The 72,089-nt window shown below is 48.0% G+C and overlaps 1 long non-coding RNA gene across 1 annotated transcript; it reads right to left on the bottom strand.

Annotated features, from left to right (window-relative positions):
• Positions 1 to 42,718: 42,718 nt before the first annotated feature.
• LOC108542207 (uncharacterized) lies at positions 42,719 to 54,073 on the bottom strand. Its single transcript, XR_001889191.1, has 3 exons — positions 53,892 to 54,073; positions 48,076 to 48,259; positions 42,719 to 42,801 (listed from the first exon to the last, which is right to left on the bottom strand). It is a non-coding gene; the product is annotated as an uncharacterized LOC108542207 (long non-coding RNA).
• Between the last annotated feature and the right edge of the window lie 18,016 nt (positions 54,074 to 72,089).

Here is a 72,089-nt window from a genome sequence, read left to right as displayed (position 1 = left end):
TAGGTGTAAAACGATAGGCATGTGTCAAACCAGCTACACATCATCTCATTTAATCCTCGTCTCATCTGAGAGACAGAGCCTCTTCTCATCATCTGCATTTTACAGAGGAGAAAACTGAGGCTCAGTGGGATTACAGGTCTTGCCAAAGCCTCACAAACAGGAAGTAGCAGAACCTGGACTTGAGCCACACACATGGCTCGGGGCCTGTGCTTTTAGCTGTTTGGACTGCCCTCTCTCCAGCGTACAATAATCTTCCCCTCCTCAACACAAGCTGGAGGTCATTCAAGGTGACACCTATAGGCAATGAGAGTTTGGGAGCACCAGTTATTGGCTGGAAATTGCCAGCCACCAAGGAACCTGGGGATGTTGGGTGTGGCCAGCACCACAGCTCATGGTCACCACCACTCTCTTGTCTCTTCATTGACCTCACGCCTAGTGTGCCTACTGAGCATCTCCACCTGGTCTGCACTAGGAGCTGGGCTATGTGGATGAACAAAGCCAGGCATGGTTCATCTCTCACTTAACTAACAGTCTATGGGTGAGGTGTGCCTGCTAGCAGAGCCGAGGTCCTGGAGAGCATGCCCCTGCCTGGGTTTCCCCACATCTCCAAGCCTTGCGTGCTCATCACCTAGCTTCCTGCAGCTGTCTTCAACAGGGGCCCCCCAACACACAGTCAGGGAGTGCCCTGTGCCTCACCTTCTGAGAACTCACCCCATTGGCAACTATCTGATTGCAAAGACCGGGTCTGTCTTATCCACCTCAAGATCTTATTCATCACTGGCAGAGAAAAAAAAATTGGGGAGGAGGAAAGAAGGAGGAGAGGAGAAAGGACAGGAGGGGGAAAGGAAAGGAGGGAAGGAAAGAAGGTGAAGTTGGGAAGAAAAGAATTCAGGCGAGAAGGAAAGAACAAGGGACAAGGGAAGAAACTTGTCCATTTTTGAAAGACCAGATGCACCCCCAAAGATCCCTCACTTCCCCCTTGCTCTGAGCTGAAGTTTGAGTTGGTACCCAGAAACGTGCTGAGAAGGTAAAGCAAGTAGACCCACTGCAATAGGTAAGAGTCAAGTATTTCAAGGATTTCCCAAAAGGAGAGCTATCAGCTTAGCTGAATTAACCCCTACATAGAGGTCAGGGGTTGATGCCTCTCTTCTCAAGGCTGCCAGAGGCAGATGGAGGGGCAGAATGACTTCACATCTGATGACACCATGAACTTGACAAAGGATCAGGCCAAGGCACCCAGAGAGTTCTTCTGGCCAAGAAGTCTGTGACCAGAGCTCAGGGACACGCAGAGCTCCACGTTGGGCTTCAGCCCTTCTCGAGAAGCTGGTGTGTCTCCTGCCGGCCACCTTTTCCAAGCACATCCTCAGGATGGCCAGCTGGATGGGCCCCGTGTGACATGGGCCATCTGGGGCCGGTGCAGTCACTCTCTGCTCACACCAACCACTTGGCAGCCCGTGTTTGACGACGGGTTAATTCCTGAACAAAATGCATAACGTAGGCAGTGTGATTCCTCATTTAGCTGTCAGATTGGGATAAAAAATGTGTGAGAGAGAAAACCCAAGGGGAAAAAAAAATTGGATAATGATGAATTGTGACTGAATGCTCCAAAGAAACACAAGCCGTCTCCCCCATCGTGTTGTGCCCGCTGTCACTTAATTTGAAAATATTCTAAGTGTGCAGGGCCTTCTCCTTGGCACTTTTCAGCTCTTCCCGAGAAGAACTGGGTCCGCTTTTGTCACCAGTGTCATTTCCTCCGCAAATGCAGCAGTGCATCAAAGGCCCAGGCGGGAATGCTGGCCAAGACGCCCTCCCGTGGCCCCCCACACGGCAGCGCCTCTCATGCCACACTCCGAAGAGAAGAACAGACGCCTTTGCACTGCAGTATTCTAATACCATCGTGCACGCTCGCTCAGGAGGGAGCGAGGGAGGGGGAGGAAAGAGAAACAAAGTAATGCTTTTGCTGTGATAACTGTCAGCTCTGCCTGTGTCTAAAGAGAACTTGTTGTTTTGCAAAATGGAACATCATCCAAATGTACAGAAGCAGTAGATCGAAGTGAGGAGGCTTCCAAGATCAGAAGTTGTCTGGCTGCCCTGGGAGTTGAAGTAAACACTCGTGTCTGGACGTCTCCTCGCACCCCACAAGGACGAGCTGAAAAATGAGCCACTCTGGGAGCCTCCTTGGGACTTTGGCCAGTGCCCTTTCCCTGAGGGCAGCCAGGAACCATATGCCTCGGCCAAGGAAGCTCAGCTCCCTAGCAACCTCCAAGAACAGGCAGGCCGCCTGCTGATCAGAGATACTTCGGGTCTGACGGCAGGAGGTGGGACATGATGACCTTTAGGGGATCAGCCTGCCTGAGGATGGCCTGTGGCTTCTTGAACACCAGCAAGTTTAAATGGCCCGCTGGGTGACCTTGAGAAGGTCCTCTCCTTCTCTGAGTGCCTGGTTGCCCATCTTGGAACAGGAAGCTGGCTTGGACAACCTCCAAGTCTCCCTCAGGGGTTCAAAGCAGCAGGCTTTTGGGACTGGCACCACAGTCCAGGGGTTGCCCAGAGTGTGGTTTAAGAAACAGCCACTGGGAGGTAGACCAGCCCAAACCTTTCTGGAGAAGAGCAGACCTGGAGTTGGTGCATGTGATGGGAGGGGAAGAGTAGACATTCCGTTCCAAGGTGGATTCCAACAGTGGTCCATTGAGTGTCAACCAAAAGGCCTCACAGCAACCCTAAGAAGCAGGAATTGTTCTCCCCATTTTAGAGACGGGGAAATGGACGCTCAGCAAGGTTGAGTGACTTGCCCCGAAACCTAGGGTCATGCTTACCACTCTGTCATGCCAACACCCCTCCATCGCCAAGCCCTTAGTTCCACTTCCAAAATGCCTCTGGGCTCTGCCACACCTCTCCACTCCCACTGCCACCCCTGGAATCCAAGCCACCACTATCCCTTCCTGGAACTGCCATGACAGCCTCCTAACTGGCCTCCCTGTCTCCTGTCCCGCCTCCCCACCATCAGCCAGAGGTCACTTTCTAAAATGCAACACCATGTGACACCTGCTTAGACCTTTCAATGGCTCCCCTTGGGATGAAATCCAGGTTCCTTTACAGGGCACTCGAAGCCCCTCAGTTACCAGCCACCTCTGTAGCATCATCTCTTACTACTTCTTCCTCACACTCCAAGCCATCTGACTCACTCTGAGCTTTCCCCAAGAGGCAAGCTCTCTTTGCTTCTGGGCCTTTGCAGTTACTAATCTCTTTGCCTGGTGCACCCTCTCCTCTCCCTCCCCTTCGGTTGTATCACCCTTCAGAGCTCCCGTACATGTCACCTCCCACAGGAGCCTCTGTGAACCACCCCCTGCCCCAAGGTTAATTTCCAAACCCCCTATATTATTCCAGAGCCCCCTGCACGTTCTACCGAAGTGGCCTATATGCTGTCTGGGACCCACACTGGCCCTTAATGCCAGAAATGCCTTATTCATCATCACACCCTGAGCACCCAGGACCATTCCTGGCACACAGTAGGCACTCCAGAACTATTTGCTGGATGAATGACTGACTGAATGAATGAATAAGTGAATAAGAGCACGAACGACACAGCCAGAGTGAGCTTTCCTTCTCCGCGTATCCAAATGTGTAAAAAGCACCAGGCAAGTTCATCAATAAGGCAGTCACTCGCTCCTCGCAACCTGTCCTTGGCTGGGAGTCGGGTGATAGATTTCCGGAGGTGATGCATGGGCGCGTGAGAAGGGCGGAGTGGACGCACGGAAGAATAGAATATAGATTTCTATAGATTAATCATTTGTCATTCCTGCCACTCAGCACCCTCACGCGCGCTCTCTCTCTCTCACACACACGCACGCACACACACACACTCACACTCCTTCCCTACCCAGGTCTCCCCCTTCACACCAAAGAAGCACAACTCACATTGCCCTTGGAGCATGCAGCAGAGGCCCACATGCACACACACACACACACACACACTCACCGCAAGTGCCCCAGACACATTCACAGACACTTTATGCACATTTGTGCATCACAAAAACCCTCAAATACACAAACAAGTACTCTGCACTAAATCTTCCTTCACAGCTTCCCTATTCCCACCTAGGATACACACACATGCACATGGGCAGGCGAGCAGGTGTACACTGACTCTGACACACACTGCGAAGTACCCACATACTCCTCTACACAGAGTATATGAGAGTGCACACTTTCTCTTATACACATACAGAGCTGCACACTTAGAGACATACACTTACTCTTACACACCAAGGAACTCACTCTTATACACACAAAGTTGCACACTTACTCATACACACACAAAGATGCACACTTGCTCTGACACATACACACTCACAAATCTGCTCTCATTGCCTTTACTGGCTCACGTTATTCCCAACCTCCCATCTGTCTTCTTTACGGAGCTGTGAGCCCCTCCAGGACTGAGGTCAGGGCTCTGAGCACTCACTTCTTTCTCTTAGGGGAGAAAAAAACCACTTCTCAGACCCTCCCTGAGGTCCAGCTCTACCAGCCCCTGAGCTTGTCCTTACCAGCAGTCCCTCTCCCACCCCAGTGAGTTCAGCCCCATGCCCCATAAGGCAGGTGCCTGTTCATCCATTTCTTGTGTTGGGCTTCCCACATTGCAGGTGAATGGCTGAGGGGAAGGCCAAGGTGAGCTCAGGGTGGGTTCCCCCAGTTATCTTTGCCGGCCTTACCAGTTGGGTATACGTGGTTTCACATGTGTTCTGTGAGTTGCTTTCTGTAGTTGCAGAGTTGCTAAGGAGGAAATTCTCCTATATCCCAACTGAAGGGGGAAAAGTCCAAGCCCAGCCTTTCCCTGGCCAGTCACTTCAATTAGTGCTGGGAAGATAGGACTCAAAGGAATGCCTCTTCCCCCAATATCCCAGAGGTCCCGGCATCTGCCCTCCCAGAGGCCCTGTCTGCCCTACCTGGAATTCCAGGCACCCCGAGGTACCTCCTCACCTTGTGGGACCATCCCCTCTCCTCTGAGTTCTCACAGCATCTCCCAACGACCCCCACAAATACCTTCTGGGGTTCCAGGCCCAGAACCTTCATGCATTTCTCCAAAGTTCAGAGTTGTTATGAGAGACACACACACACATACACACACACACAGTCCTCCAGTCTCCAGACCGAAAAGCTGTGTGAGTACCCTGTGTTCACTGAAGCCTTTGGAGTTATCCTGAGCTGCCCCCTTCTGCCTCAGCAGCACTTGAAGACTCTCAGCTTCTGCCCTGTTCACTCTGCTAAGCCCTCCTCACCCACAAGTTCCCCCATACTCTCTATCCCAGTCACCTGCATAAACACAGAGTTTTTACCTTGTGCTGCCAGAAACCTAGCCCTTGGCCCACCTCCAAGCCTCCATCCTGGATTCTGGTTATTAGAAACTAAACCCCTTAAATGTCTCACCCTCCCCAAAGCCCAGAAACCTAGGGACCCAGATCCCTACCCAGCTCCCAGAAGAGAGCTATTCCTAAACTGCACCTGTCATAGCACAAGCAAAATGTCAGTCATCACTCATTCACTTATTCACTCAGACTCTTATTATTGGCTCCGAGCTGTGTCCAAAAGGATGGTCAGTGCCTCTTCCAGGGACCCTGCCTCATGGAGCTTGCTGTCCCTGGAGACCCAGACACTCACATAAGAGCCAGATCTAAGAGTAGAGAGATGACTCAAAATAGGAAGAGGTCACTGCTGGCTGCAGGGTCAACAGGCAATGACTCCTGCCCAGATCCAGGGACACCATCAAGACTTAAGAAGAGGCCAGGCACAGTGGCTCATGCCTATAATCCCAGAACTTTGGGAGGACAAGGTGGGAGGATCACTTGAGCTCAGGAGTTTGAGACCAACCTGGGCAACATAGTGAGACTCTGTCTCTACACGAAATATAAATAATTTTTTTAAAAGACCTAGGAAGAAAAACTTGCAATAAGCAGTCATCTGGTCCATGTCCCTAAACCCAAGAACAATGGATCCCAAGCCTGCCAAGCAGAGGGGAGCCACCCCCAAACAACCTCCATCTCTTAACCCAAACCAGAGATGCAACAAAAATAACCAGCCCTTCCTGACCATGTCGGTTTGGTTCCCCACTTACATGCCACACACCAACTGCCATGCCAACTTCATAACTTTCTGAAGGACTGGAGGGGAATCTAGGGGCACACACAAACCCACGCAGGGGACACCACCAAGGCTCAAAGAGATCATTATTTCCTCCTAGGAGTCCTTGATTGTCTGCCTGGGGGAGGGGGCCCCAGAATGCAGGAACCCTAAGCTCCTCAGACCCCCACCCCAAGAGGGGCTGTCTGGTCTGTGGGGGGCTTCTTGTGCCCCTTCTGCTGGACTCAGTTTCCTGGAGCCTTTCTTCCTCCCTAGGGATCCCTCCATCCCAGCATCTCTGTGGATGCTGAGGCTGGGGAAGGGGGTTGGGGAAGTGCATAGAACCACCTTCCATTGCCTCTGATCTCCGTCACATTCAAGCTGCTTCAGCATCCAGCTGCCTCTCTCTCTCTTCTCCTCTCCCTTTGAAGTCCTTAAGTAAAGATGGCTATAGATTACAGCCATTACGGCTGCCTGGAGCGAGACCTTCTCAGGCTGCCTTCCCTTTGCCACTAGCCTGTCTGCTCCATCTGGGGGTTCCTGAAGCCCCTGCTCCAGGCTGGCCAATGCCAAGGCTTCTCCCTTCCACAAGTCCAGGGCATTCGTGCAGTAATGACCCAGCATCTCTTTGTTTGCCTTGCTCCCGTAAGACAGCTCTACAATGATTTTGCTAGCTCTCCAAGCACTGAGCTGAGCATCCCTGGGGATGTAACCAAGGCCCCTAAAGTTTCCATGAATGGTTTGAGGAACTCTCCGTGGTGCTGGAGTGAAGTGCCACATCACTGTCATCTGAGAGTTTAAAATCAGCCCCCCAAATTATGGTCTGCTCAGTACTGCACTGAACGGGAAGATGGCCAGTATCTCTCTCCTCTTCTCAATACAACTTTGATTTTCTCTGGGCAAATTGCCTTTTCTCCATCCTTACCGAGGTCCTTCCTCCTCTCTCTCTCTTTCTCTCTCTCTGTCTCTCTCTCTCTGTCTCCCCCTCCCTCCCTCCTTCCCTCCTCCCTCCTCTCCCCTCTCTCTACAGGCTCTTCCACCCTTCTTTGCAGCTTAATGCTTCCAATGCTGCCTCTGATATGTCGCTGGAAACCAGAGAAAACTTTTTAAAGCACAAACCACACCACTTCTCTGCCTTAAACCCTTCAATGTTTTACCATTGCTTCCACAGTAAAGAATTAAACTCCTTAACCACTTCACATGTGCTGGGATCCCAGCCTCATCCTACTGACCCTCTTTGCTGTCCCATGACTGCCCCTTGCTCTCTCTCTGGGGTGGACTTTTGCTCAAATGCTCTCCTCCTTCCTCATTGTCTGAGGAATTCACCCCGCAGAGCTCAGCCCACCTAGCACAGCCTGCAGGAAACTTTCTCTGGCCCCACCATCCAGGTTAGGTCTTCCTAGGATTACTTTCTTAGAAGTGTTCTCCTTTCCTTCAAAGCACTTGCTTTGGTTTTAATCAGTCACTCATCTGTGTGACTATTTGGCTAGTATCTGCCCCCACAATTCCATGAGACAGAGAAAAGACCTTGCCTGATTTTATTTTCAGAGTCATCACCAGGGGCTAACACACCACCTTGACCCTCATGGGCACTCAATACATATTATTGATGGATGGAATGGATGAATGAATGAACGAGTGAATGGCTGAGAAAAGGCTAATCACTGTGGGTTTGACAAAGCTGGTAGCTCCCAGCCAGGTCATCTTAACACTCTGATCATGCCATTTTATCAGACCAAACACGAGATTGGCTCCTAAGAAAAAAAAAAAGAAACAGCCCCTCTTCTCAGCCCCACTTTGACTACTCAGAGGAGTGCCATGGAAGGTCAAGTGCACAGACCTGGGTTCAAGTCTTAATGTCAGCTCTTCCTGAAAGATCCACACTCTGTGAAATAAAGCAGTAGTTGCAGAATATCTGTGCCAGTAACCCTAGAACTTCACAGACAAGCCCTCTCCCTGGTAGGTCTCAGCTTCACAAACCACCTTCAGGTTTAGAACCAAGACCAGAGAAATGGGTAGACCAGGAAAATTCTAGGGAGCCCATAATAGATGGTGCTGGAAAGGGCCAGAACCTGGAAATCCAGACCCTTAGCTTCAAATCTGATATTCACTCTCCCAGCGCATGACCTGGAGTTGTCATCTCCCTGCCTCATTCCAGTCCCCAAGCCCTTTGGGGGTAAAGAGCTGGTGCTGAGGACCTCGGATATTTCCCCCCTCCTTTGGGGGTGGCAGTGGCTGTCAGTTCACTCCTAGGTCAATGCCCACTCCCCCAGCACATGCCCCACCCCCCTGAGCTCTGGCTTTTGTTCTGGAGAAATCACGTTCTTTGATTCTGCTATACATTAAGATGCACTCTACCTGGTTAGTCACCCCCTGCATCACTAAAACCAGAGGAAAGAACCTGCTTCTTGTCTTCCAACTCTCTCCTCCAAAGGCCTTTTAAAAGGGAAAGGGAAAACCACACAGCGACACCCCTTGCAGCTCCAGGCACTTTAATGAATTCCAGCCTTCAGGGAGAACGACGGCTGTGTTAACGGTGCTGGTGAAAATGAGGGGAGGAACAGGGAAGCAAATTTCTTTTATTGACTTTTAGTGAGCTATTTAATCCAAACAGCTCATTATCTGCAATATAAATATACTATATAATGGATTTTGCAATAAGAACAATTAGTTTTGCAATTAGCATGAGAATAAGCTCTCCCCAACTGCAGAGAAGGCAAGGCCTAGGCATTGGGGGTTGGGGAAAGCTGGGTTGGAGGAGGGATGTGAGGGAGAGAAGTAAGAAAGCAGCCTTCCAGGTGGAGAGGGCAGAGCCCTGTCCCCCTCCTCCACTCCACAACCCAGGAAGGTCTCAGATCTGCAGGGATATTGCCAGTAGACAACATAGCAGAGTCACATTGGTTAAAACACAGGCTTTCAGCAGAACTGGGTTCAAGGCTCAGCTCTGTCACTTACCAGCTGTGCAACCCCAGGCAAGTCACTAAAGCTCTCTGCAACTCAGCTTTCTCATTTGAAAAAATGGACATCACAGTAGTACTTCTTTATGGAGTTGTTATGAGGGATGTCATAGGGTGATGTACCAGTGTTTGGCATAGAGTACATCCTTGATAAATGCTTCCGAGGGTGCTGAGCTGGGATTTCTTTGCATCTCCTTGGCCAACCTCCAGGTAGGAAGGAATTGTGTCTGTCTTGCTCACCACGGAATCCCTAGTGCCTGGCCCAGTACAGAGTAGGCCCTTAATAAATATTTATTGAATAAATGTTGTTAAGCAAAGGAAACTCAATGGCTGCTTGGCCCAATGCCTGGTACATAGTAGGCACTTAATAAATATTCATTGAATAGATATTACTAAGTAAACAAACTCAGCAGCCACTTCCCTCCTGTCACAGGGCAGCAGCCTTGTCTCAGGAAGCCTTGCAGGTAAGCATAGCGGCAAAAATCAGTCTGCAAAACAAAGTGCTCTCTGCAGACCCCATGTCCAGACACCATTTCATGAATTTCCAAGCCCAGCTCTCTCTGCCCTCTGCCTTAGAGTCAGGGTATCCCACCAATGTTACTTCTTCTCTGTGGCCCAGTGCCTTCCTGAATGTAGCTTGGGTTCAGCCCTGTCCCTCCAGCTGCCCCCAGTCTCCTGCTCCTGCCCTGGACTGGAATGTTGCACACACTGGAGTTCATAGGCAATGGGAGAAGTGCTCACATTGCATTCCAAAAGCAAAGGGAGCAGAACTTTGGGATTTTCTGAATAATCCCAAACACAGGCAAGCACAGTAGTAAATGCACTGACACTTAGCCAGACAGCCTGGGTTTGTATCCAGAAGCTCCATACCCTAACTATGTGACATTGGCAGGATCTTTGATCTTCTTTGACTCATCCACAAAATGGGAATCATAATAATGTTCATTATCACCTACAGTTTCAGGAGAATTAGATGAGAAATCCATGGGAAGCACTAGTGTTTGTTCCACAGTGAGGTCTCATCAAATATTAATTATCATTGTGGTTACCATCTTCTGTGGTAGAGTATCAAGACCACAGATAGACCACATGCCTGGCACCCAACCCCACTGCTTCCTGTCCTCTCTGCAGCAAGCTTTGCTAAAAGTGTTTCACCTTGGTCTCAACCAGGTAGCAGGTTCACTTTCGGATACTTCACACACACGATGGCATCTAAGCCTCATGTCTCTACGAATTGGTTTAGGAATTGTGCAAGTGAGGAAGTCAAGCCTCAAGGAGGTTCAGGACTTGTTCAAGGTCATGCTGCTGGCCACTGGTGGAGCCTGGACTCAGCTCCAAATCTTTCTAAGCTCCACCCTCTTCTCCAGGAGCTGAACGTGATTCTGAGGAAATGAACAAAAGCAGAAAAGAAAAGAGTCCTTTTACTTGTCCACTAAGTCCCCAGATGTTTTGCCTCGGGCCTTCGTGCATCATTGCTCCAGAGGCAGGAGCGGGACTTAGTGGAGGAAAGAGGATGGGGCCGTTAACTTGGAGTTCCAGGATACCCCCAAGTCAACCCCTGGGACACACGGTCTCGCAAATTCCAAAGACGGACTTCCTGTGCTCACCATGGAGCTCCTGACCTCCTGATCTTGGACTGAGGCTGAAGTGGCCTTCAACCCCCTACAATGGCCAGCTGCAGAGGGATACTCAAACATGTGGCACACACACAAACAAACAGGCAGAAAGTGAAGCTTCCCTGTACAAGAGCACACCAACGAGGAAGGTTCAGCTACAGCCCTGCTGAAGAAGAAAGGTGGCGAGAGGTCCCCCACCCAAAGGCAGAATGGATTCTCTCTGGATACAATGGCCAAGAGCGTTGGCTCCAAGAATGCCCAGCCCCAGGCTGAGCCCCAGTTCCGTTATTTGTCTGTTCTGTGATCTTGCACTAGTCACTTGTTCTTCCTGAGCCTCAGTTTCCTCATCTGTAAAGTGGGGACGGTAATACTCTACTTCCCATGACTGGAGCAAGATGAAGCCTGGGAAACACGAACACTCTCTTGGCACCTATCCAATGGCAGCTCTCACTGTCACTATCACTCTTGAAAAGACGGGGGCCGCATGTGGCATCCTGCCCTCTCCCCATCTCAGCTTCCCGCCTGTGTGAGACATTGGGCCCAGTGGTGCCCAGTGCCCGGGCCCTTCCTCCTCCCGGTGCCCTTGCCCTTGCTCCCCCTTGCAGCAGCCTCCCGGGAGCCGTCTGTGTCGTGTCTGGCTGAGCCCCGTGGCCCTTTCTCAGGAGAGCAGAACGGGAGTGCTGTTAGTCACGGTGTGGAGAGGCGCAATCCATCCGAAGAGGCCAGCGGGACGCGGAGAGGTCATCTCCATTACAAACTGGCTGTGATTAAGCCATTACTTACCGTAATGGGATCCTTTCAGTCCTAGGTGATGCCTGCCACAGCCGATAAGCCGCAACGGCCACCGCGGCCCGGCAGGCTGCAATAACACAGGCTCTCCCCTCTGTGACAGGTTCAAGCTCTCACGCTCATCGAAAAGTCCATTTTCCAGCACAACTGGGTACACTTCCCCGTGACAAATGCCTGTTCTCCTTTAATCTGTTACAAGCCAAAGAAGCCCAAAGGAGGCACTCCATCACAGGAAGAATGTTTTTATAAGCGTGCTCTTTGAGGGCCCCGAGTGAGGGGCTGCGGCAGTGCGGGGACGCGGGATGGCTGTACATTTACAGGGGGCGATGGGGGTGCACAAGCAGGTCCAGAGCTGCCGCTGGAAGGAGGGGTGTGCCCATGGCGTGTGGGTTCGGGGTGAGTGTGTGGGTTCACACAGGCGTGTAGGGGTGCACCTTCATGTACCTGTGCTTGGGGAGGCTGTGGGGGCGTCTGGGAGGGTGTAGAGGTGTCCATGTGTGCCCGTATGTGTGGGTGCACGTGTGTGTCTGTGAGCAAGGGCAGGGGGGCGTTAATATCTGACACATGTGAGGAGATATGTGCAGGGTGGTAGGTTCAGATACGTGTTCAGGATCCTGGAGCTTCCATAAGTGTGTAAGAGTAGAGGTGTGTGTGTGCTTGTGTAAGGGTCTAGGTGTGTGTCTCTAGGTGTGTGTGTGTCCCTGGTTGAGGGCCCAAGTGTGTGTGGGTGTGCCTGAGTGTGTGTGCCTGTCTGTTGGGGGTGTGCGTGTGTATGTGTCTGGGTAAGGGCCTGGGTGTGTGTGTGTGTGTGCGTGTGTGTCCCTAGGTGTGTGTGTCTCTGGGTGTGTGTGTGTGTCCCTGGGTGTGTGTGTCTCTGGGTGTGTGTGTGTCCCTGGGTGTGTGTGTCTCTGAGTGTGTGTGTGTATCCCTGGGTGAGGGCCTGGATGTGTGTGTGTCCCTGGGTGAGGGCCTGGGTGTGTGTGTCCCTGGGTGTGTGTGTGTGTGTGTGTCCCTGGGTGAGGGCCTGGGGGTGTGTGTGTGTCCCTGGGTGAGGGCCTGGGGGTGTGTGTGTGTCCCTGGGTGAGGGCCTGGGGGTGTGTGCGTGTGTGTGTCCCTGAGTGAGGGCCTGGGTGTGTGTGTGTATGTCCCTGGGTGAGGGCCTGGGTGTGTGTGTGAGTGTCCCTGAGTGAGGGCCTGGGTGTGTGTGTGTGTGTGTCTCTGGGTGAGGGCCTGGGTGTGTGTGTGTGTGTGTGTGTGTGCTGGGTTAAGGACCTGGGTGTGTGTGTGTGTGTGGTGTCTAGGTGAGGGCCTGGGCCTGGGTATGTGGGGCGTGTCTAGGGAAAGACCTGGGCATACATTCCTGTGCGCATGATAGAGAGGGTATGTGTGTGGCATGTATGTGATCATTCACGTGTCTACCTGAAGAGGGACAGAGTGGGTCTAACTGAAAAAACCAGCTTCCCCAGGCCCCACCAGTGATTATTTTCATGCAGTCCCCAAGGCCTCCTGAAAATGTAAGTGTGGCCCTAAGCACAGGCCCTTAGGTCCTCATAGTTCATGCCAAGGTTGTCCCAGCACCTAGGAGGTTCCTGGGAGGCTGGGGATGCACCCTGAGCTGGGGATTGGGAATGGGGAAGGGGCATCAGTGCCCAGAGATCCTCTCCCTCCAGCCTAGATTCTAGGTGCAGAGTCAGAGCTCCAGAGGATTTCAAGATCCCCCTCTCAGAAGGGACACTCAGTTCCGGGTTGACACTAAAGCCTACAAGAGTCATGTCCATGTGAGGATGGCCACGGGGTAGGAGGAGTAGGGCAACCCTGGGGCAGCCCACAGAGGTACTGGTAGTGCTCAAGCCACCCGACCAGCCTAGAGTCTGCCAGGGCCAGAAGAGCCAGACGGAGACAGCCAGGATGCAGGAGAGGGGTGGCTGCCTTGTGTCCAGGAGTCGCTAAAAGGGATGCTGCAGCCTAGGGCTCTGCAGTTTTCTGGCCTAAGAAATGTGCCCCTAGTGCTGGAGGGAGATGGAAAGAAACATGCACCAAGTACCCAGCATGTGCCCCACCCTGTGGTAAGTGCTTTACACACTTGGTCTCATTTCACGATCATCAGTATTGATACCACCATGCACGCACCACCAGCAGGCACAGGCACTGCAGCAAGGGGTCTACACTCAGAATCCCCCTGGATTTTTCTTCAGAATCTTTACTGAGGACCCATTCTGTGCCCACCAAGGACTTTGAGTACATTATTTATTATGATTATGAGCGTGATTATTATAAATAGCTATCACTAGATGTTGGTGGGAATGCAAATTAGGACAGCCACTATGCAGAACAGTATGAAAGTTCCTCAAGAAACTGAAAATAGAACCACCATATGATCCGCAATCCCACTACTGGGTATAGATCCAAAAGACAGGAAAGCAATACATCAAAGAGATAATCTGCACTCCTGTGTTCATTGCAGCACTATTCACAGTAGCTGAAAGACGGAACCAACCTAAGTGCCCATCAAGAGATGAACGGATAAAGAGAATGTGGAATACACACACCATGGAATATTATTCAGCCATAAAAAAGAATAAAATCCTGTCATTTGCAGCAACGTGGATAGAACTGGAGACCATGATGTTAAGTGAATCAGTCAAGCACAGAAAGACAAATATCACATGTTCTCACTAATAGGTGGGAGCTTACAAAGTGGATCTCATGAAGATAAAGAGTGTATTAGTGGTTACCTGAGGTCAGCAAGGGGAGAAGTGAAGGGTATGGAATAAATAAATAAATTGCTACTGCAAATTGATGCCTTATTGGGTGCAAAGTATGTGTGTGTGATTCACACACATGATCTCATTATAGAAATAGTAATAGTGATAGCCAATGGCTAATTGAGCCCCTAATGTGAGCATTATGTCCATAACAACATCAAGTCCTCCCTGAGGAAGGTGAGGGTCAGGGCCGGGCAGCCAAGTGCTTTGGGTCCCACCACCAACCAGCAGAGAGGATCCAGCATTAGAACTGTGACCTGCCTTCCAGAAGGCTCCTTGAGAGAAGGTTCTGGCAAGAATATCTCCTTTGCCTGCCTCTCACCCTGGAGTGAGAGGCCGTCTCACACCAGCTGAGCAGACGGCAAAGCCAGGGTGCACTTGCTTGCGGACTGATGGAGACTGTTAAATTCATTCAACAGTCAAGTCCGTGGGTGGAAACCACCCAAATCCTCCACTTAACAGAAAAAAGTAATAAGTACTAAGGAAAACCTCCAGATCTCAGTAGGCATATCAGTAAACATCCTGCAAAATAAAAACAGTAGCGTCTGTAAAGTGTTTCACCTTCCTATGCATTATGGTGCCCAAGGTCGCACATTGGGGAATGTCAGAGCCAAGATTCAGTGCAACTCTCCTTCCCCACCCACGCTCCTAGAGATCCAGGACTGGGGAGAGCATGACTTATTTTTCTGTGTTCCAAAGGGGATATTCTGGAAACGTACGATTGTGTCTGCTGTTGAATGTGTAGTCTATTTTATAAAAAGGTATGTGCAAAAGGAGTGGCCAGGGTGAGCCCCAGATGAAGCAGAGGATGCAGAGGAGACACAGGCAGGAGTGGAGACCTGTGACTTTGAGGTCCTGGGGGCTGTGCCCTGGGGTTGGTGGATGTGAGCGCAACAAAAGACGGGAGTTTCCTGGCAGCAATTATTCTACTGGGAAGAGGAGCGGGAGACAGAGGAATGGAACGTAAATTTATTGAACATCAACTGCAGGCCAGGCACAGTGCTAGGCCCTTACCTTCCTGATCCCATTTAATCACCCGATCTACAAAGCAGACAGAAAATGTCCATCCCACAAATGATGATGCTGAAGCTCAGAGAGTTTAAGTAAGTTGCTCAAAATCGCATAGCTCATCAGCAGGGAAACAGAATACAAAACCAGATCAGAAGAGCTTGTTCCCCTACACCTCAAACTTCGTGCACCTGACTTCCAAGCCTTCTTGCTGTAACTGTGGGCCCTGAGCCTCCTCAGCCCAAGTCCTCAGACTTCAGCTCCCCTGTGAGCACTGCTCATCCTTCTGATGGAACTTGGAATCTTGTTGCCCTGAGAGCCGGGGGCCTCCATTCTCTGCCCCAATTTTCCTTCCCAAAATGTTGGCCTGAGACTCTCTCTCTGATCTTTGAAGGAGCTGTCCACTCTCCCCAGATCCGCCCAAAGCCTCTCTTTTGCTGGCCTGGGTACCCACTGCTCTCACAGCATATGCTCTGGGTGGAAGGAAGCAGGGAAGCTGCTCTGCTCCCTCCTCTCATCCCCAGTGGATTTCTGCTCTGTCCTGCACATTGTATGGAGGAAAGGGGTCCAAACTTGACCATCTGGGACACCTTCCTAGCAAGTGGCCTCTTCTCCAGATCATGGCCCTTTCTGAGTTAGACCCTCCCCAGTGGGCATTTAGCTCATTTCTGGAACTAAATGGTCAGTGACTGGCCCGGTCAATAGACAAGTTATACTCCTAATCATCCTTCAGATCTCAGACCAAACATCATTTCCTCAGGGAGGGCCTCCCTGATTCACTCACGGACTCTCATTGCACTATACATTTGTCCCTCAGATTATTCTATACAATATCCAACCAAATCGTAAATAACATCATTCAGTGTTCAGTATTTGCCTCCCCTACTGGGCTGTGCATGCCATGGAGGTAAGGATTCTGTGTATCTTGTTCGCCTATGAATCCCAGGCATTCCGCACACGATAGAAATGCAGTAAATATTTACTGAATGAATAATGAATGAATGCTCCAGACAGAGTGGGGTTTCCCTCCTCTGGGCTCCCACAGTTCTCTGGACACAGCTTCTTTACCACTCTATCACACTGTGCCATAAGCCTCTATTTCGGAGTCTCAAACTCACAGCATGAGAGCCAAACCAGGCCCAGAATTTTAAAGTAAGAGAAGTTATATATATTTTTAAAAACGTAAACATTTAATTTATCTTGATGAATAGGAAGATATGGCAGTGTTGTGCCACATTCCCACCTTGCCACAATCATGTGGAACTGAGTGGCAGCTGCCACTCTCTAGATGGGGCCCCAAGTCTCCAGGTTGCCCCTCCCCAATTCCCTGTTCTTCTTACTCAGACCCAATTCACCCATCTCCATTACCATCCTGGCCATGGAAAGCACTTGGGTTTGTGACCCGCCCCCCCCCACCCCGTTTCCATATCCCTTCCCCTTCCCTCCCCAGGCTGAGCACCCCCCTGCATGGGGCCCACAAGGAGCAGATGCACCTCAAATTTGGTTGAACGAGTGAACAAAAGCCAGAGCAAAAGGAAGCTACAGGGAGCGGTGACACCAAGTGGAGTGAACTTGAGAGTTGAGAGAAGAGAAAACCTTCCCTAAGGAATGGGAGCACCGGATTAGACGCTCTTTAGGGATTAGTCAAGAAAAGATAATTGAGTGTACCAAACACTTTGTATTTTGTCTCATTAGCTGCTCTGATGCTTGCCATGCTTAAAGTTGAGGGTGGTAAGTAGGTTAATCTCATTGAACTGGTTTAATAAGTAGAAATCCATTTTTAAATGTCTCCCAAGGATGGAAATCCTCTTTGCTATGGCCTGGCTCACCAAAGCGGCCTGGGACTCTACTGCCACCTGGTGACAATGAGTGCATATTGCAGGAAGAGTGTACTAAAAAGAAAACAAATGGTCAAGAACCTGGACCCTCCCCTGCCAGAAACAACCCTGAAAAGGGGACCGGGCGCTGTGGTTTACACCTGTAGTCCCAGCACTTTGGGAAGCGGAGGCAGGCAGATCATGAGGTCAAGAGTTCCAGACCAGCCTGGCCAACATGGTGAAACCCCGTCTCTACTAAAAATACAAAAATTAGCTGGGCATGGTGGCGGGCACCTGTAATCTAAGCTAGTCAGGAGACCGAAGCAGAAGAATTGTTTGAACCCAGGAGACGGAGGTTGCAGTGAGCCAAGACCGTACCACTGCACTCCAGCCTGGGTGACAGGGCAAGACTATGTCTCAAAACAAAACAAAACAAAAGGAAGGTACCCAGTGATTTGTTTTTCTAAGACCACCAGAGCGAACACAAAAGAACCAGCGAGTAGGCAAGGCTAAAAGCAAAACTGCAAATTTATTCTTTGGTCATCTAGCTTCAGGGAAGAAGATGTGGGGGTGAAGTCTGTCGGCCTTCAGCAAAGGAGACCAAGAGAGTCACCCGGCAGAGCCCTCGGGCGGAGTTCCTGATACAGTCCCGACAAGAGTGGGGCTGAGGAAGCCCACCACGCGTGTCTGCCGGGAGCGGCTTTTCTAAGAGTGGAAGGGCAATAGGCGGGGCACGGGCGTGTCGGGGGAAGGGGGGCGCTCCGCAGGTGCCACCAGGTAAATCTTGGTCTCTTCGGATTGACATCACCTGGCGCATGCCTGATTAATCTGCACCTTCCCGGGCATCAGCTGCATTTTCACACGCACGGGAAAAGCCAGTGATGAAGAACCCGGAAATGCGCCATCCTGCCTCCGTTCGTCCAAATAGTCCAACCTTTTATTGGTAATAGTGATAAAGGGGTGCTGTAATCTGTCTGGCTACTTCCTGCTGTTAAGGGGCGTCATTAAGGTCGGGGCCTATGGTTGGTGTTTGGACGTACGGATGAAGAAGCATTTGATTGAAGGTGACGCGAGTGATTTCTTGAATCTTGGCACAGAGAAATTTGATCAAAATGGGGGCAAAACATAAAATAAAGCACAGTATTAGTATAGGAATGAGGAATGGAAACATTTGTTGGAATATAGACAAAACCCAAAAGGATGGTCCTGGCAAGGCTGGGGAGTATGAAATAGTTAAGAAAATTTAGTAAGTTTGAGGCGAGTGGGGAAAGTTGAACTGATTTCCACTGATTGCTTTTGGTGGGGGCCCTTTCTAGCTGGGGATGAGGAACGAATGCGCAAAGTAGTTGTTGACCAGGCAGTAATTAAGGAGTGGGTTGGATGGAAGGCTTGGTCCAGAGAAGGACGGCAGAATACAATAGGTAGCCCCGCTGTCGATTAAAAAAATTGTCCTACCCGCTACCAGGAGAGCTACCCACGGCTCAGCAAGGGTGATGGGGGTCCCCGAGTCTTGGCACCCTCAACTGTCATCGTCCAAATGTAGGAGCTGGAAGGAGCTCCCAGGATCCTGGGAAAGGGGTTCACGTTGGGACGTGGCACCCATTCCCAGGGTGGGGCAATCAGACTTCCAGTGTCCTTCCTGTTGGCAAGCAGGGCAGGGGGTTGCTGGTGGACGAGGGTTAGGACATTCACTGGCCCAATGTCCTGATGCCTTGCACTTATAGCAAGGCTGCGTTGGGGCTCGGGGACCTTGTGGACACCTGTTGGCATAGTGTCCTGCCTTACCGCACTTATAGCAGGCTCCTTTTGTAGCCTTGGAGTCTGCGAGGTGTGTGCTCTCTGGTCTGAGGTTACGACTGGGCTGTAAAGCCGCTGCTAGGAGCTGTATTCTCTGTTCGAGGCAAGCCTGCTGCTGTGCCTCAGCCATCTCCTCTCTGGAGTTATAAACCTTAAAGGCTAATTTAACTAGGTCTTGTATTAATGTCTGAGGACCATCCTCTGCCTTTTAAAGTTTTTTTTTTTTTTTTTTTTTACAAATGTCAGGAGCTAATTGAGAAATGAAATAAGACGCCAAAATAGTAGCCCCTGTGGGGGAGGCCGGATCCAACCGGGTATATTGGGTTAGAACCTCAGTCAGCCTATTTAAGAATGCGGCTGGATTTTCTTCCGGATTTTGAATAATTTTTTAATTTGTTAAAATGTACAGTTTTGTTTGAGGCTGCTTGCATACCAGCCAACAAACACTGGACCATTACGTTTCGCCTACAGCGCCCAGGCTGGCCTACTTGGTAGTCCCAGTCTGGGTCTGCCGAGGGGACTGCTTGCTCCCCTAGTGGAATGGTGGCGTCAGTTAAATGTAGTTGGTTGGCGTGCTGCCTGGCGGCCGCTAGGATGCGCTCTTCCTCCTCAGGGTTTAGGGTAGAAATTAGGATCACCTGGAGGTCATGCCAAGTTAAGTCATAGGCCTGACAAAGGTATCTAAATTCCTTTATGTATATGGTAGGATTAGCTAAGAAATCACCTAAACACTTCTCAATATTAGAAAGATCGGCCAATGAAAAAGGGACATGTACTCTGACTACCCCCTCCACCCCAGCTACCTCTCGCAAAGGCGCTAACACTGTAGGAGGGTGTGGGGCAGGAGTGGGGGCATCAGCAAGGCACTTAGAGCGGGTGTGAGCAAAGACAGGGGACTCAAGACAGCCAATTGGGGGCCCTGAAAGAGGCACAGGACCGAGTGGATTACTAATAGATAAAAAGGAGGAAGAAGGAGTCTGGATGGGGGGAAAAGGAAGAATGTAGGGCAGGGGTGAGGGTACGGAAACAGAATTCAGAAACCCTAGGTCCTCCGGCTAAACAGAAAGGAATGAAGTCTCCTCTTTTTCGGGTTCCTGTGAGCCAGCGTCCCTGGCCAGCATAACCTGGGCCAAAGAACACCAGTTACACAAGTCGGGACAAGAGCGTAAGGCCCAAAAGCCTTGTATGTAATTAATTTCAGACCACTTGCCTAGCCGCTGGCAGAAATTGCTGAGGTCGATCAGAACATTGCGGACTAGGGTGCCCTTTGGTGGCCACTGAGACTGATTATCTAGTTTATATTGAGGCCACGCCACAGTGGAAAGGAAAATTAACCACTGTAAGGTTTTTAAATTGGCTAGGAGGCACCCTAAAGGGGTGCTCCTTAGTAATCTGAACTGGGGGTTTCCCATTTGTTTCCTCTTTACTTACACAATGGAGATCTCTGCCTGGCTTCAAAGCATCCTTTGAAATCACCAGAGACAGACTGGAGGCTCTTGGAGCCAAGGTGGAGATTACCTTCAGGCACCGGACATCTCCGTCCTGAACGGGTCTCCCGAGCCACTTGGTGGCTCAAAAGTAGGCCTCGGACCTGTGCAGGATTTTTGGCCGAGGGAGGTAAAGAGGAGACAAGGGCACTTACCCCAGAAAGGCCGTGAGAGTGAGGGCTGTGAGGGAAGCGGGTCTCAGGTCCTGGTCCATCTGCAGCATGGGAGCAGGAGGAGGTTCCTCAACCCTTGGAGGCCTGAGGAGGGGTCTCCTCCCGGGTTTCGGCACCAACAGATTTGTTTTTCTAAGACCACCAGAGCGAACACAAAAGAACCAGCGAGTAGGCAAGGCTAAATGCAAAACTGCAAATTTATTCTTTGGTCATCTAGCTTCAGGGAAGAAGATGTGGGGGTGAAGTCTGTCGACCTCTGGCAAAGGAGACCAAGAGAGTCACCTGGCAGAGCCCTCGGGCGGAGTTCCTGATACAGTCCCAACAAGAGTGGGGCTGAGGAAGCCCACCATGCGTGTCTGCCGGGAGCGGCTTTTCTAAGAGTGGAAAGGCAATAGGCGGGGCACGGGCGTGTCGGGGGAAGGGGGGCGCTCTGCAGGTGCCACCAGGTAAATCTTGGTCTCTTCGGATTGACATCACCTGGTGCATGCCTGATTAATCTGCACCTTCCCGGGCGTCAGCTGCATTTTCGCGCGTGCGGGAAAAGCCAGTGATGAAGAACCCGGAAATGCGCCATCCTGCCTCCGTTCGTCCAAACACCCAGTGGAGCTGAAATTACTGGTTTAAAGGAGGAACTAAATTTAGTGCAACTCAAAACACAATTACCTAGTATTTGAGGTATCTGAGCTTGGAGTTTCCAACCCTCTGGGAGCTTCTAACCATAATCGCGATAGACATACATAATTTACTCTAATGCAAAGTAGACTGAGGCCCAGGTCCAGAACTGCCAAATCCTTCTGTATGTGGGTGCTTCTGCTCAGCTTGAACTAACATCAAGAGCTGGCAAATACAGACCAGGCACCAAGTAAAGTGTTCTTACACATTTTTCTTTTCTCCAGTAAACCTTCACAACAATTTTCTAAAGTCCTATTATTATCCCATTCTACAGGATGACAAAATGGAGGCTCAAAGAGTTGACATCAAGTGCCCATGGTCAAGAGCTACCATGAGCAGCAGAGAAAGGACTCAGGTCTGGCTTAGGTCTGGCTGACTCCAGGCCCTTCACTGTTTTTCTACAGTTTCCTATCTGCTCTAGACCCAAGGTAACCTCTTTGAAATTCTAGAACTAACCCAAAATCAGCATCTCCCCTACCTGTAATTCCTAGAAGGACTGAATAGCACAAAGAAGAATGCTAGAACTTCCCATCTCATACTTCGGTTGTCTCCCTGTCCTTTCTGTCCTCTCCTCCTCTGCCTCTGTTCTACAAGACCCTCCAGAGGCTCTTCTGGTCCCTGCCTGCCCCAGGGGAGGCTAGCTGCCTGTCCTGAGCCTGGAGCCCAGGACTTTGGTCATCCCCATGCCAAGTTCACATCCCATCTGGTGACATGGAGACTGGTTTGCTGATTGGCAAGTTCACAGTATGAGCCTGTGCTCCCCAGAGAGAAATACAAAACCATAATTGTCCCCAGATTGGCTTGTGTTCTTTGTAGAAAGAAACAATACACAGCCTTTGTGTTCAAAAGAGAAAATTACTGAAACAAAAAATTTCCAGTTCACACTCTTTTGAATTGAGAGAAATAAGTAAACACTATTTCCCAAATCTATGTTCACTGGGAAGCCTCCTTTTATTATATTTATGCAAAAACATGAGCCAAATCTCATCCTACGCCGATATAAGACACATTCGATAATAAAATGCAAACGCTGTTTGCAAAGAATTAGAGAGGATCAAGTTCTGGTCTATTGTGAGGAGTAGTTTTAAAATTAAGACTTTTAAGCTTCATGTATCCCAATTTTATTTTGCAATAATCCATGCCTTTAACTTACCCTGTTTATATTTGCTCCGAAAATGTAGCCAAAATTCACTGAACATTGATTGTGAAAAGGGTAACTCATTATCTGCTTTCATCCAGAAATAACAGAGAAAGAAAGGTGTTTGCTTGTGTTCCCACAATTCTTTGGGAAATATTTGCTTTCAGACATTTTGTAATATTGTGACGTGTGCACATTTCTGCATGGAAGCTTTGTAATTTTTAAAAAGATACCAAAAGGAGCAGAAAGGAGACTAAAGGTTTGCACCTGTGCCCAGGTCACAGCAGAGCCTAACGTGCATACCCACCTGAAGAATTCTGGGACGTTGCCATAGCCCTCTGGTGAGCATTGACACAAAGGGTCTCCAAGCAAGGAGGACTTTGGGAGGTTGCTGGAGGGATCTTGCATACCAAGCCCCATAGCAATGAAAGGAATATCGAGAGACCACCCTCCCCTCGTGCTGAAAAGGACATTCTGGGGGAGGAGGGGGGAGAGGGAAGGCTTACAGGAACGCCACCCTAAGCCAAAAAAAAAGTCAGTAAGTATATGACTCACTGTAACAGTAGAAGCCAGTGGCTTCTTCAGTGGCATAATGGACAGGCCAGGGGGCCCCAGTGCCTGCTGACCAGTGTCCTGGGTTCCAACCACCCCTGTTTCTGAATCTCCCCCTTTGCTTAGGGGTGAGCCTCGGCCATTTGGGATTTGCATTCACTGCCTGACTACCGCCCCATCCCATTTCTATTCCCACCGCTCCCCTTGCCTTCCCTTTCTCATCTTCCGTTCATCCATCTTGCTCATTGATGGATGTGTTTCCATTACTGCCAACACTCACATTAAAACTCTCTGACCTTTATGTCGCTTTTTTTCTGTTCTTTCTAGAGCACTTTTACTTACACGAATGCTTCTTCAACTGAATACACACAACCCTTGGGGGCTCCCACCCATGGGCCAGGGAGTATGCAGAGCCACATGACAAACACAGCCCATCTTGCTGGCATTGAAATTACCCAATGATAAGTAACTTAAAACACTGTTTTTGTTTTAAAAGAAACAACATGTATACATTATGGAGCAGAATGCAAAATGCACATGAATTTTTTAGCTACAGTAAGACTTCAAATAAATTCTGAGCTTGTGGCGATCTGCTTTAAGCTATACCCTCAAACCCCCAAGATACAGCTTACTCTCTTTTGCCATTAGGTTTTGCTTTAGTGGAAAAGCTGAAGAAGCTCTGACTTTATTTATCACATAAAATTCTCAAAATAGGCCAGGCATGGTGGCTTACACCTGTAATCCCAGCACTTTGGGAGGCTGAGGCAGGCAGATCACCTGAGGTCAGGAGTTCGAGACCAGCTTGGCCAACATGGTGCAACCCCATCTCTACCAAAAATACAAAAATTAGACAGGCGTGGTGGCAGGCGCCTGTAATCCCAGCTACTTGGGAGGCTAAGGTAGGAGAATCGCTTGAACTTGGGAGGTGGAGGTTGCAGTGAGCCGAGACTGCACCACTGCACTCCAGCCTGACAACAGAGTGAGACTCCATCTCAAAAAAAAAGAAAGAAAGAAAATTCTCACAACTGCCCTTTAAAAAGCAAGACAGTTTTAGAGATGGAAAAATACGAACTCAGAGATGCTGAGCAACTTGTCCCGGCTCACCCAGCAAGCAGGTGTCAGAGCCTCATGTCTATCCAGCTATTCTGGCTCCAGGCAGGATACTCGTTCCATAGCAAGATATTACCAGGTGCCTTGAACTTCCCCAGGCAAGAAGACCCTGGAGACAGGTAGCAGGGTGGCCAGGGCTGGGGTGGCTTCAAAACTCACAGACAAGCAGATGCTTCAAGTCTGGGAAGCCTAAACCCAGGCAGCTGCAATTCTGATGTCACCTAGATAAGCCACTGTCAACTCTGCCATTCCCTCCCCCAGGCTCAGAGGCTGAGGACAGAGAAGCTGGGGTTGTGCCCCAGTTCTTTCTAGTAAGACTCAAAGGGCAAAGGGTGGGACCAGGAAACACGGGTGGGCCTGGCCTCGTCCTCAGTGCCCATTGCTGTCAGGGCAGGGGCTCCAGCTCGCAGCCCTCTGGACCCAGCAGGATTCTAGAGGCGCTGCTGAATTGACTGGGACAGGATTGAAAACCCCACACCCTTCCCACTCAGCCACACTGTGTGAGGTTATGGTAGGGGGCCCTTCCCAGAGTCAGGAGGCCTAAGTTCCAGCCCAGTTTCTCCAAAAGGAGCTCAGGCCAGGCCCTCCTCCCTCTGACTCTGGCACAGCAGGGCTCCTCACTCCAACACAGTAATTGAGCTCAGGGTTTCTGGAGCCAGAGCTACTGGGCTTCAAATTCCAGTTTTTCCATGAACTAGTTGTGTGGTCTTGGGTATGTTACTTAAGTGCCTGTGCCTCAGTCTCCTCACCTATAAGTGGGGGATGCTATGTGTGCTTACCCTCAAAGGCTCGTTGTGAGGGTTAAGCGAGTTAATCCACATAAGGCAATTAGAACTGCGCCTGGGCGGGGCGAGGTGGCTTGCGCCTGTAATCCCAGCACTCTGGGAGGCCAAGGCGGGTGGATCCTTTGAGATCAGGAGATCGAGACCAGCCTGGCCAATATGGTGAAACCCCGTCTCTACTAAAAATACAAAAATTTGCTGGGCATGGTGGTAGGCACCTGTGGTCCCAGCTACTTGGGTAGCTAAGGCAGGAGAATTGTTTGAACCCAGGAGGCAGAGGCTGCAGTGAACAGAGATCACCCCATTGCACTCCAGCTTGGGTGACAGAGTGAGACTCCATCTCAAAAAAAAAAAAAAAAAAAAAGAACTTCACCTGGACCCAGTCAGTGCTCAGTGAAGGTAAGATGTTATTATAGTAAAACAGAGGGCGAGGGAAGGTAGCGTGGCCTCAGGGACCCTCCCCCACCCCCCGCCCTTGCAGCAGTGCGTCTCTGACTGGCAGATAGGACGGCCACCCATGCACAGCCACCTTTTTTTCTGGCTCTGCTATGTCAGACTTAAACAGCTGCCCCAGAGTCATCTGCCACTTCCCGTCTCTCCAAGACCCAAGGATTGAGTGAGAAAAGCATTCATGAGAAATCACCAGGGCCCACAGCCTCCTCAGCAACCCTTCCCAGGTGCCATTCCTCAGCCACCCAACCCCCAGTCCCACAGCTGATCATTCATTCAACAATGATTTAATAAGCATATACTCTGGGCCAGACATTGGCTGGGGCATGGAGGATAGCACGGTGAGCAAAACCAGGCATGGTTCCTGTGCTCACAGACTCAGAGTCTAGAGGAAGACAATAAATAAATACATGGTGGGATGACAGGCAGTGGTAAGTACACTATCAGGGTAAACCGGGGGAAGGGGAGAGAGGTGGTTTACATAAGGTGGTTAGGGGAGGACTCACTAATAAAAAAATAGGAAAATACGTCTTATTATAAATAATATTTATAATATTATAATTTTATAAATAATATGTAATATTATGTGTAATATTTATTAAGAAATAAAGCAGCTGGTTGTAGGATTATCTGAAGGAATGGCATTCCTGGCAGAGGGACGAACACAGGCAAAGGCCCTGAGAACAGAACAGGCTGAGGACTTTGGCTTTTATTCTCAGTGTGAGTATAGATGGCTCTTTAGAGCAGATAGAATAGGAGATGTCAATCACAGTATGAAATTCAAACATGATAATCCAGAGTCCAAAGGAGTCCAGAGTATCCAAGGTCACTGACCACCCCAAAGTCGCTTCCAATTCTATTGAGACAGAAAAAAAAAAAAATAGATTGCACAGTAGCCCAAAGAATATTAAAAGCTCTGTTTTATTATTAGAAAAGAAAAAAAAAAGTGAGCGAACACAGCCTCCTCCTCATGCTGAACAGTTGTATTTAATGTACAGATCACAGAGGCAGGTAACTCATACACAGTAGCAAATGGAGAAATCAAAGCAAAATAAGTTTAAAAAGAGACACGGCAGAGGAGAATGTTCCTCCTAAATCAGCCTTTTTAAACTGCTGCAGGGCATCCTGGAGGGTCCCATGAAATACCAGGCACATGCTTGCCAGGATTTCTGATGCAGGTGTGGCCCCACCAAGGGCATCCATGGGTTCGCCTCTGCCTACTGGGAGTTTAAATTATCACTACTCAGAGATGGCAGCTGCTCACAAAGTACTTACCACGGGCTAGGCGTCATGCTAGATACTTCATCTGTGTTGTCTTGTTTAATTCCCAAAAAATCCTGGGAAGTAGGGATTATTTCCCCCATTTTAGAGATAAAAATACTGAGTCCCAGGGAATTTAAGAAGCTTGCCTGGGCCGGGTGCAGTGGTTCACACATGTAATCTCAGCACTTTGGAAGGCTGAGACGGGTGGATCACCTGAGGTCAGGAGTTCGAGACCAGCCTGGCGAACATGGTGAAATCCCGTCTCTACTAAAAATACAAAATATTACCTGTGCATGACGGTGCATGCCTATAATCCCAGGTACTTGGGAGGCTGAGACAGGAGAATTGCTTGAACCTGGGAGGCAGAGGTTGCAGTGAGCTGAGATAGTGCCACTGCACTCCAGCCTGGGTGACAGAGCAAGACTCTGTCTCAAAAATAAACAAACAAATAAATAAATAAATAAACAGAAGCTCGCCTGAAGACATGCAGTTTAAGGTAACTCAAAACCTGGCCATTTCAGAAGACTTTGTAAGATCTTGGTTAAAAGTGAAATGGTTGGCCCTGAAATGGGGGATTGGGAAAGTTGAGGCCAAGCTTTGAAGAGCGGAAGGGAGAAGAGATGCAAAACATTTCCTGAGCACTTACTATGGGCTGGTGCAATACAAGGCATTTTTTACAGTGTCCTGTTCAGTCCTCAAGATTATGCTGTAAGATGTAGATTGCTAGTTTTACCTGAAGGGTGAGGAAACTGAAGCTCAGACAGGAGGGAGTGACACACTTGCCCAAGGTTGCCAGCTAGTAAGCAGCAGAGCCCAGATCTGAGCCAGGTGCACCTGGCTCCAGAACCCACAACTACTGCTGCAGCTGGTCATGGCACCAGCTGGAACCAGCCTGTCCCAGGAATCACAGTGCCTGGGATGTGACCCCAGCTTTTCCAGGGACTTGCCATGTGACCTTGGGCCCATCACTTTCCTCTCTGGGTCTCAGTTTCCTCATCCATAAAATGAAGGGGTGAACTCCAATGCCCCCTTGACAGTGAGTCTCTGAGCCTATGAGGATCAAGAAACAAAACACACATGTTCCTTTTGCCTCGTTGCACCTCTGAAAGCAAGATGGGTCACCAGCAGCTCTACTGGAGCCACCAACAAAAATTCAGCCAGGGTTCTTGCTCTTGTCACATATGTTCACACCAGCAGGGTCTGATCCAGAAATACGGCCTCCATGTGTGCAGCTATGTTTCTGTCAGAGGATGTAGGTAGGCTTCAGGAAGCTGGGCTTGAGTAGATTAGCCAAGGCACCCACTCGAGGAAAGAAACCATACTAGCTCTTTGTACATAAAATAATTTTTTAAAAAAGCAAAACACAAACTAAGACTGACCATTTGCTGACTCCTACCACCCCAGGCAGCGCATGAGAGAGAACAGCAAAATCCCTGCTGCCATGTCTCTGGAACACCACCCAGCAGTCTGTCTTAGCTCAAGGGGCCTCCTATGCTGGAAAGTCAAAGATCTGTCCCGCCTGCTCCTCCCCATCGCCCTCCCTGCCCCCCACATCTGCTCAGTCACCAAAACCAGTCCACTCTATCTCACTATCTTCTCATACATTGGCCCCATTGTCTCTACCCCCAAAGCATGTGTCTGGGTTCCAATCCTATACTGTCTCCCAAGGGCCATAGGGGGCCATAAGCCTGGTGCCCTGGCCCCAGTTCCTCCCTCCAACCATCTTCCACATGAGTGGCAAGAGAGACCACATCTTTTGCATGCTCCAAATCCTCCAAAGTCTCCCTAAGGCCAACAGAATAAATCCCTTAGCATGACATTTAAAGCCCTTCAAGACCTGGTCCTAATCAGCCTCAACTGATTAACTGCCATCCGCCACTCTCCTCCTCCTCACCCTCACCCACATGTCTGTCATGAGCTCTGCTTTTCCACCTAACTGCCAATCTAGGCTGTTCTTCTAGTCTGGAATTTCCAGCCCTGTCCACTCTGCACCTTCCTTCAAATGCTGTCCTCCCTAACACCCCACAGAGGCCACAATTCATCCCTTCTCTCCATTCCCATGCAGCACTTTGCACAAACCATGATTTATTTGATTTCGTATCTCTGGTGCCTGGCACTAAGCCTGGCACACAGGATGGATGTAGAGGCATATTTGACGGATAAAGTGAAGTTTGGCATCTCACTCTCTCATGGCCCGGGATTTTTTTCATGCAGAATGTCAAGTTGCCCAAGAAAGCCCAGGCATCGCCCCAGCTCTGCTGCCCACTCAAGTAACGCCTCCCGATGTCCCCCTCGCCTACATCCAGTCATCCTGCCAGCTGGGTGCCCGGAATACACTCTTTCTGTCTCATTATCCCACTCCCCTGCTCTCTGAGGACATTGAGCCTCTCCCTCCTCTCTTTGTCCATCTCGAACCCTGGGGACCTCTATCCAGGGGCAGTTCAGAGAGGAGGAGGATGAAACATGTGTGGCTGGAGGACATGAGTAGTTTCCATACCAAGTCCCTTGAAACACACATATCTGTATTTTAGAAAAGAGGTACAACCAGTAATATCTAAACAAACAACGATGCATCCAAAATAGGAAGCCCATACAGCATGGAATGACAAGGTACCTCTACAGATACTGCTGGGGCAGTCGTGGCCTGTTGCAAAGTGAGAAGTTAGGATGGAATCCAGTTTGTATGATCTGACACCATTCTGGCAAACAGGAAAAGTCTGAATGACGGCACACCCAAATGTCATGAGGCCTATTTCTGGATGGTGGGGAGTATGGATTATTTTTACATTTGTCTTTAAACTTTTATACTGTCTGAGTTTTTTTGTTTTTTTTTTGTTTTTTTTTTGTTACGAAGAGCATGAACTTTTATGTTCAGAAAAACAATCATATGTCCATATTGAAAGAAGAGGAGGAGGAGGAAGAAGAGAGCAGAGAGGAGGACAGAAGGAGGGAAAAAAAACTAAATCAGAAAAATGAAGATGAAGATAAATGCCCCACAAGACACTCTGAGCTGCTCCTCCAACCCAGGATCTGTAAGCCCTCATCAGTGCCCACTGCCCTGGACAGACCCCTGACTGTAATCCCAGGACTCACCCCAGATGCTGCTCTCCTGCCTGCGGCGCACTCCTCTGGGACCCCAGCTTCCTTCTGGCATCTAAGGCTCAGCTAAACCTCTGGATCACAATGCCACCCTGCCTCTGGCTGAAGGGTAGAGTGACCATCAGTGCTGTTGTCTCAGACCAACCCCTTTCGCTCATCTGTCTCTGGACAAAACACCAGGGAAAGAACCCAATCCTTTACCCCTGGTCCCTGTAAGGGGAGACTCATGTAGAAACACTGCACCAGTGGCCAGCTTGGCACCATCTGCAAACATACTCTTTAAGGCACTGATGACAACCCACCATGGAGGGTTTGAATTGGTTAAAGCCTCTGTGTGCATCTACAGAGCACTAGGCTCCCATACAGAAAGGCAACATTGTCAGTGCAGGTCCTGGCCCACTTGCTGGTAGCAGCATGACCTTGGCCTAGTTACTTAACTTCCCTGCACCTCTTTCCTCACCTGTGAAGTGGGAGTGCTGATCATCATAATGCAAGTGTTTCAGGACTACCAAGAAGACCAAACCAGATCACCAATGTAAAGCACTGAGCACAGTGCCTGGCACACAGTAGGCGCTCAAGAAAGAAGAGGTTTTTTCATTGTTGGCAGAATTGTTCTAATCTTGCAGTGGTAGGTCACAGACACAGCCATTACCACTGGCAGTCCTGCTAACAACAGGAGCCCAGTGTGTCCTGAGCAGTTACCATTAGGAGGCTGGCAACGCCTGAGGGATTCTGATGACAGGAAAATCGATTGGGGTTCATGTACAGGAGAAAGAACTATATTTGTCAGGGGAGGATTTTTGCACAAGAGAAATGTGAAGGGCTTCTTTCAGCTCATCCTCTTTCCTCCTTGAGAACATCTAGTCTTATTAAAGATATAACAAGGAGGATGGTTCCCACCTTCATCAGGGCCGGTTAGGGAGAGAAGACGCCAAGGCAAAGGAGAAGAAGGAAGAAGTCATCTGTCTGTTGAGGCTAAGACCTCAGGACACCTCTAAGAAGCTCCAAGGAAAGAAGCCCATGCATGTGCATGTGAAAAGCAGCAAGAGTGCTCCAGCCTGTGGTCAGCTACAGGAGACTCTCGTGAGACCTGGATAACTGAAGAGTTTCCAGACTCTCCACCATCTTTTGGTTTCGGACTCCTTTTCTTGCTTCCAGAATCCCTCATGTCCCAGCTTACGGCTCTTCACTCATAGCCACACTGATGTTTTCAGCCTGCACTGGACAGTCCCATCCATGGGTCAGGACCTGATTTTTCATTCAGTTCATAAATCTGTGCAGATGCCTGCTGTGTGCTGGGAGAGACAGAGGTCAAACCGATGCAGATCCTGGAGGGAGGAAGAGAACAGGACGCGCACATCCTTCAGTCAGTGAGACGTGGCATGTGCACAAACAAACCCAAGTCATGTCAATCCCTCATGTTACTCTTCTGCTGAACATCTTCAGGGGCTCCCTATAATCTGTGTGACAGTGTTCAAATCCCTGAGCATAGCATCCAGACCCTCTCCCCATCAGCCATAACTGACTTTTTCCATCACTCTGCCTCCTCTATTCCAGCCTTGCTGAACACCAACATGTTCATGCTTCTGGGTCTTTGCCCAAGCTCTGAATTCTTCCCCATTTGACAGACTCCTACATTTCCCTCAGTACCCTGTTCAAATGCCCACTCCTCTACCTATCTTCTTAAGCAACCCCAGCAATTTTTGGTCTTTTTGATTTCTGTGTTCCCAGAACAGTGGGTGCAAATGTTTATTTCAGCACTTATTATGATATTTCATATATTTTTATATGTTCATCTTTCCCATTAAGCTTTAAGGGTAAGGTCCATGTCTTATTAATATCTCAATTATATAACAGTACCTGGCATACAGTAAGGGCTCAACAAATGTTTGTCTAATAAAATATAGTTGGACACCAACCCAAATGCCCATCAATGATAGACTGGATAAAGAAAATGTGGTACATATACACCATGGAATACTATGCAGCCATAAAAAGGAATGAGATCATGTCCTTTGCAGAGACATGAATGAAGCTGGAAGCCATCATCCTCAGCAAACTAACACAGGAACAGAAAAGCAAACACTACATGTTCTCACTTATAAGTGGGAGCTGAACATTGAGGACACATGGACACAGAGAGGGGAACAACACACACCAGGGCCTGTTCGGGGGTGGGGGGTGAGGTGAGGGGAGGGAACTTAGAGGAGGGGCCAACAGGTACAGCAAACCACCATGGCACACGTATACCTATGTAACAAGCCTGCACATTCTGCACATGTATCTTGTTTTCTTTTTTAAAAAAGAAAAGAAAAGAAATATATATATGGACAAAAAAATACAAGAAAAAAATATTTTCCATCTCTCTATGCTCCCAATGTTCAACTTCCCTAGTACTAAGGGAAATTCAAACTACAACAATGATAAGATGCCATGAAACCCACTGGATTAGCAAAAAGTGTGAAAGATAGAGAATATTCTGACTTGATGAAGATGTAAAGGCAAGAATTGCTACAATTTTTGGAAGGAAATATTGTGCCATCTGTTAACAGAATGTATATACCTGTTGACTCTTCGATCCCACAGTTATGAATTTATCCTACAGAAATAAAAGCATCAGCATAGAAGGTATATTAGTAATCGACTGTTGCTTAATAAATCACCCCAGGCCTGGCTTGGTGGCTCACACCTGTAATTCCATCACTTTGGAGACTGAGGCGGCAGGATCACTTGAACCCAGGAGTTCAAGACCAGGCTTGGCAATGTGGTCTCTACCTTAAAAGTACAAAATTAGCCAGGCATGGTGGCAGATGTCTGTAGTCCCAGCTATTTGGGAGGCTAAGGTGGGGGGAATCTCTTGAGCCTAGGAGGCGGATGTTGAAGTGGGTCAAGATCATGCCACTGCACTCCAGCCTGGGTGAAAGAGTGAAACCTTGTCTCTCTTACACACACACACACACACACACACACACACACACACACACAAAGCTTGGCAGCTTGGAACAACACACATTTACTATCTCCTGACTTCTGTGGGAAAGGAATCCAACCCTGGGTCAGGGTCTCTCACAGGCTGCATTCAACATGTCTGCTGGGGCTGCACTCATCTGAAGGCTTGACTGGGGAAGGATCTGGTTCCAGGCTCACTCACGTGGTGGTTGGCAGGATTCAACTCCTCAAGGGGCTTTGAATGGAAGTCCTCAGTTCCTCACTGATGGTTGGCTTCAGGCCACCCTCAGCTCCTTGACAAGTAGCCCTCTCTGTCAGAGTAAGCACATGAGAAGAGCTAGGGGAAAGACACCAAGATGACAGAAGCCACAGTCTTTTGTAACCTAATCACAGAGGTGATATCCTGTCAATTTTGCTGTGTTCTGTTCATTAGACGCAAGTCACTACGTCCAGCTCACGTGCAAGATGAGGGGATAACCTTGTGTTATACCAGGAGGTGGGAATTATTGGGAGCCACATCAGAAGCTGCTGGTCACAGTGTGTGTGTGTGAATGTGTGTGTCTGAGTGCGTGTGTGTATGTGTATGCATGAGAGTGTGCACATGCATGTGAGTCATGGAGAAAGACATGTAAGGAACACTCAAAATCCTTAACAAGGGTTATTGGGGACTTGGGTAAGGAGTGGGGAATTGAAGAGGCAGAAGTGGGAGAAGAAAATGCTTTGTATAAATCTCTATTTTAGTTGGCCTTTTAAATAAGTAGGCATTAATGTTATAACTTAAAAAAATAGGTAGATTTGAGGTCATAAATGCCCAAGTGTAGTGCCCTGAGAACTGATCGAAGGAAAACCTATCCCAGTATGGGGAGAGAATAAGAGAAATCCAGGAAGACTTCACAGTGGGGACTGTTTGAAGTGGGTCTTGAAATATGAGCTGGATTTGGACATGCAGAAATGGCAGGAATGACTTGGAAGGGAAGAGTGCAACAGATGGCAAGCTAACTTGTCCTAGGGCCAAAGAGTTATCAAGGTGAGACAAGCTAACAGGGCACAGGCATTCAGCCAGGGCGCCCAGACCAACCTGGGACGTGCCTACCTGGCTTTCTCCAGACCCATGTAAGAGGGCTGCAGGGGAGGTGTCAGTTGCAACTGAGCCCTCAGGGTCTCTGGCAGAAAGTTCTAGACCTTTGCACCTCCTCACACTGCTTCCAAACTTCAGAGTCACAAGCACAAGTCCCATTCTAAGGGCCAGGGCAACTAGGAGCCTGAGCCCCACCCAACTGAGCCTACCGAGAGGCCCACAGCAATGGAAGGAGAAACACCAACATTCCCTTTCTCTCCCCATGGCTCCACTGAAGGGGGTCCTCCATTCATCAGAGAGACAGAGTCCACACTCTGGCTGTTTTGTGGAGCAAAGCCCTTTATATCTCCCTGGCCATTAACTTCACTAAATTTACCCCAATCCATCTCCAGGAAGAGCTGGCTTCATCAGAGTCATAGGGCTGGGGCTGGCCCTAGCTCAGAGGTCCCTCCAACAAAAGGGAACTTAGAACTATGAGGCTGAACCAGACAAGGCTTTTGGTTAGTATGTAAACATAAACCTCAAGAAAACTAGTCCTTCAAAGGCTCTCCCTGATTATCTCCTCTGGGTCGGCTCCAAGCTGGGAAAGGGAAGAGGCTTAGACCCAGCTCCCTGCCTTGGAGCAGCCCTTGGCCAAGTTGGGGTCAAGAGGCCTGTATTGGACCATTCCAGAACAGGATAGTGTGGGGCTTAAGGGAGGTGCAGAATGGTTTCACAAAGAGGAGGAGACACATGGACTGGGTTTTGAAGAGTTAGTATAAGTTTGATGAAAAGAAAGGGAGGACAGACACTTTAAGCAGAGTAAACAGCACATGCAAAGACGCGGCATCTGGACCAGCAGTTCAATGTAGCTGGAACTTGAAGGAGGAAAAGAAGGGGAGAGGGGACAGGACTGGCAGGGGGCAAGAGAGGAAAGGGAGCCCAGGGTCAGAGGTGAGGGAGTTTATAAGGTAAAGTGTAACAAGGTTCTTTGACAGTCACCGAAGGGTTTGTGGCTCATTAAAGATGATTTAAGAAGTGTAACCTCTGGAGGGGGATGCGGAGGTGGGTGGATAAGAAAAGACAAGACAGGGGTGAGACTTTTACTTATATCCTCCAGGTATATTTTACAGCAAGTCTGTACTTTTATTATAATATATTTTTCAGTATGTTAGGCCTTCTGTGTTGACAAGTCTCATAAATCACTGACAATAGCCGCCATTTATTGAGCACTTACTCTAAAGGCTTCATATGGATTATCTCATTTAATCTCACACAAACCCTCTGGGAAATGTAGTGTTACCCCCATTTCCCAGACAAGGAATTGAAGGCCTAGGGTCACACACACAAATAGGTGGACAAGCCAGAATTTGAAATGGGGTCTGCCTGATGCCAAAGCCCATGCTCCTAACCACTGTGCCCTGCGGCCTTCTGGTTAGCACAGATGACAGGGAGGCAAGTTCATCACTTCCACAGATGCCATGAGGCTGGAAGACAAAGCAAATACTCAGGACAATAGAGCTGATTCAAGCCATCTGGATAGGCTGGTACCCTGGGCATGGGGCCAGTATGCCAGGGCAGAATGCATCAGGCACAGATGTGAAGTCCTGGACTTGGGAGCAAAGCCCTGCCCAAGGACAGGCAGGAGATGTGTGGCTTACCCATGGCCTTGAGCGCTCTGCAGCTTCCAGAGCCTGGGCCTGCCTGCCCGGGCCCTGGGCCAGGATAATCAGATTAAGAAGTCCTCATCCCACTTGGGAGGCTGGGGAGCTTGTAACTGGAGATGAACTCCAGGCTGACTTCAGCTTGCAGCCTTGGAGGACTGTTGTTCTCCTGTCTCTTCTGTCCTCATCACTGTCCCCACTCATGTCTCCTCTGGTGGCCCGATGAAGCTGGAGCCAGCCCTTAACCATCCCAACCAAGAGGCAAGGTTGAAGTGAGGCTGGGTCTCACAGGAGGTGGGAAAGCCCACGGTGTAACTTCCAAAAATTGCTCTAGGCCAGTGTTTTTACATTTTCTTAAGCTGCAGACCCTTTTTTTCATTTAAATCTTATGCAGACCCAGTGTGTGAAATAAGTAAGGTAGGAGCATCTCTGGTTGAAACCAGGCAGGGGCTGGACTCCCACTGGTCTTCCAGCACCCCCCAGGGGGTCTCTGAGAGGTCTGTAAGGGGTCATCTGAACACAGTGTGAAATCCACCAGGCTAGATCACTTCAAAAGGCCCCAATAGACTGAATGTTTGTGCAGAGCCCTCATAAAAGGGATCAGTGCCCTTATAAAAGAGACCCTACAGAGCTCCCTACGCCTTCCACCATGTGAAGACACGGCAAGAGGGGGCCATCTAGAAACCAGAAGGCAGGCCCTCATCAGACACTGAATCTGCCAGTGCCTTGATGTTGGACTTCGCAGCCTCCAGAACTGTGAGAAATAAACTTCTATTGTATATAAGCCACCCAGTCTAGGATACAGGCAGTCCCCAACTTACAAAGGTTCAACTTATTATTTTTTGACTTTACAATGGCACAAAAACAATATGCATTCAGTAAAAACTCTACTTGAGTACCTGTACAACCATTCTGGTTTTCACTTTCAGTGCAGTATTCAATAAATTACATGAGATATTCGACGCTTTTTAATAAAATTGGCTTTGTGTTAGATGATTTTGCTCAACTACAGGCAAACGTAAATGTTCTGAACACGTTTAAGGTTGGCAAGGCTAAGCAATGCTGTTCAGTAGGTTGGGGTATTAAATGCATTTTCAACTTATGATATTTTCAACTTACAATGGATTTATCAGGGCATAACCCTATCATAAGTCAAGGAGTATCTGTATTCTGTTATAGCAGCCTGAACAGAACAGACTAAAACAGGCCCCAAGCTCAGAAATGCAGTGACCCTTTAATTCCTAGTGAATAATCATAGAAAAAAACTAACATGTATTGAGTATTAACTATGCACCAGGCACTAAACTAAGAGCTTTATACAAATTCCTTCCTTTAATCCTCATCACAAACATACAATGTAGGTTTTATTACATGGCAGAGACCGCCAGCTGCCCACCAAACGCTACTCTCTCTTTCCTTTAATGACACATGACTACATTCCCCAGCTTCCTTTGCAGTGTGGGGAGGCTATGGAACCAAATTCTGCCCAAAGCATGTGAGCAAGGGTGATGTCCACCACTTCCAGGCAAGGGAAACTGAAAGAGTGACTGAATTCCCCACCCTCTACCTCCTGCCCTCTGGCTGGGACGGCGACCATTAGAGCTACTGCAGAAGCGTGATGCTGAAACGTAGGGCATGAGTCCCTGAATTGACCCAGTGTGGGCAGTGCCCCCTGCTGACCTGGAGCCTACCCCACCTGTATTACCTGCGAGAAAAATGTCCATCTAGCTTGAGCCATCGCAGTGTAGGTGTCTGTGTAACAGCAGTGCAGCCTTATCATATCCCCATTTTTCAGAGGGAGGAAGTCAAAAGGATTAGGTAACTCCCTAGATCACCCAGCTAGTGGCACAGGCAGAGTGTGGAGACATTCAGTCCGATTCTAAAGTCCCTGCCCTCAAACCAGGACACTAGCCTGCCAGATGTTATAAAAATAATAATGACAAAACTTGGAGCAGTCAAGATGTCCTTTGGTGTGAAGGGATAAATAAACCATGGTACATCTATACAATGGAATATTATTCAGCGATAGAGACAAATGAGCTACTGAGCCATGAAAAGACATGGAGGAAGCTGAAATGCACACTGCTAAGTGAAAGAAGCCAATCCCAACCAGCTACATACTACATGATTCCAACTCTAGGGCATTCTGGAAAAGGCAAAACTATGAGATAGTAGAAAGATCAGTGGTTGCCAAGGGTTACAAGGGTTGGAGGCAAGGAGGAACGCATAGGCAGAGCACAGAGGATTTTTTTTCTTATTTTTCTTTTTTCCTTATTTTTTTAGGCTGCCTGGATTTACAAAGGACATAGAGGATGTTTAAGGCAGTGGAACCTTAATGGTGGAGACATGGCATTATGCATTTGTCAAAATCTGTAGAATGTGCAACGCAAAGAGTGAACCCTAGTGTAAACTAAGGACTTGGGTTAATAACCGGGTATCAATCTTGGTTCATCAATTGTAACAAATGTACTACACTAATATGAGATGTGAATAGTAGGAGAAACTGATGGGAAGGGGATATATGAGAACTCTCCTTACTTTCTGATCAATTTGTCTATAAACCTAAAAGCATTCTAAAACATAGAGCCTATTAATCCCCCTACCCTACCCTATACTATACCTCACTCATACTACCGTATATACGCTATATATCTATCTACGCTACCCCCCGGTCACTTCACCAATACAAAATCTCTGCATGGAACACAAGAAAAAATTAAAATGCTTTTGCCATGCACCAGACACTTCCATCAGCACTCACTTAATCTTCCTAACAACCTAGTTGCAGGGACTGATATCCCATTTTCAGATGAGGAAACTGAGGCACGAAGAGGCCACGTAATTTGCCAAAGCCAGGATAAAGCTCCCATTTGTTTTACTTCCTGCCACTCCTCCTCCCCAGGACCTGCTCATTCTACCTTCCCTGAATGTTTGCACTCACCAAGGAAGGGTGACTGATTCCCCAGCCCGGAACAGCCAGTAGGGTACCGTGTGGCAGACACCTCTACACGTGAGCCATGGCGAAGAAGGCTCACCACAGCCCTGTGGGGGCTGCAAGGTCACCCAGCAAAACAGACTGCCTGTGTAGTGCCCCCTCCTCTGCAGAGCACTCACTAGGAATAGATCAGTCCCAATGCCACTGCACCCCCCAATACACACATGAGCTTGCAAACACACACGTTTGTGTGTACACATGTGCATACACATATATACACAAGAACACACTCATGTACATTTATTAATACACTCACACAGTCACACACACACATATACACACAGACATGGATGTGCACAAACACACACACACACACGCTTCCACTTTGTCATTTGACCCTCAAACAGACAGGCTTTGGACTTCCCTTCAGCACTTACACAAATTAGCAATTCTCACCAAAAACCGAGGGTCATTTAGGGACATTTTTTTCTTGGAGATTGTCAAGAGCTCCTTCAAAATGCATAACCACACCTGCACATTAACACAAGGCATCACTTTCTCTGCTCTCTGTAACCCCTAGAGGGGAACTGAAGGAATGTATCAAATTCTTAATTTAAGAAAAAATCCCCATCGCCGGCATGTGGTGAAAGGGCCATTTCATATGTTGGAGGGTTATGAAGAAAGTGCTGCCTGAAAAAGACTCATCTGACTGCGGTTCCTTAGGATGCTGGGCCTCCCCATGAAAGAAATAGGACCTCATCCAGCTCTGGCATTTAGAGGACATAAATGAGGTTCAGGGACAGCACGATGTCTGACTGTCTGGCCTGTGGACTATCCATTATCTGACAATGGGGCAAGAGGATTCAAAACCCACGGAGTTTTATTAAATGCACTGACTCCATCCTACTGTAAGTAGCAAGACAGCACCAGGGCCCAGTGAGCAGTCCCAGAAGCTGTTGATGCCTTCAAAAGTGAGAACCCAGTCTTCAGTCCCTTTCCTCTAGAAGGGTCCACCGAGGTTCTGGAATTAGACAGGCCTCACCATCTCCCGGCTGTGTGATCCTAGGTGTGTTACCTAACATCTCTGAGCTGTCATTGTCTCCTCTGAAAAAAGATGCGCAAATAATTATAGGATTCAGTGAGATAAGGCAGGTAAGCACATACATAGCACATGGAAACATTCAATAAACACGAATGATTTTGTGATGATGCTCACTTAAGAGCTAGCGCGGTTCTTACCGATTATCTCCTCCAATTCCTTCATTATCCAGATGGGAAAATGGAAGCTCAGAGAGAAAAAGGGACTTGCCCAAGATCACACAGCAAGTTGAAAGACCAGGGACTAGAACCCATGTCTGTGTCTCTCAGACCAAGGTTTTCTTTATGCACCCACCAGTCACCTTCCAAGAATATCTTAGAAATGTAAAAAGTGTTCCAATAGCCTTGTGAGTTATATTAAGAAAACCAGGCCTGGAATAAGCAAAGCCTGGGATGTCCTATTCCACAGTCATCCTGGAGTTCCTGCTCAGCTGCCCTAAGGGCTGGGATCTGCCTCAGCCCCTCTGTAGAAGTAAATGGCTACTAGAAAGTGGGACGTGTGGGAGGGAATCATTGCTGCCTTTTGTCAGACATCTCTATTCCTAGAGACGGCACAGGAGGAGAGCTAGGTGGGTCATCGGCTCTGCAACTCAACCCTACTCAGCAAATAAGACAGTCTCCACTTTCTTAAAGTCCATTCCAGAAGCCAGCCCTTTTCTCCTCAGGCCTCTCAGTAGGCACCTCTGGTTTTCAGGACTAAATCAGCCACTGAGCCTTTACAGGTGCTCTGCACAGACACTGGAAGCCCATGGCCACAAACCTGCAAGAAAGTTCCTGTCTGCAGGGGTGAATATGCTCAGGATCCCCTGGAATCACTCCTCCATGTCCCCTTCAGAGCCCTGGAGTGCCCCACCTGATCCTTCTGAGTGGGCAGCTAGCTGCTCAGCTTTGCTACCATCCTATCTTGGGAGCATGTTAAGGCCCTGTCCCTGTGAGCAGGAAGGGGGCAGGAGCCAGGATGTGCCCTGGCTGTTTGGTGGGCTTTGGAGGGCATGCTTGGCCCGTGTTCCTTTACTAAGGGCATTCATCATCACTGGCCTCCCATGCTTCTACTGAGTGGGACCAGCCATGTTCTGTATCACATGACCCCATCACCACCTAGCCACAGATGTTTGGTCAAAGAGGAAACATCTGACTCCACTGGCTAGCCAGCCATCCTAGGAGCTGGCCACAGTCATCCCTGGGGGAATTTGAACTTGGAGATTAAAAGGTTATTTAGAGCCAAGTGCAGTGGTTCACGCCTATAACTCAAGCTCTTTGGGGGTTCGAGGCAGGAGAATTGCTTGAAGCCAGGAGTTGGAGACCAACTTGGGTAACATAATGAGACCTTGTCTCTACCAAAACAAACAAACAAACAAACAAAAACCAAAAAAAATTTTTTTTAATTAGGTAGGTGTGGTGCATACCTGTAGTCCTAGCTACGTGGGAGGCTGAGGCAGGAGGATTGCTGGAGCCCAGGAGTTCAAGGCTGCCATGAACTATGATTACACCACTGCACTCCATCCTGGGTGACACAGCAAGACTCAGTCTCTTATTTTTTTAAGTTGGGGGGTGAGATTTAGGGGTACACACTGGAGCCAAAAGGCTATGTGTGGAGGGTGGAGAGATTAATGGGGAAAGAGGGTAACATTAGAGTCTTGTGATCTCAGAAGGCTGAAAGAAGACAGGAGCATGAGTGGGCCTTCTTCAGGAAAGAATTCACAGGGGTGGTGGGGTGTTGGTGCTGATGAAGGGGAAGAGAGAATCCCAGAGGCACCGCCAGAGAGTATGGAGACAGGGACGTAGGCCAGATGCTCAGATGACTGACTCTCCCCAGGATGATGGGAAGACCCCAGAAAAAGTCCAGAAAGAGACTTGACTTGGTGTCATACATTCTATGGGTTTGGACCCAGATAGAGACTCCAGAAAGAGAAATAGGCCAGGCATGGTGGCTCATGCCTGTAATCCCAGCACTTTGGGAGGCCGAGGCAGGTGGATCACGAGGTCAGGAATTCAAGACCAGCCTGGCCAAGATGGTGAAACCCCGTCTCTACTAAAATACAAAATTAGCTGGGCATGGTGGTGGGTGCCTGTAATCCCAGCTACTTGGGAGGCTGAGGCAGAGAATTGCTTGATCTGGGAGGCGGAGGATGCAGTGAGCCGAGATCGTGCCACTGCACTCTAGCCTGGGTGACCGAGTAAGACTCTGTCTATTAAAAAAAAGAGAGAGAGAGAGAGAAATAATAAAATAATAAGGCCACAATGGCACCCAAAGGTAATGAAAGCTAAGTGTACTCATAACAGAGGCTGACAATCCCTAGAAAAGGAAGTCCCCACTATGTACCCTGATATAAGAGGTCCCTGAGATTGAGAATTGGTGGAAATAAAAGAAATTCTCTCAAACTCTGGAGCAGAGCCTACCCGTGGACTCAAGGCCACTTCCTCTTGACCTGTGGCAGCTGCTTTAGAGCACCTGAATGGGTATTTTTTTCTTGTGGATAGTAGCAGAGACTTGGAAGTTGAATTTCTGAGAATGTATCAAAAGGCAGGAGAAAACCGTAGCATCCTTACTGTATTTAGCAGGAAGACTGGTGGAACGGTCTAGGCTGAAGCAAGAGAGAGTGTAGAGTAGGGTGGGAGGGGGTTGCAGTGAAAAGCTGCTATAGACGATCAGGCTACACAGAAGGCCAGGAGGACCTCCTCCATTCTCACTACTAATTGGGGAGGAGGACAGGAAGGAGCTGGCATAATGGCTTAGAAAGAGAGTCAGCAGGAAGGCCTGGGCCAGGCCTTGGCATAGGGGTTCATATAGCTTTGCCAATCCATTGAGGTCATATCCACATGGCTCCTGGGACTAGAAATATCCAAGCTCATCCCCAAGAGCTAAGCCACAGGGTCCAACACAGAGCAGGATCAGACCAGGAGCACCATGCCTCAGCTCCCAAACTCCATAGTCAAGATGGGGAGGGCGGGGAGACATCTTGCAGCCACTAATGAAGAATCTGCCCAATGAGCAGCCTGGCTGCTCTTCCCCAGGTTGGTAGGGCCCTGAGACAATCGGGAGATGAGCATGGAAGAGAGGCTGTGCTCTGCAGGGCCAGAGAGGGAAGACACACAAACATCATGATTTCTACTATGAACACCTGCTCCTTGTCCCTCTATAAAGAGGGTCTGGGGCAGGTGAGGGGAACAAGGGAAGAGGCAGACACAGCTGCTGCTGGCAGCTGGCAGGACCCACTGAGAAGGTGGAGGGACAGGAGAGGCCCCTGCAGAGTTCCTGAGTGCAGGCAGACCACTGGACACCCTGCTCGAATACTTCCTTCATTTCCCAAACAGTAGAAGTCCATCCTGGTATTTTATCCCTCACCCCCTGACCACCCTTTCCCCTAAGTCCCCAGAGTTCATTGTATCATTCTTATGCTTTTTTCTTATTCTTATACTGTTCGAGTAATGGATGCACCAAAATCTCACAAATCACCACTAAAGAACTTACTGAGGAAACCACATACCACCTGTTCTTCAAAAACCTGTGGAAATAAAACAAATGTTTTAAGAATTTATGATGCAAATGTATAATAATATAAATAAGATTTTAAAATGCAATTTAGAAAATATGAAAACAAAGTCATCCTGGAAGGAAGAGAGGACAACCCCAGCTCTAGTTCTTCGTGTGCCTCATCTAGGAAATGCCAGCCCTGGTGCCAGAGTTTCCCTAAAAACTGAGGAGTGAATGCATGCTTGGTGAGGAAGGCAGGGCTAGAACCGTGCTTTCTCTGCATGAGTGGGTCCTGAGCTGTGCCTGAGCAAAGCGCCCACTTGGAGAGGGCTTAGTGACTGGCAGGTGCAGATTAAGGAGGTGCTGAGCAACAGGATTATTTGTGATCTCCCTCCAGCTGTGTAAATGGGAGTGCGCTCTGGAGAGGCCCAGAGGTCCACATAGTGAGTCCTGCTGCACGTACGCCCCACTGAGCAGTGCCCACCAGAGGTCAGTAACAAGTGATAGATAAGCCCTGTGGCAGGGGCACCACTGGTCACCCTGACACTCATGAGATCATCCTCCACTGTGTGGGCAGAATCCCATTTTTTTTAAATAGAGACAGGGTCTCGCTCTGTCACCCAGGCTGGAGTGTAGTGATGTGATCATGGCTGACTGCACCCTCAATCTCCTGGGCTGAGGCCATCCTCCCATCTCAGCCTCCCGAGTAGCTGAGACCACAGGCATGTGCCACCACGCCCAGCCCAGAATCCCATTCTTGACCCACCTGCTATCTCATTTGGTCCTCCCTCTCATGCCTCAGCCTTAGGCTTTCATGCAACCTGTATCTGAGCTTCCCAGCGGCCCCCCTCCAACTTCCAGAGAGTCTGACCTTCCCCTTTCCAGGTGCCACTTTGACTTGCTCATGTTTTTCCAAGTTTTTGCCTTTTCCACATCACTAATTCCACTCATCTTGGATAGAATTAGATCCAGTTACCCCTGGCCACTCCCTCTCCTCTCAGAGAAAAACCAAAAACAGGCAAGACTGCTTCAGGCCTCTTTGTCCAACCTAATGAGATGTTCAGCAAGTGTCCAAGGCTTTGCTGTTCCCATCTTCTGGTCGCCCACCTTTGGGCTTCTGTGATGATTTGCACCAGGACACATCCTTCATCTTCCCCAGGAGGCTGGGACCCACTACTCAGCCATGGTCCCTCAGCATCTTCCCCTGCCTTCTAATGACAGCAGGAAAAAAAGCCATAATTCATGGAAGGGCTGGGGCAATACAGGCACTCTGCAGAGCATTTTAAATAAATATCTCAGAAAATCATCCCAATTACCCAGAAAGTGGGTACTTTCCCAATTTTACTGGTGAGGAAACTGTGGCTCATGGATTTGCTAAATGTCACACAGCTAAAAAGTGGCAGAACAAGGATTCTCATTCATGACTGTTTAACTCTGAAGGTAGGACTGAGAACACTCGGCTAGATGCCCACCTATGCCCTAAGCTCCCAAGAGAAGGTGTGAACATTTTCACGGGTTTGGAGCCTCCTGCTCCCTCAGACCTTTTATTTCAGTCAAAGTGGACCTGCCCTGCCCCATCACTGAGTGTCAATGACCAGATGCAGGACCAGCAGTGACCCTGCACGTAGCTGACAACGAATGCGGGAATGGGTTTGTGAATCCTGTGTTTACGTCCCAGGTTCACCTGTGTATCCCGGCCTCCCCAAGGCTAAGAGAACTGGAGCCAGCTCCCTTTGCAGATGCTCGTCCTGGGGTCTTCTCTCTGCGCACAGTTCTCCTATCATGCCAGCATTCCTCTATAACTTTTCAGGTGTTTCCCCCTTTGAACGTGTTACTCAGACACTTACTAAAACTACTACAGCCAAGCGTGGTGGCTCATGCCTGTAATCCCAGCACTTTGGGAGGCCGAGGAGGGCAGATCACTTGAGGTCAGGAGTTTGAGACCAGCCTGGCCAACATAGTGAAACCCTGTCTCTACTAAAAATACAAAAATTAGCTGTATGTGGTGGTGCACGCCTGTAATCCCAGCTATCAGAGGTTGAGGCAGGAGAATCTCTTGAACCCAGGAGGCAGAGATTGCAGTGAGCCAAGATCACGCCACAGCACAGCCCGGGTGACAGAGAGACTCCATCTCAAAAAAAGAAAAACAAACAAAAAAACTACTGCCAGCCTCTAGGAAATCTAGGAAATCAAAGATAAATCACACACCATTCTGCCCTCCTGGAGCTCACAGTGCAATGGCCAGTGGGGGAGCCCTGGACGTGGTAATAGTAATTCCACGCTGTGGGAGGAGCTGTCAGGCCAGGATCTAGGCCAGAGTCTGGTCCTGAAATCAAACCCCTGCCTTCATCACAAAACCTCAGCCAGCCACTTGCTTGCCACAGTCTCTTTTTCTCCCTTAGTTCCAAGAAAATGTGGAAACCTCACCAACGCCCCTATGTCCTCCTTTAAGCATCGTGCCTGATATGGTTTGGCTCTGTGTCCCCACTCAAATCTCATATTGAATTGTACTCCCATAATTCAATACATCAGTTCAATACATCAATTCATCTTGAATTGTATTCCCATAATTCCCATGTGTGGGAGATAACTGAATCATGGAGGCAGTTTCCCCCATACTGTTCTCATGGTAGTGAATAAGTCTCATGAGATCTGATGGTTTGATAAGGAGAAACCTATTTCACATGGCTCTCATTCTCTCTCTTGCCACCACCATGTAAGACGTGCCTTTTACCTTCTGCCATAATTGTGAGGCCTCTCAAGCCACATGGAACTGTAAGTCCAATAAACCTCTTTCTTTAGTAAATTGCCTGGTCTCAGGTATGTCTTTATCAGCAGCATGAAAGTGGACTAATACAGTGCCCAAGATGTCATAGGACAAGTTCCCAAGAAAAGCTCAGAGGGTTAGGAGACTCTGAGCTCAGAGTGTAGAGGCCAAACAGCTAGAACCCTAAGGCCACATTAACAGAAGCATAGGCCCACTCATGAGAGATGACTATTTCTCTAGACTAGATGTTGAAACTCAAATGCCAAACTGCCTAGCAGCACGTAGAGCACATGAGGAAAGGGGCTGGTGTAAGGGGTTGGGAAGTCAGCACAGCTGGGCCTGGTCTGTATTATAAAAGGCTAGAGAACACAATTCTGCCCCCAATAGGGGCCACCTCTACTCAGCCAGCCAAGAGTTCTGTCTCATGGGAATGTGGTCCAGTGTGGCCCAATCTTCTTATTTTTAAGAGAAACCAGAAATCCAGATTTGTATGTGAGACTCTAGAGTTTTAAACATTGAAAACAAATTCAAATTATTTTCAACCATTATGCATGTCAATGGTGTGTGCTAAGTAAAATGTATCTGGGGGCTTGATGAGGGCTCAGGCCATCAGTTTACAAACTCTACCCTGGACTGTGCTGCTCCAACACATGATCCTTAGAGGCTCATGTTCTTTCTGCAGGCCCCACTTTAAGGCAAATAGGTGAGGCCCAGGACCCAGGGCGGATTCACCAGGGTGGAGAGGATCTGAAAGCTTGCCATGTGGGAAGAGAAAATATTCCAGTGCTATTTGGGCTGGTCAAGAGGAGACACAGAGTTTGGGCAACTATGTTTTGGTTCTTGTTATTTTTTAAGACTTTTTTTTTTTTTAGATTCACAGCCAAGTTGAGAGGAAGGTACAGAGATATCCCATATGCCTTCTGCTCCACACATGCCTGGCCTCCCCCATTATCAATGCCCCCCCACCAGGGCACCAGGGGGTTAGGAGACTCTGAGCTCAGTAAGCATCCTGCAAATAGCTAAGAATGAAACAAACATTGTGCAAGGCAATGGTGAATGAATGGGTTAGTGAATCCTTGTAAATGGTGAATGAATGTGAATAGTAATGGTGAATGAATGGGTTAGTGAATCCTTGTGTTTACTTATCTTGTCCTTCACAAAGCTAAGAGGGCTGGACCCAACTCCCTCTGCAGATGCTTTTCCTAGGAACCTCTCTCTGGGCACCTTTCTCCTCTGTTAGGCCAGCAGGCCAGCATTCCTCTGTAACTCATTTGGTATAGAGGAATTTGTTACCATTGATGAACCTACAGTGAAACATCGTCACCACCCAGAGTCCACAGTCTATAGTTTACATCATGGTTCACTCTGGGTATCCGCATTATAGTATCATACAGAGCATTTTCACTGCCCTAAAGATCTTCTATGCTCTACCTACTCATCCCTTCCCACCCTCACCCTCAGAACCCCTGGCAAACACAAATCTTTTTACTGACTCTGTAGTTTTGCCTGAGAAACTATTTTTTAAACTAGAAAATTAGAGCATATGACCTCACCAAGTATGAGTGTTCAGTTATCTACGGCTGTGTAACAAGGTACCCCAAACTTTAGTGGCCTAAAACTACACTGAGGGTACCTGGGCAACATAGCCAGACTCCCTCCCATCTCTACAAAGAATAAAATAAAAAGCTAGGCTTGGTGGCACACATCTGTAGTCCTAGCTTCTCAGGAGGCTGAGGTGGGAGGATCACTTGAACCCAGGAGTTGGAGGTTACAGTGAGCATGATCCTGCCACGGCACTCCAGCCTAGGTGATAGAGTGAGACCCTATCTCAAAAAAAATGGAAAAAAAAACTACATTAAGGGGAGGGGGAATGGGGAATTGGAGAGTTTCTGTCTGGAATGAGGAAAAAGTTCTGGAGGTGGATAGCGATGATGGTTATACAACAATGTGACTGTACCTAATGCCACTGACCTGCACACCTAAAAGTAGCTAAAATGGTCAGTTGTATGTTGTCTATATTTTACCATGATAAAAAGGCAGTGAATTTTATTTTGTGTAAGTTAATAAAGCTAATAAATACCTTCAAATTTAGATTATTCTAACATGGTTACACTAAACTTTACTTACTATATTTTCACTGACTATGCAATGGAATATAATGACAGATCAACCAATTAATAGAAAAATATTTTCTCAGCCTAAAAAAAATGGCTACAGTGAGTTATTTTTTTCACAATTGTGTGTGTTGACCAGGGCTCTTCCCTTCTTCTCCGTGTAGCTTCTCAGCCTCTGCTAAGCTGAGTTTTTTCACAGCACGATGTGGCCTCAGGACAGGGAAAACGGCAAGGCCTCTTAAGGCCTAGTTTTGAAGTCACATCACATCACTTCCGCCAGGGTTCAGCCAGGGGAGCAGAATCCTGTGAGTGCTTTCAGATCCAGTATTTATTCTAGGAATAAGACCTAGAATTTGCACAATTGAGGGAAGCTGCAGAAGCAAAGGTCCAGAAGATCAGTTGGAGGTCCAGAGGAGCCACTAACCTGTCACTTAGAGAAGCCAACCACGCCCAACATCAAAGGAGAACCATGAAACCGGTGCTGGCAGAGAGGGTCGTGAAGAGCTGGTGCCTCTGCATGCGTCCCAGCTCCATGGGTCTACAGCCACATGCCTGGTGATGAGCATGAGCCGCCACTGGCCAACGGGGTAGGTAGCCACGGAGAAGAGCTGGAGGCAAAGGGAGAAGAGTGAGGACAAGCTGGGACCCACTGGACATCTCTTCATCTGTCACTCCATCTGACTGTGATAACCTCAGAGAGTGATGGCTGCTACTTCTCTCCCACCTTCCAATCCTGGGCAGCTTCCTCTTTGCCCAGCTCTAACCTGAGCCCACACAGGAAAGCGGAATTGCAGATTAACCAAGTTGACTCAGTGCAAACCACCACAGTGGGAGTACTTATGGGACAACAAGACAGGAGATTTGAAATCAGGGCTGTCCTGACAACTGTGGCCTGTATGCTCTCTGGATACGGCAGGGAGTGGCAGGTAAGGAGGCTCTATCCTGTAGGGCAAACTTGTTTTCAGCAGCTCCAAAACAGAAGGCCTAGGAAAGTCAATATGGGGTCTTAGAAAATAAGACAGATCTGGGTTTAATCCCAGCCCATCAGCTTACCAGCTGTGTGAGTTTGGACAAGTTGCCCAACCTCTCTGAACCTTAATTTCTGTATCTCTAAAACGTGGGACAATAACCTCAGCTTCATGGAGTTGTGCTTGCTGTGGTGCCTGGCTTCAGAGTTGGTACCTGTTAGACTCGATTTCTTTATCCCCCAACTCCATGAGCGGGTGTGCCCAACATTGAGCTAGGCTGGGTGCACATTGGAGGAGCGCAGTAAATATCTGTTTAATTGTGCAAGCTATAGGGAAGCATACTTTGGCTGAACTAAAGAAGGTCATAACCATCCAATTCTAGCAAGGGCTCCTTTGAAGTAAAGAGTTTCCCCTTACAAGATGTACGCAAGCCCATTGGAAAACCAGTTGGACCAGGTAAATTCTAAAGACTCCTATAGTTCCAATAAATTGACTCTAGAGAAAAGTCCAAAGAGTTTATGAAGAAGCATTTTCCCATTAATTTCAGAAATGTTCCATATTTATTGTAAAATGCCCACCACTATTCACTGCTGATGGGATTATAAATTGACACAACCTTTCTGAAGGGCAATTTGGCATGATGTATCAAGATTCTTAAAAATATCCACACCATTTGACCCTGTGGGAATTTGTCCTGAGGAAATAATCTGTAATGTGCCAGAGATATAAGTACAAGAATGTGCCTTGTTATTTATAATAGCAAAAAAGTGGAAATAATTGAACTGTCCAACAAGAGAGGAATGATTAAATAAATTAGGATGCAGCCAAAAGATGGAAAACCATGTTTCCATTAATCTTGTCTTTAAAACTACATCATGTATTTCCAAATGTAACATGGGGATTTTTCCCACAATTATCTTAGAAAAAGGAAAATCTCTTTAAATTCAAATTCTTACAATGACTTTCCTATTAAGCATACTCTTTCTTAGTTACTTTATTTTAAACAACAAAGTACTGTTTGGGGAAATCACATTAGCCGTACCTGACCTCAATCAATGCTAGTTGGGGATGTTTATAGGGGTTACCTGCTGGAATTGGCAAAAAGGAGGCAAAGGAATTGAACGGAGATTTAGTAATTATTCTCAGGGTTACAACCTCACAATTGCAAGTGTTGGCTGTCATTGTAAACAAGCCTTTAAAGATCACTTTGAGGAGCAATCCAGTAAGCAGTGATGTTGTGGGTATCGCTAATACACTTATGGGACAAATGCAAAGACTGCCCTAATGTTATGCAAATAGGTACTCGTGGCTTAAAATACAATTGCCAGAGACAACATTGTACACAGATTTTAAAAGCATTGCATCTTAATCTTGAACAAGTTAAACAAAAGGGAAAATGATCTGCTCTGGACAGCTATGTTGGGTAATTCATAAAGCAGCCCCAAGGAAGATGGAAGCACAGATGTCAAAGATGCTGGCAGAGTTGGTGAAATGTGAATCTTTCTAAATTTAACATACTTTACCTGTGGGTTTAAATGTCTATATATAACTGAATTTGTCAATTAAACATCATCAGTTAGCATTTGATGATTTCAGCTCTACCCTTAAATATTTGCATATTCAGTTGGTTCCAAAACCTTTTATTAAATCTTCCAGATGGGAAAATCGGGCCCTTATGTGCTTGGCTACCAGATATTTGGGCCCATATGATATATAGCTGTGAGAGAAAACATCTATGAAATAATGTTAAGTAGAAAACACAAATTACAAATGTTATGGTGTGATTCTAATTTGTTTAAATACACATACACACACACACATAAGTGCACACACACACACAAGCACACAAAAAAAAGCAAACATAGAAAAAAGACTAGAAAGAACTGTACCAAAATGTTAACAATGATTATGTATGAGTAGTGAGATTATGAGATACATAATGGTTTTTCCAGGAGGAGGGTTAAAGGTACATTAATGTTTTAACCAGGGAAAATAATTTTTAAAGGCTTTTATAAAAGTGATTTCTTTCTTAGATCGTCCCTTGAACCCTAAGAAAAGCTTTTATCCCTTTTTATTCCTTAAATCTTCTGTATATGGCGGGGTGGGGGGTGATTTTGATAGAAATATGTGTATTGATATAACATGTGCCTGACACAATAATGAGTGGGGGGAAGCACATTACTAAGCAATGTCAATAATATGTTTGTGGTATGATTCCTCTGAAAGAAGAGAAAGGGGAAGAGAAAGTGAGAGAAGGAGGGAAAGAGAGAGGGAGAGAAAGAAGGAAGGCCGGGCGCGGTGGCTCAAGCCTGTAATCCCAGCACTTTGGGAGGCCGAGGCGGGCGGATCACAAGGTCAGGAGGTCGAGACCATCCTGGCTAACACAGTGAAACCCCGTCTCCACTTAAAAAATACAAAAAATTAGCCGGGCGAGATGGCGGCGCCTGTAGTCCCAGCTACTCGGGAGGCTGAGGCAGGAGAATGGCGTGGACCCGGGAGGCGGAGCTTGCAGTGAGCTGAGATCCAGCCACTGCACTCCAGCCTGGGCGACAGAGCGAGACTCCGTCTCAAAAAAAAAAAAAAAGAAGGAAGGAGGGAGGGAAAGGAGGAAGGAGGGAGGGAAAGAGGGAGGGACAGAAGCATGGTGATTGCATATGACATACGTTTGCATACATGTAAGGGTAGGTCTGAAGGGAATGCATCAAACTGCCAACAGCCCCCCAGGGTGGAGGAATCTATATCCTTCTGTAGCGTTCATTTTTGCATTTGTGCAGTACATGTTTATAATAGGATGTAATTGACTTTTTGCTGATTCTACTGAAATGGGAAAATGCTGAGGGCAAGGCCCATCCGTTTGCTATGGCTTCACTGCTCTGCAAAAGAAAAAAAAAAATGTTTTTCTAATTACCCAATATTTTCTAGCCAACCCCCAAACCTGTGGGGTATAAAGGAGTTTACAATCACAGCAACAAGCAGCATTCCTCTGGCTCTAACTTCCATCTGCTGCTGCGGGACTTCCAGTCTCTAAGAGGACACAGAGACACAACTGAGCATGAAGAGCTGTTCACTGAGGGTTTTCTACATCCCAGGCACTTCGCCAAGTGCTTTCGCATGCATTCGCTTGTTAATCCTGAGTCCAATCTTCTATCCACTTTACAGGTGAAGAGACTGAGGCATTGAGAGGATAGGTATACACAGCTGGTCAGAGACAGAGCTCAGTGAGACTGACCCCAGACAGCCTGGGCACCCCATGGGCGACTCACATGTGCCCACAAACACACCCTCTTGGCTGCCACCTTACAGCTGACATTTTCCACCTTTCCTGATCTGATTCCATCAGTGAGAGCTGATGCCACGGCCTCTGCTGCCCATGTTCCTGTGGCCATGGCCAGGACCCACTACAGAGGGCACAGATATGGGGGCTGAGAATGCTGCTGCCTCAGGCTCCTAAGGCAGCCAGCACCCTCTACCACCACTGGGTTGGGGTTTTATGACTGGAGTGCTACTGAGATTGAATTGTTAGGATGACACCGAAGCCATTCCAGAATTCCCAAATCCTGCCTTGGCCCAGCTACCTCCCTCCTCCTGAAAGGCCCTTAGGGAAAAGAGACATACCAAGGAAGACCCAGGCCCAGCACCTTCTTAGTTGGGCTCCAGTCCCAACCCCTAAAACAAGGACCCTGGGCTGGACCCACCCAGGACCCCTTTCCCTAAGCTAGACTAAGTCACCCACTTCCCAACCTGACCTCAGGTCTCACTACTATGAGACAAGACCTGGCTCCAGCACAAGCCCCACCCCGACCCTGCCCTCAAGGACCAGAGAGAAAGCAGCAGTGAGACGGGGGTAAGGGAGAGTGTCCCCACTCCACCCCCACAAGACCTACTAGTTGGGAGAGTGGAGGAAAAAGAAACATAGGCAGAGAACTGGATCTTCCACTGGAAACAGCCCTGCCCAGTACTCCATCCTATCTCCTGCAGAGGCTGCAAGAAAGAGGAGGGCACACCCACCAGCCCTAACTGTGGTCTCCAGGGGCTCCTCCACTTAGACAACAAGCATCCTTCCTCCTTTGGAGGCGGCAGCGGGGTCACAGTTTCTTGCCCTCAATGCTGACCCATCTTAGGGAAGAGTATGGTGGGCAATGGGGGAGAGGGGAGAGGTCTCATTGAGTCCCACCTGAGCTGCCTCAGTGCTCATTGAGTCCCACCTGAGCTGCCTCAGGTGAGGGCCTGTCACCATGAAGCCATTAGTGGGACAAACAACGTTGGCCCTCAACCCACCAGCGCTGCTCTGCATTCCTTGAAACCCTTGAGATAAGCTGGGGACCACGGCCCCCACACTGTCAGACACAGATGACACAAGTGGGACCATCCTGCGCCTAAGAGATTTTACCAAAAACACCTCAATACGGTTTGGCTATGTCTCCACCCAAATCTCATCTTGAATTGTAATCGCCATAATCCCCACATGTTGAGGGAGGGACCCAGTGGGAGGTGATTGGGTCATGGAGGCGGTTTTCCCCATGCTGTTTTCATGATAGTGAGGGAGTTTTCACAAGATCTGATGGTTTTATAAGCCAGTTTCCCCTGCTTTTGCTAGCTCTCTCACCTGCTGCCATATAAGACATGCCTCTTCCCCTTCCATCATGATTGTAAGTATCCTGAGGCCACTCCAGCCATGCAGAAATGTGAGTCAACTAAACCTCTTCTTTATAAATTACCCAGTCTTGGATACATCTTTATAGCAGTGTGAAAACAGACTAATAGAAGGACTCAGGCAGGAACTCAGGTGAGCACCCAGAATTGCCCCTCCCCTAAAAGCAAGCTGGCAGATCCCACTCTCCCCTCCCTTGGGATGCTTTCCCACCCTGGTGACACCTCCAAATTCCCTCCAATCAGCCCTCTGCCCCTCCATTCCCCCAGCCCTTGCCTGAACATGCCCAACCCCAGCTTAGCTCAAGGTAGAAAGAGCCCTCCTCTGCTCATCCCCATTTTCATCTCCATCTCCCTCTACTCACACATGCTTAGAAGATAACAACTGTCCACCAAACCTCCATCAGAGAGAGGTCCTGTCTCACTCAACTTGTCCCTGAATTGGCAGAGGTGTGACTGCCTTCCCAGTGACATAAGAAAAGGTCAGAGTTTCACAGTAATGCGCTCAAGGGAAGCAGAGTTCCCAGGGACTGGGGCTTCAGGTCTGTGACCCCCTTTGGAAATAGGAGAAAGACCTAAGAGCCTCTGGAAACCAACATCCATTTCTTGTCTCAGATTTTACCTCTTCCTTGGTCTTCCTTTTGATCTTATTTTCAAGCCAGAGATGAGCATTTCCACGTTGACTCCAGCTGATTATAACTGACTCCGAACCTTTCTAGTGATTAAAGTAGCCGCGAGGCTATGTTCTCCAGAGATCTGTACTGCAGGCTGAATAATTCAAGGCAGCCTTTCCAAAAGGCTGAGAGATCTGGGAGAAAAAAAATCAGAGAGAAGAAAAGTTTTGTTTTTTTAAGAAAAGAGTAATTTCCCCCATGCTGGCGACACAATAAGCACTCAATAAACATTAGTTAATTCTGATTGACGTAAACACTGGGACAGAAATCGAATAGAGAGACTGGCAGTGACCAGGCAGGGCTGGGCTGGGGCAGAATACTGGATGCTTCCAGCGAGTAGAGCAGCTCAGGTGATGACCTCCTCTTTACCCACCGCTGGCCAATCTGCTTGGGAGCTTCTAGTGTTTTCTAAATTGGAAGGAAGTTTGAGAAGACAGCAGAGGCATAGGGTAAGATGGCATCTGTTGCCCTAGCTCAATCTGCTGGGCTGAGGTTGAATACAGTGGAGAGGGGGTAAAGCCCAGAAGATGTAGGAGCTGTTTTCATGAAGGACTGTGTGAGACGTTGAGCCCAGGCTGAGCTGCTTTGGTGCCCACACAGCCAGGTTTGGCACAGGAAGAAGGAGAGGTGGGCCTTCTCTCCACCCCAGCTCTGGTGCCCTGTGGCAGGGCCTAAGGGATATGGAGCAGAGGTGAAGCAGAAGCAGGGCCAGATGTGCCAGTCAGAGTGCCCAAGAAGTGGTCTTCACACTGAGAAGTGAGCCGCGTAGCAGTGGCCAATTACCACCTGCAAATGACAGTGCACAGAGGGCTTCCCCAGGAAGAACAGAGTTAAAGAAAAGGCACAGATCAGAGAGCCTGCTGCCCGCAGCAACCCAACAGAGCAACCTTGTCCAACCAGGGGAGACTTCATGGGGAAGGGGAGCCATCGCAAAAAGCAGATAGAGCTTGCTGCTCTTACAATCAAAGACTAATGATACGGTGGCTGTGTTCCCCGGCTGGTACAGTCAGGATGGTTGGGGTTATAGAACCTCCTCCACATGATTGGTCCAATGTTTGGCATCTCTATCTCATGGGAAACCCTGTGCTAAGAAGGCTCTGGAATCCTCCCACCCAACTCCTCATCTTGTAAAAACTGAAGCTCCGAGAGTTTAGGCTGCCCAAGATCACACAGCTAGTTAGCTAGAGAGGAGTGAGAGCCAGGATCCCTCATGCCCAGTTCCCAGGATTGTGTGTGTGTGTGTGTGTGTGTGTGTGTGTGTGTGTGTGTGTGTGTGTGTGTTGGGGGCTGGGGGTGCTGGAGGAGGAGGAACAGAGAGAGGTTGGGATCTGGGCCCATTGCATGAGACCGCAAAACCATGCCAATGCCTGTGCCAGTGTCTCTGTCCACTGTGTTGTCAGCACTTCATGGAGCTGGAATCCCAGCTGCTGCTGCCACCTCCCTAAGGTTGCACAGTCAGCATCTACAGAGCCAATTCATCTACCTGTGGTTTAATGAGCAACCGACACTATGACCAGGGACCTGGAGCCCAGAAAAATTCCAATTTCAAGCCCAGTCTTTATAGTTAATTAGCATCACAATCTCACACCTTGGAGAGTCCAGGGTCACAGGAGCCACAGAGCCAGTGGCTTAGGGTGGCTCCCCAAACATGAGCCCTGACTCTAGGGGCACAGAATCTCAGTGTTCAAACATCGGAAATGTCTCCAGTAGTGGAAAATGAGCAAATAATGAGCAAACGTGATCTAATGTTGATATAGAATGAGAGAAGTCCCAACTTCTCTAGGCAGGACAGACCTTCAGGGAATGACATACTTTCTGCTTCCAGACCTCCTCCTCCAAAACCACTTCAGGTTGGTGAATAAGACTTCATGAACTCAGAAAGAGCCCAGATAGAGGGGTCCAGATAGGTGAGCTATGCCACACCTACTGGGTTCTGTCCAGCCCTGTTTCCAGCTGCACCGATGAGTCCCTTCCCTGAGGACTATGGGAAACTGGAGGTGGAACGGAGTGGAGGTCAAGTCCCACTGGGCACCTGGAGCTCAAAAACTGTGGGATGGGGCCTATTCCACTCACCCTGTGGACCACAGAAGCAAAGGACTTCCAGCTTCAGAGAAAGCAGCATGAAGCAGAAGGAACAGAAGTGAGTTCAGGGAAATCCCAAATCAGACTCACCGTCACGCCCCTCACTTGTCCTCTGGGGCTCACAGGCCCCCTTGCTCTGTTTCTGCTAAGTTGTTTCTCTTCTGGTTTGAACACTCAGGTTCTTCAACTGCCCCTTCCTGGATATGAATCGGAAGCCACCCCCTTGCGAAATGGTCCCCATTGTGTCTCTGGGCCCTTCGGAGTAGAGCATTGGAACACAGCCAGATGCACTGAGCTCAAGAGCGAAGAATGGCCTGTGACAAGAACGGGGGGACTGGCAACTCCCTGCTTCTCTGTTTATGAGAGGTCCCTCTGCCTGGGGACAGCCACATCACTCGGCTGGATCACACAAAGGTCACAGTCTACTAAGACCCCTGTGTTTTTTCACAGTTGTTTTTGTAAGGCCACATTTTTCTCACATTTCTTCATTTCACTGGGGTGGGTCTCTCGGGATGCTGCCTTCTTGTTGCCTATTCCTCTCCATCAGCTCCCCCCTCTTCTTCCCCCAGGGTCCCTGCCTTCACTCTGCCTCCTAGCACACCACGCTGAAGCCAGAGTGTGCTGCCTAAAACACAGATCTGGCCATCCTGTGTCCCTGGGTAAACCCTTCTGTGGCTCCCTGGACCTATCAGAGAGTCAAACTCCTGGGAATAGGGAGGGTCCCCCAGCACTGCCCAGCCCCGTCTCACCTGCCTGTCTCCCTCCTCCTCCTCCATACCTGGAAGATGACATCACACCACACCCCCAGCACTTGTTCTCCTAGTGGTGCCACACTTTGGGGCACACTGCTCCTTCCTCATGGCAGGTGGCTTGGGAGTCAGACAGATAGGGTTGGAATCTGAATTCTGCCAACTAGTGGTCTATAACCTGGAGAAACCCCATTCCCTCCCTGGGCTTCTGTTATCCCATCTATAAATGGGTAATAAAGGTACCCACTTTGCAGCTAGTGAAGAGGATTTGAAATTGATCAATCATCAAGCATATGCCTTAAGTTACCCATAATGTACTTACTAGGACTCTATGCCCACATCCGTATAGCTAGAAAAGTTCTATTCATATATCAAAACCTGGTTCAAGTGCCGCTACATCCATGAAGCCTTCTCAGATTCCTCACCCAGTCTCAGACTCCAAAAGAGCTCCTGCTTCTGGCCTCACGGCCACTTCAACGTGCCTCTGATTGACTCCACGTACCCCATACGTGGAGGTCACCATCTGCATCTGGTTCTGACTCCCCAAACTCATGTCTGAGCCCCGCCAGGGAAAGGACCAGGTCTGACTTCTCTCTCCTCAGTGCAAGGCCTGGCACACAGACAAAGTCTGTAGATGTTTATTTAATTGAATCACGTTGAATTATTCATACCTTATTGAATTCTGTCACCCAGCATATTCCCCATCCCTCCCACCTTATAGAAGTTAGACTTCCTCCTTCATCAATAACAATAATAATAGTGAAACCCTATTGATTGCTTCCTGTGTGCCAGGCACTTTCTAGGTGTATCTCATAATTAGTTCAGTTAATCCTTACAACAACCCTACTGAGATAGGCACTGTTTTCCAAATGAGGAAAAATAGGCCTTTGTTTTCCTAATGAGGAAACTGAGGCTCAGGGAGTTGAGTTTCATGTCTAAAGTCCAACAGCCAGGAAGTGGAGGGGCTGGATTTGAGGCCATGTGTTCTAGTTCAGAACACTTGTCCTTTTCAGCTTTTATTTTAAAATAATTTTATGGAAAAGTTACGAAGATGGAGCAGAGTTCTCATATACTCTTCCCCCTCTTCCTCTAATATTCAGGTCTCACCTAGCCATGGTGTGTTTATCAAAATTTAAAAATCAACATGGCACACTATTATTAACCAAACTACAGACATTTTAGGATTTCCCCAGTTTTTCCACTCATGTTCTTTTTCTGTTCCAGGACCTAATCCAGCATCCTGCATTGCATTTAGTCATCATGTCTCTTCGTCTCCTCTGATCTGTGACCATTTCTCAGTCTTTCATTGTCTTTCATGACCCTGACACTTCTATTTTTTAACAGTTTCGCTCTTGTTGCCCAGGCTGGAGTGCAGTGGCACGATCTCAGCTCACTGCAACCTCTGTCTCCCAGGTTCAAGCGATTCTCCTGCCTCAGCCTCCAGAGTAGCTGGGATTTCAGGCATTCACCATTACGCCCAATTAATTTTGTATTTTTTGTTTTCTTTTTTTTTTTTTAGTAGAGATGGGATTTCACCATGTTGATCAGGCTGGTCTCAAACTCCTGACCTCAGGTGATCCACCCACCTCGGCCTCTCAAAGTGCTGGGATTACAGGCGTGAGTCACCATGCCCAACCACCCTGACACTTTTAAAGAGCAGCATCAGGTATCTCACAGGATATTCGTTAGTCTAGGTTTGACAGGTATGTTCTCATGAATAGTCTGAGGTTACAGATTTGGGGAAGCATACAACAGAGGCACCCTTCTCTTCACATCGTATCAAGGGCCACATGACACCAGCATGACTTGTCACCTTGACCACGTGGTGAAGCTGGTGTTTCCAGGTCTCTCCACTGTGGAGTGACTATCTGACTGCATTTGATTTTAACCACCACACTCTAATGACTCTCAGTTAATGTCACTGATGCTGGAAAAGAAGGATGCCTGGCAGAACAGGGGGTTCCAGCCCAGAGCCCAGAGCAAAAGGATTCTGGAGCTGTCCCAGGTGGGGCTAAAGGGCCAGTGGCCCCCTAGGGCACCCAGAGCATCAGGAAAGGCATTCTCCCTTGGAGCCGTCAAAAAAGGCTTCCCAGAGACACCGGGACTAAGGAGGGATCTGTACAGGTGACAGGTAGGGACATCTACTCCAGACAGAGGAACCAGCACCAGCGTGGACACGCTCACAAGGAGACGAGAGCATGGACAAGGTCTAGATAAGAAGGCAGTGGCTGGACTAAAATCACACAAAGGTCATGACAGCCATCTCCCTGTCTCCAAGCAGAATGATTCTAAAACTTTCCTAGTCCCTTGAAAACACCTCCACATCTGTAACCTGGAAACTCAGAGCAATGGTTTCCAGACAGGGGCAAGATCAAGCTAGCAGAGCATCCCACACTCCCCCAGCCACCATCCGCCCGTCTCTGTGTTCCCGCTGCACTTTGACGCTCTGCCTGGTATTTATCACAGCTGCCTCTGCTCCTGGATGCAAGCGTGCTTGTCTGAGTTCCTCACTAGCCTGCAGCAAGGGCGGAGCCCTGCCCCATCCTCCTTTGCCTCCCATCCCCCTCTTTCTCCAGGCTGAGCTCAGAGCCTGACACACAGTAGGGGCTTAGCAAATGCTTGTGGAAAGGCAGAAAGAAAACAGATTCACTTCTGCAAAAGCTTTGAGAATATTCTGAAGACATTTTGTGACTCGCACTGACTTCCAAAGCACAGAAAATCATTTTAAAAACTGATGACTGTGAAATTTCAATTACATTCACAAGGAGAGCCAGAGTAAGCTGCAAGAAGCACAAAATAGCAGCTTTGCATTTGAGAAGCCGAAAAGCCTGGAATAAGAGCAAGCAGGATGGGGACCAGCCTTGAAGCCATATCCAGCTGTTTTCAGAGCTGAGCTGCACATGAGCAAACTTGAATTCATAGCCCTTGAAAGAAAGGACAGTTCCAGGGAAATCAAACGTCTGTAAGGATAGCTGAGTCAATCCCATGAACCTACTACCAAAAATAATTTAGTGCTCAGAGGCTGCATCAATAGAGGTACAGCACCTACACAAAAGGAGGTAACAGATCTGTTCAAGGTACAGAGAATGGCACAATCAAAGAACTGGGTTCAGAAAGACAAACTGGATTTTGTGCAGAGGTCTTAAGAGTGGAGAAAGACCTGGAGTTAGCTAGTGAAAGGGCAGGAAGAGTGTTCCAGACAGCAGGAAAATATGTGTAAAGCATCTGCAGGACAAATGCTAACTCTTTCTAAAGACTGTGAGAAAGGCCAGCATGGCTTAAGGAGAAAAGCCAGACTTAAGGCTGGAGAAGTGGGTAATAACCAAACTCACAGGGTTTTTGGGGTCATACAGAGTTTGGATTTTACCCCTAAGAGCAATGGGAAGCCCTAATCTGTCCTTTCCTTGGATATTGGGCAGAGACCCATACTGGACTAAAGTCCTAGACACATGCACAGAGAGAGAGAAAGGGAGAGAGGGAAAGAGGGAGGGAGAGGAGAGAGACAGAGAGAGAGAGAGAGAAAGAGAGAGAGAGAGAGAACAGCTCTTCCATGTCCAGTAGGAACACTGCACGATGTGTTGGAAGAGCTTCAAAGGAGCAGGAAGTGGATCCCCTCAGCCTTGACCCTGGCAACAGGGCCCAGTGGAGAACTTAGCCAAAGCTGCCATTGAATAACCTGCATTCTCTTTTAGACCTGGCCCTCAGAGATCTCAGAGAACCAGCAGCTGGCAGAAAAAGCTTTCTGCAGCAGAATTACATGATTTCTACTTTTTTGCCTCACCCTGCAGACAACTGGAGCCAAAGCTCATCTGTTTCCTGCTGTACTTCTCTTAAAGCCAAAGAAGTAACTGCTTGCTTCACTTTTCCTACGGAGTACATTGCCAAGTCTCTGGACACCCCATGGTGGGTACACACCTGGGTTCCTAGGGATCACTTCTTAGGTGCCTCACTGCAGCGAAGCACAGATGTGATCCTTTCATCCCTGGGTGTGGAGGAGAGTCCCACTGCCCTCTACCCCACACTACCACCAGCAGCCCCAATTTTCATATTTCCATATTTCAGGTTTCCTAGAACCTCCTCCATGGATGCCTCCAGAAATAAGTTGCAGCTGCTGCTTTTGCTGCCGTCTTACAGGAATGGCTTCTGTAGGTACCTGTTTCTTGACTCCCTAGTCAAAGTCTAGGATGGGTGTACCTGCCCGGCAGAGCCAAGGTTCCGAGCCTAGGCCCCATCTTCAAGGAAGGTTGGGCAAGGGAGTTTTCAGATTCTCTACTGAGGCTGTCTGTTTCCCACCAAGAATCAAAAACTGGAAGAATTCCCAAATATGATGTGATGGTTAATACTGAGTGTCAACTTGATTGGATTGAGGGATACAAAGTATCAATCCTAGTGTGTCTGCGTGGGTGTTGCCAAAAGAGATTAACATTTGAGTCAGTGGGCTGGGGAAGGCACATCAACCTTTAATCTGGTGGGCACAATATAATCAGCTTCCAGTGAATATAAAGCAGGCAGAAAACCATGAAAATCCCAGCCTACATCTTTCTCCTGTGCTGGATGCTTCCTGCCTTGGAACATCAGACTCCAAGTTCTTCAGTTTTGGGACTCAGGCTGGTTCTCCTTGCTCCTCAGCTTACAGACAACCTATTGTGGGACCTTGTAATCATTTAAGTGAATACTTAATAAACTCATATATGTATGAGATAGATATAGTTGCTTGGTTAGCTGAAATATGGATATATATATATATCCATATATATTTCCATATATATATACATGCTATTAGTTCTGTCCCTCTAAGAGAACCTGACTAATACAGATTTTGGTACCAGGAGTGGTTCTAGAGGAATAAAATATTAAGGATGGAGTTCTTTCATTGGTTTTGGGGTTTCTGGAGGTGGTTGCTTAATATGATTAGACCCAAAAATGCCAACAACTCTACTTCTAATAGTATGGAGAACACTGATAGTCCTTGGCATGAACTGTTTAGAGAGTTATGCAAAATAAATGCATTTGACACTCCTGATTCACCGCTCATGAAAGGCAAGGACTTTAGTGACTCTAAACATAATACCTTTGACCATACGTGGAGAATCAAGGAACATAATGAAGCTAATTGGTTGCTCCTACGTTCGGTTGACAAAGTGATGAAAGAAAATGATGAACTCAGGGATTCTGTCTCCTGGTTTCAAAAGCAGATACTAAGACTCAAATCTGCTAAGGTTGCCCTGAGTGAGAGTCTTATCTCCTGCAGAGAAAGAGCTGAAATCGTAGAAAAACAGATACAAGCTCTTATCATGCAAGTGGCTGACCTGTAATGAAAGGTGCATGCATAGCCTCACCAGGTGTCTACTGTTAAAGTGAGGTTCATTGATTGGAAAAGAGATGGGATGCTGAAACTTGGAATGGGGAATGGTGGGGGACCTGATGAAGCCTGGGGACGCTGAGTTTTTGTAACTTGATGAACCATTTTTGCCCAAAAGGAACAGCTTTCTCATCCCCAGTAGTGGCAGCATCCTCTGCCCAGACCCATGCTGTCATCAGCCTTTCCACCTTTGCTGAGGAAACAAACTTTGTGCTGCCCTGCAGGGAAAACTAAATGTATTGATTCCTCCTTCTCTGGATGTTCATTTGTTTGCTCTATTGGCATATATTATGATTTATTGTTTATCTCTTCAGAAGCCTTATCTCGTCATCACTCTGTTTTGCTTCTATGACCTATTATATCTTTCATTTGCTCTATTTAAGGTCTCCAGTGAGCCCTCTGGAAAAATGAGGCTTGAGAGTGTGACCTCATGAGGAGGTGTGGCTACACTCGAAAATTGATTATCTTGTTTTGTAGTTCTCTTAATCTTATATATTTAATTCTATGTCGATATTTCTTGTTTGGATAGATACATTGTGTCTATCTTGGTATTATGGTATATTATATGTAGTATGAGATAATGGGGCCGGGTGCAGTGCTCATGCCTTGTAATCCCAGCCTTTGGGAGGGCAGAGGCAGGCGGATGATCACGGGTCAGGAGATCGAGACCATCCTGGCTAACACGGGGAACACCATCTCACCTATTAAATACAAAAAATTAGCTGGCATGGTGGTGGGCGCCTGTATCCCAGCTACTCGGGAGGCCTGAGGCAGGAGAAGGCGTGAACCCGGAGGTGGAGCTTGCAGTGAGCTGAGTTGCACCAACTGCACTCCAGCCTGGCAGACAGAGGCGAAGACTCTGTCTCAAAAAAAAAAAAAAAAAAAAAAAAGAGTAATGAAGATAATGTGGAAGAAGAGAGATGAATCAAGCTGAATTTATTGATTTGTGTCAACTAAGCAGGGACTGTGCATTTAATGTTGCAGCTTGGGGTAGTTAAAGAAAAATGGTTCTAATTGTTTATTTGCTTGGTTACCTGAAATGTGGATTAAAAGATGGCCACTGTGAGCGAGGTGGAAATGTCTGATCTCCCTTAGTTTAATGTAGAGGAAGGAATTCAAAGGCTTAGGGAGATTGGGATGGTGGAGTGGGTTAGTCACTTTAGACCTACTCACCCCAGCTGGGAGGGTCCAGAAGATACACCCTTGACCAATGCCTTGCAAAATAGATTTGTGAGGGCAGCACCTGCATCTTTGAAGAGCCCTGCAATTGCTCTTCTTTGTGTGTCAGATCTAATGGTGGGAATCGCAGTTACTCAACTACAAAATTTAAATACAATGGGAGTAATTGGATCTCGAGGTGGCAGGGGCCAAGTGGCAGCACTCAACCATCAAAGGCAAGGTGGGTATAGCTACTGTAATGGACAGCGGAGGCAAAGTGGTAATCAGAATAGTCTGACTCATGTAGAGCTCTGGCACTGGCTAATCATGGTGTTCCTAGAAGTGAAATTGATAGGAAGCCTACTGCTTTCCTACTTAATTTGTACAAGCAGAAAACTTCTAGGTCAAATGGACAAAAGACTAAATTGAATTATAGAAACAGAGAATCACGGCCCCTCAATCAATTTCCAGACTTGAGCCAGTTTAGAGACCCAGAACCCTTTGAATGAAGGGGACAGGTCCCCTTGAGGAAGGACCCCACTACATTACTGACAATTTATGCAGTGACTCTTTCTCCCATCCTTCCACAAGACCTCCAGCCTTTTACCAGGGTAACTGTGCAATGAGGAAAGGGAAATTATCAGACATTTTGGGGACTACTGGACACTGGCTCTGAGATGACATTGATTCCAGAGGACCCAAAACATCATTGTGGTCCTTTAGTTAAAGTAGGAGCTTGTGGAGGTCAGGTAATTAATGGAGTTTTAGCTCAGGTCTGACTTACAGTGGGTCCAGTGAGTCCCTGGATTCATCCTGTGGTCATTTCCCCAGTGCCAAAATGCATAATTGGCATAGGTATACTTAGCAGCTGGCAGAACCCCCACATAGGCTCCCTGACTGGTAGGGTGAGGGCTATTGTGGTGGGAAAGGCCAAATGGAAGCCATTAGAGCTGTCTTTACCTAGACAAACAGTAAATCAAAAACAGTATCACATTCCTAGAGGGACTGCAGAGATCAGTGCCACCATCAAGGACTTGAAGGATGCAGGGGTGGTGATTCCCACCACATCCCTGTTCAACACTCCCATTTGGCCTGTGCAGAAGACAGATGGATCTTGGAGAATGACAGTGGATTATCGTAAGCTTAACCAAGTGGTGACTCCAATTGCAGCTGTTGCACCAGATGTGGTTTCTTTGCTAGAGCAAATTAACACATCTCCTGGTACCTGGTATGCAGCCATTGACTTGGCAAATGGCTTTTTCTCCATTCCTGTTCATAAGGCCCACCAGAAGCAATTTGCCTTCAGCTGGTAAGACTAGCAATATACCTTTACTATCCTACCTCGGGGATATATCAACTTTCCGGCTTTGTGTCACAGTCTTTGATTCAGAGAGACCTTGAGCACTTTTCACTTCTGCAAGATATCACACTGGCCTATTACATTGATGACATTATGCTCATTGCATCCAGTGAGCAAGAAGTAGCAAACACACCGGACTTACTGGTGAGATATTTGTGTGCCAGAGGATGGGAAATAAATCCAACTAAAATTCAGGGCTCTTCTACCTCAGTAAAATTTCTAGGGATCCAGTGGTGCGGGGCCTGTTGCCTTCTAAGGTAAAGAATAAGTTGCTGCATTTGGCCTCTCCTATAACCAAGAAAGAGGCACAATGCCTAGTGGGCCTATTTGGATTTTGGAAGCGACACATTCCTCATTTGTGTGTGTTACTCCAGCTGATTTATTGACCCAAAAGGTTGCCAGTTTTGAGTGGAGTCCAGAACAGGAGAAGGCTCTGCAATAGGTCCAGGCTGCTGTGCAAGCTGCTCTGACACTTGGGCCATATGACCCAGCAGATCCAATGGTGCTTGAGGTGTCGGTGGAAGATAGGCATGCTGTTTAGAGTCTTTGGCAGGCTCCCATAGATGAATCACAGCAGAGGCCTCTAGGATTTTGGAGCGAAGCCCTGTCATCTTCTACAGATAACTACTCTCCTTTTGACAGAGAGCTCTTGGCCTGTTATTGGGCTTTGGTGGAAACTGAATGTTTGACTATGAGTCATCAAGTCACCATGTGACCTGAACTGGCTATCATGAACTGGGTGCTTTCTGAACCATGTAGCCATAAAGTGGGTCGTGCACAGCAGCATTCCATCATCAAATGGAAGTGGTATATACGTGATCGGGCTCAAGCAGGTCCTGAAAGCACAAGTAAGTTACATGAGGAAGTGGCTCAAAAGTCCATGGTCTCCACTCCTGCCACCCTGCCTTCTCTCCCCCAGGCTGCACTGATGGCCTCATGGGGAGTTCCCTATGATCACTTGAAAGAGGAAGAGAAGACTAGGGCCTGGTTCACAGATGGCTCTGCACAATATGCAGGCACCACCCAAAAGTGTACAGCTGCAACACTACAGCCCCTTGATAGATCATCCCTGAAGGACAGCGGGGAAGGGAAATCTTCCCAGTGGGCAGAACTTCAAGCAATGCACCTGGTTGTCCACCTTGAATGGAAGGAGAAATGGCCAGATGTGCAATTATACACTGATTCATGGGCTATAGCCAATGGTTTGACTGGATGGTCAGGGAGCTGGAAGAAGCATGTTTGGAAAATTGATGACAAAGAAATTTGAGGAAGAGGTATGTGGATGGACCTCTCTGAGTGGTGAAAAACTACGAAGATATTTGTATCCCATGTGAGTTCTCACCAATGGGTGACCTCAGTAGAGGAGGATTTTAATAATCAAGTGGATAGGATGACCCATTCTGTGGACACCACTCAGCTTCTTTCCCCAGCCACCCCGTCATCACCCAATGGGCCCATAAACAAAGTGGCCATGGTGGCAGGGATGGAGGTTATGCATGGGCTCAGCAACATGGACTTTCACTCACCAAGGCTGACCTAGCTACAGCCACTGCTGAGTGCCCAATTTGCCAGCAGCAGAGACCAACACTGAGCCCTCGATATGGCACCATTCTTCAGGGTGATCAGCCAGCCACCTGGTAGCAGGTTGGTTATACTGGACCTCTTCCATCATGGAAAGGGCAGAGGTTTGTCCTCACTGGAATAGACACTTACTCCAGATATGGGCTTGCCTATCCTGCACACAATGCTTCTGCCAAGACTACCATCGTGGACTCATGGAATGCCTTATCTACCATCATGATATTCGACACAGCATCGCCTCTGACCAACGCACTCACTTTATGGCTAAAGAAGTACAGCAGTGGACTCATGCTCATGGAATTCACTGGTCTTTCCATGTTCCCCATTATCCTGAAGCAGCTCGATTGATAGAATGGTGGAGTGGCCTTTTGAAGTCACAATTACACCACCAACTAGGTGACTACATTTCACAGGGCTGGGGCAAAGTTCTCCAGAAGGCTGTGTATGCTCTGAATCAGCGTCCAATATATGGTACTATTTTTCCCATAGCCAGGATTCACAGGTCCAGGAATCAAGCGGTGGAAGTGGAGGTGGCACCACTCACCATCACCCCTAGTGATCCACTAGAAACATTTTTGCTTCCTGTTCCTGCAACATTACATTCTGCTGGCCTAGAGGTCTTAGTTCCAGAGGGAGGAACGCTGCCACCAGGAGACACAACAACAATCTCATTAAACTGGAAGTTAAGATTGCTACCTGGAGACTTCAGGCTCCTCCTACCTTTAAGTCAACAGGCTAAGAAGGAGTTACAGTGTTGGCTGGGGTGATTGACCCTGACTATCAACATGAAATCAGTCTACTACTCCACAACGGAGGTAAGGAAGAGTATGCATGGAATACAGGACATCCATTAGGGTGTCTCTTAATATTACCATGCCCTGTGATTAAGGTCAATGGGAAACTACAACAGCCCAATCCAGGCAGGACTACAAATGACCCAGACCCTTCAGGAATGAAGGCCTGGGTCACTCCCCACCAGGAAAAAAAAAAAAAACGTGACCTGCTGAGGTGCTTGCTGAAGGCAAAGGGAATACAGAATGAAGAGTAGTAGAAGGTAGTCATCAATACCAGTTACAACCACATGACCAGCTGCAGAAACAAGGACTGTAACTGTCCTGAGTATTTCCTCTTTCTTTTGTTAGAAACATGTTTGTGCATGTATACGCTTGTACCAAAAACAATTCTTCATTTTATTTCCTTTTTCCTTTATCATGTGACATAAGATTTATTGACTTCATATCAGCATTTAAGTATTGTTAACTTTATGTAATAGTATTTGGGTTGGGGATTGGTGCGTTTCCAGTTATACGAAGGACAGTTGTATTATGTTAGCTGTAATTATGACCTTATTATTGTCTTTATTTGAAGATTATGTATGATCTCAGGAGGTGTGTATGGGTTCAAGTTGACAAGGGGTGGACTTGTGACAGTTAATACTGAGTGTCAACCTGATTGGATTGAGGTATACAAAGTATTGATCCTGGGTGTGTCTGTGTGGGTGTTGCCAAAAGAGATTTAACATTTGAGTCAGTGGGCAGGGGAAGGCAGATCCACCCTTAACCTGGTTAATAGGTTATGGTGGGCACAATCTATTCAGCTTCCAGTGAATAAAAAGTAGGCAGAAAAACGTGAAAATCCCAGCCCACATCTTTCTCCTGTGCTGGATGCTTCCTGCCCTCAAACATCAAACTCCAAATTCTTCAGTTTTGGGACTCAAACTGGCTATCCTTGCTCCTCAGCTTGCAGACAGCCTGTTGTGGGACCTTGTGATCATGTAAGTTAATACTTAATAAACTCCCCTACATATATATATTATATATGATATATACATATTCTATTAGTTCTGTCCCTCTAAGAGAACCCTAATACACATGGGAAGGTGGTTCTGATGCTAAAAAGACCAGTAAGTATGGTATATGCCCACTGCAGGTGGTTTCATACAACCCAGCTCCTGGTACCAATTTCTATCCTTGTCAAGGCTCTCTTAGTTTTAGGAAGCAGTAAACACAAGACCAGGAGTGATGGGGGTTGGACCCAGGATTGTCATAAACTCCTTCCAGCAGCAAAGAGTGGGACTTGAGGGTCCCACCCGGGCAGACCCTCCACACTCTTTCCCGATGGAGAGAGAAAGTCAAAGCCATCAGCAGAATCCAAGTGATGAGCTGAGCTGTCTCCCTTCCCCCAGGATGGCCAGTCTTGCAGGGGCTTAAGACAAAAGTTGTAGAGACTTTGTCTCAAAGAATAAGCAGGCAAAGAGACACTGGCCCCATCCCCCAGCCTGCCCCCAACATACCCTGGAAGCTCCTGCTTCTTTACTTGAAGTCCCACATCAAGACTTCTGGAAGGCAACCACAAGTTCCCCAGCATGAAGCCAGACTTCATCTTCTTCCTCGGATCCTAGTTTCCTAACTCCTTGGAGGCTGTCTATCTGCACTCCTGGGCCCTTCCAAGATGGAAAACCACACAAAGAGGCCAGGTCATCTGTCTCCTGGGAAACTTCTACACCTTATGAAATCCTCTCCTGACACTCCAAGCCCAAAGGAGCCCACTTGGCAGAAGGAGAGTACAGAGGCCAAGTTCTGTCTCTGAGCCAGCCAGGGAGTGGGTGGCATCTGCCAGCCAGCACTCCCTCTTTCTTTCCAGGCTTGTAATTACCTAAGACTAGGTAGAGGCTGGGAAGGAGGGCTACCCCAGGGAAACACGCTAAAATTAAACCACCATGAGAGCAGGATAACTAAAGCTTCCCCCGTGATTAATTTGGACACACCACACTGGCCATCTCTTCCCAGAAATTAGATGAAACCTTTAGGGAAAAGGAGTGATCTGTGTTACATAATCACACACTTGAGATACCAACCCCTACCCTCTACCCCCTCCCCTTTTGCCTAGATAAAAGAATAACAGTAATAATTAAGCTGGTCTATTTATGGTTCTGGAAATCAGCCATTCTGGGCCACACCTGTCAGGGTCGAGCTGAGCTGTGGAAGGACTCTGCAAGACGTCCCTAAGTCTGCCCAACTGTAGCGGGCAAGACGAGGGAGCTGCCAACATCCCTCCTTCAGGGAGAACACAGGGCCATTTAGAACAGCTCGTTGGTGGGGTCAAGGAGAGGAAACCAGAGACTCTGAAGGGCATTTCATGTCGTGAAATCCAGCCGGCAGCCCGGGCTCATCACTCAGCACAAGCCATACAGATTTATTTATATTTTGCACGAAAGAGGGAAATTACTTAGCCGTAGGGATCAATTCTTCAATCCAATGTTTCTAACATGACAATAAATTTATTTCACCATCTCCTTTTTTATTTTTTCTTTTCTTGAGCTTAAAGAAATAAGCCACCCTCTGAGGAGGCAAAGGGAGACAGGACATTCAAAGCAAGTCCGTACCCTGAGAAACCAGCCATCCAGCCAGGAAGCAACTCACCGAGGCAGCTGGCTTTGCGGCATGAGCATTGGAGTTGGAGTCAGGAGATCCAAGTTCGGACCCTGGGTCTCCCTCTTTTCTGCGGCATAAGTAACCCTGAGCAAGTCAGTGCTCCATCTTGTAATCCCTGAAATGGGGATAGCTGGGTTGGTGTGAGAAGTAAATAAGACCAGGTGTATTCAGGCTTCCAGGTCAGCTCCAGACACAACATCAATATGACTGATTAAAGATGAATTTCAATCAGATTTGATGGTGTGACCCAAAGCCTCTCTCTATCCAAGTTGCATAGATTATGATGCTACAGAGATGTCATAGCTAAAGCAAGGGAATATCAGGGGCCATTTCTCAAGGCCAGAGAGTACTTGGAACGCCCTCCTCTCACAGGGACAAGGTAAATGTGGGATGATTGTGACAGCTCCGGCCTAAGACACCAAAGTCCAGGAGAGCCTCCAGCAGCTGGGCGGGTGTGATGAACGGTCCCCCCGGCACAACCCACCTCTTCACTGGAGATAGGCTCGGGCTGATGTATGATCCAGGTAAATGCAGCTGCTGGTAATGCGATGCTGTAATGGAAAAGCGTTAGCTGAGATTGACTTGGAGGAAACCACATCACAGGGATGAGGGCCAGGGAAGTGACAGGAAGCTTTCCTCCTGGGAGATGCTTGAAACAGGAGGGGTAAGGATGGTCTGGATAGACGCAACAACCTGGACCAAGGCAAGAAGATGAGCAGGAAAAGGGATGCTGGGAAAATCACAGAAAAGCTCATCCAGGCCGGGAGCAGCAGCTCACACCTGTAATCCCAGTACTTTGGGAGGCCAAGGCCAGAAGATTGTTTGAGTCCAGGAGTTCAAGACAAGACCAGCTTGAGCAACACAGCGAAACCCTGTCTCACCTGTCAAGACCTGTGCCAAGCGTCTCCTCTTCCAGGAAGATCTTTCTCACCTAGGGCTGTGTCCCTGCTCCAGAGCAGCAATTGATCGCACTCCTGAAAGGATCAAACTCCTTTATGGCATCACTCAAGACCTCCAGATCTGGCCCCAGCCTACCTTCATTCTTCTAGACTTTCATTCTCCAAACCCAGCCCTGACCACCCAGGTCACAGGCCTTTGTTCCAGACACTTCCTCCACGTAGAATGCCTCCCCTCCTCCACTTTCATCCGTAGAGACTCTAAGTTATCTCCTTAAGTCCAATCCAAATGCCCCCCTTTTCTAGAACACTACCCTGGACCATCCAACCCCCTGAATTCTTGTCATCCTGCCACCCTGAATCCACAGAACACTTTGTCCTTAGGATGGGGCTCCTTATGTAGTTTATCATGTTGCACTGACATTCATTCAAAAACAAGTATTTATTAAAGGTGGATACACAAATATGGCATAGGCATACAATGGAATACCACTCCGCAATAAAAAGGGCACAAATTACTGATACACATAACATGGATCTCGACAATATTATGCAGAGTAAAAGAAACCAAACACTTGAGTTTGAGCTCTTTATAAGTTCAAGAACAGGCAAATCTAATCTATGGTGATAGAAATCAGAAAAGCAGTTGCATCTGGTAACAAGGGGATTGACTCAAAGGGCACGCAGAAATGGGAATTTCCTGGGGTGATGAAAAAGTTCTGATTCTGTGTTGTTGTCCAATACAGTAGACACTAGCCACATATGGCTATTCAGCACTTAAAATATGGCTAGTCTGAATAGAAAGGTATTTTAAGTATAAAACCTTGTTTCCAAAGACTTGGGATAGGCAGAACAATGTAAAACATCTCATTCATAAATTTTACATTGATTACATACTGAAATGATCATATTTTGGACATATTAGGTTAGGTAAATATATTTTTTCTTTTTTTTTTTTAATTATACTTTAGGTTCTAGGGTACATGTGCACAACGTGCAGGTTTGTTACATAGGTATACATGTGCCATGTTGGTTTGCTGCACCCATCAACTTGTCATTTACATTAGGTATTTCTCCTAATGCTATCCCTCCCCCAGCCCCCCAACCCCCTACAGGCCCTGTGTGATGTTCCCCACCCTGTGTCCAAGCATTCTCATTGTTCAATTCCTGCCTATGAGTGAGAACATGCAGCGTTTGGTTTTCTGTCCTTGTGATAGTTTGCTGAGAATGATGGTTTCCAGCTTCACCTATGTCCCTGCAAAGGACATGAACTCATCCTTTTTTTATGGCTGCATAGTATTCCATGGTGTGTATGTGCCACATTTTCTTAATCCAATCTATCACTGATGGACATTTGGGTTGGTTCCAAGTCTTTGCGATTGTGAATAGTGCCACAATAAACATACATGTGCATGTGTCTTTACAGTAGCATGATTTATAATCCTTTGGGTATATACCCAGTAATGGGATCACTGAGTCAAATGGTATTTCTAGTTCTAGATCCTTGAGGAATTGCCACACTGT

Source organism: Rhinopithecus bieti, unplaced genomic scaffold (assembly GCF_001698545.2).
Source record: "Rhinopithecus bieti isolate Rb0 unplaced genomic scaffold, ASM169854v2 scaffold_22548, whole genome shotgun sequence".
NCBI lineage: Eukaryota > Metazoa > Chordata > Mammalia > Primates > Cercopithecidae > Rhinopithecus > Rhinopithecus bieti.
The sequence above is the reverse complement of the archived record's forward strand: the minus strand, read 5'-3'. Positions and strand labels throughout refer to the sequence as shown.